Source organism: Triticum aestivum, chromosome 4A (assembly GCF_018294505.1).
Source record: "Triticum aestivum cultivar Chinese Spring chromosome 4A, IWGSC CS RefSeq v2.1, whole genome shotgun sequence".
Classification (NCBI taxonomy): Eukaryota; Viridiplantae; Streptophyta; class Magnoliopsida; order Poales; family Poaceae; genus Triticum; species Triticum aestivum.
In genome coordinates this window covers 588,325,861-588,397,949 of record NC_057803.1, presented here as the reverse complement: position 1 = coordinate 588,397,949, position 72,089 = coordinate 588,325,861, and the positions used below count along the sequence as shown (strand labels likewise).

The 72,089-nt window shown below is 44.6% G+C and overlaps 3 protein-coding genes and 1 pseudogene across 4 annotated transcripts; 2 read left to right on the top strand and 2 right to left on the bottom strand.

The window, feature by feature from the left end:
* Positions 1 to 33,800: 33,800 nt before the first annotated feature.
* Positions 33,801 to 38,929, top strand: LOC123087229 (HIPL1 protein-like; annotated as a pseudogene).
* A 1,074-nt stretch (positions 38,930 to 40,003) lies between these two features.
* On the top strand, positions 40,004 to 42,632 carry LOC123087228 (beta-glucuronosyltransferase GlcAT14B). Its single transcript, XM_044509181.1, has 4 exons — positions 40,004 to 40,750; positions 40,835 to 40,910; positions 40,996 to 41,111; positions 41,916 to 42,632. Exons 1-4 carry the CDS (start codon positions 40,144 to 40,146, stop codon positions 42,527 to 42,529), a joined length of 1,413 nt encoding a protein of 470 aa, XP_044365116.1. The 5' UTR covers positions 40,004 to 40,143; the 3' UTR covers positions 42,530 to 42,632.
* A 1,452-nt stretch (positions 42,633 to 44,084) lies between these two features.
* On the bottom strand, positions 44,085 to 49,239 carry LOC123087227 (uncharacterized). 2 transcript variants are annotated; one of them, XM_044509179.1, is made up of 5 exons: positions 48,822 to 49,239; positions 47,785 to 47,874; positions 46,149 to 47,651; positions 45,338 to 45,527; positions 44,085 to 44,996 (listed from the first exon to the last, which is right to left on the bottom strand). In XM_044509179.1, the coding sequence occupies exons 2-5, from the start codon at positions 47,797 to 47,799 to the stop codon at positions 44,368 to 44,370; spliced, it is 2,337 nt and encodes a 778-aa protein (XP_044365114.1). In that variant the 5' UTR covers positions 47,800 to 47,874; positions 48,822 to 49,239; the 3' UTR covers positions 44,085 to 44,367. The 2 variants fall into 2 exon arrangements, with proteins under 2 accessions (XP_044365114.1, XP_044365115.1); XM_044509180.1 differs by having other exon boundaries at positions 48,854 to 49,239.
* An 18,531-nt stretch (positions 49,240 to 67,770) lies between these two features.
* LOC123082403 (uncharacterized) lies at positions 67,771 to 70,044 on the bottom strand. The gene is made up of 2 exons (XM_044504740.1): positions 68,645 to 70,044; positions 67,771 to 68,237 (listed from the first exon to the last, which is right to left on the bottom strand). Exons 1-2 carry the CDS (start codon positions 68,926 to 68,928, stop codon positions 68,198 to 68,200), a joined length of 324 nt encoding a protein of 107 aa, XP_044360675.1. The 5' UTR covers positions 68,929 to 70,044; the 3' UTR covers positions 67,771 to 68,197.
* Between the last annotated feature and the right edge of the window lie 2,045 nt (positions 70,045 to 72,089).

Below are 72,089 nucleotides of genomic sequence, written 5' to 3'. Positions count from 1 at the left end.
TGAGTACAAAAATCATTTGAATCGAGTGGGAGTTGATCTTCCAGATGAGATAGTGATGTTTCTCCGAAGTCATTACCACCAAGCTGCTAGAGCTTCGTGATGAACTATAATATATCGGGGACATATATGATGATCCTTGAGATATTCACGATGTTTGACACCACGAAAGTAGAAATCAAGAAGGAGCATCAATTGTTGATGGTTAGTGAAACCACTAGTTTCAAGAAGGGCAAGGGCAAGAAGGCATACTTCATGAAACGACAATTCAGCTGCTGCTCTAGTGAAGAAACCCAAGGTTGAACCCAAACCCGAGACGAAGTGCTTCTGTAATAAGGGGAACAGCCACTGGAGCAGAATTACCCTAGATACTTGGTAGATTAGAAGGCTGGCAAGGTCGATAGAAGTACATTGGATATACATTATGTTGATGTGTACTTTACTAGTACACCTAGTAGCACCAGGGTATTAGATACCGGTTCGGTTGCTAAGTGTTAGTAACTCGAAACAAAAGGCTATGGAATAAACGAAGACTAGCTAAAGGTGAGCTGACGATATGTGTTGGAAGTGTTTCCAATGTTGATATGATCAAGCATCGCACGCTCCCTCTACCATCGAGATTGGTGTTAAACCTAAATAATTGTTATTTGGTGTTTGCGTTGAGCATAGACATGATTGGATTACGTCTATCGCAATACGGTTATTCATTTAAGGAGAATAATGGTTACTCTGTTTATTTGAATAATACCTTCAATGGTCTTGCACCTAAAATGAATGGTTTATTGAAATCTCGATCGTAGTGATACACATATTCATGCATAAAGATAAGTAATGATAGTACCACCTACTTGTGGCACTACCACGTAAGTCATATCGGTATAAAACGCATGAAGAAGCTCCATGTTGATGGATCTTTGGACTCACTCATTTTTGAAAGGATTGAGACATGCGAACCATCTCTATTGGTGTATATGCATTTGGACTCACTTGATTTTTGAATCACTTGAGACATGCAAATCATACCACATGGGCAAGATGACTGAAAGTCTCTGTTTCAGTAAAATGGAACTAGAAAGCAACTTGTTGGAAGTAATATATTTTGATGTGTGCAGTCCAATGAGTGCTGAGGCATGTAGTGGATATCATTATGTTCTTACTTCACAGATGATTTGAGTAGATGTTGAGTACATTTACTTGATGAATCACAAGTCTGAATTATTGAAAGGTTCAAATAATTTCAGGGTGAAGTTGAAAGATCGTCGTGACAAGAGGATAAAATATCTATGATATGATCATAGAGATGAATATCTGAATTACGAGTTTGGCACAGAATTAAGACATTGTGGAAATTGTTTCACAACTAATATAGCCTGGAACACCATAGTGTGATGGTGTGTCCGAACATCATAACTGCACCCTATTGGATATGATGCATACCATGATGTCTCTTATCGAATTACCACAATAGTTTATGGGTTAGGCATTAGAGACAACCACATTCACTTTAAATAGGGCACCACGTAATTCCGATGAGATGACATCGTATGAACTATGGTTTAGAGAAACCTAAGCTGTCATTTCTTAAAAGTTTGGGGCTGCGACGCTTATGTGAAAAAGTTTCAGGCTGATAAGCTCAAACCCAAAGCAGATAAATGCATCTTCATAGGACACCCAAAACAGTTGGGTATACCTCCTGTCTCAGATCCGAAAGCAATAAGGGATTGTTTCTAGAATCGGGTCCTTTCTCGAGGAAAAGTTTCTCTCGAAAGAATTGAGTGGGAGGATGGTGGAGACTTGATGAGGTTTTTGAACCGTCTCTTCAACTAGTGTGTGACAGGGCACAGGGACTTGTTCCTATGGCACCTACACCAATTGAAGTGGAAGCTTATGATAGTGATCATGAAACTTCAGATCAAGTCACTCCCAAACCTCGTAGGACGACAAGGATGCGTACTACTTCAGAGTGGTACGTAATCCTATCTTGGAAGTCATGTTGCTAAACAACAATGAACCTACGAGCTATGGAGAAGCGATGGTGGGCCTGGATTCCAAAATGGCTCGAGGCCATATAATCCGAGAGAGGATCCATGTATGAAAACAAAGTGTAGACTTTGGCAGAACAGCTCGATGGTCGTAAGGCTGCTGAGTACAGATGGATTTTAAAAGGAAGACGGACAATAATGGTAAATGTCACCATTAAGAAAGCTCGACTTGTCGTTAAGATGTTTTCCGACAAGTTCAAGGAGTTGACTACGATGAGACTTTCTCACTCGTAGCGATGCTAAGAGTCTGTTGGAATTATATTAGCAATTACTGCATTATTTATGAAATCTTGCAGATAGGATGTCAAAACATTGTTTCCTCGGAGATTTTCTTGAGGAAAGGTTGTATGTGATACAACCGAAAGGTTTTGTCAATCCTGAAAGATGCTAATAAGTATGCAAAGCTCCAGCTATCCTTCTAAGGACTGGAGTAAGCATCTCGGAGTTGGAATGTATGCTTTGATGAGATGATCAAAGATTTTGGGTTTATACAAAGTTTATGAGAAACTTGTATTTCCAAAGAAGTGAGTGGGAGCACTATATAATTTCTGATGAGTATATGTTGTTAACATATTGTTGATCGGAAATGATGTAGAATTTCTGGAAAGCATGCAGAGTTATTTGAAAAATGTTTTTCAATGGAAAACCTGAATTAGGCTACTTGAGTATTGAGCATTAAGATCTATGAGGATAGATCAAAACGCTTAATAGTACTTTCAAATGAGCACATACCTTGACATGATCTTGAAGGTGTTCAAGATGGATCAGTCAAAGAAGGAGTTCTTGCCTGAGTTGTAAGGTATGAAGTTAAGACTTAAAGCTCGACCGCGGCAGAATAGAGAGAAAGGACGAAGGTCGTCCCCTATGCTTAAGACATAGGCTCTACAATATGCTATGATGTGTACCGCACCTGAAATGTGCCTTGCCATGAGTCAGTCAAGGGGTACAAGAGTGATCCAGGAATGGATCACAGGACAGCGGTCAAAGTTATCCTTAGTAACTAGTGGACTAAGGAATTTTCTCGATTATGGAGGTGGTAAAAGAGTTCGTCGTAAAGGGTTACGCCGATGCAAACTTTGACACTAATCCAGATTAATCAGAGTAGTAAACTGGATTCGTATAGTAGAACAGTTATTTGGAATAGCTCCAAATTGAACGTGGTAGCTGCATCTAGGAGATGACATAGAGATTTGTAAAGCACACACGGATCTGAAAGGTCCAGACCCGTTGACTATAACCTCTCTCACAAGCATAACATGATCAAACTCAGAACTCTTTGGGTGTTAGTCACATGGGGATGTGACCTTGAGTGTTAATCACATATCGATGTGAACTGGATTATTGACTCTAGTGCAAGTGGGAGACTGTTGGAAATATGCCCTAGAGGCAATGATAAATTAGTTATTATTATATTTCCTTGTTCATGATAATCGTTTATTATCTATGCTAGAATTGTATTGATAGGAAACTCAGATACATGTGTGGATACATAGACAACACCATGTCCCTAGTAAGCCTCTAGTTGACTAGCTCGTTGATCAATAGATGGTTACGGTTTCCTGACCATGGACATTGGATGTCGTTGATAACGGGGTCACATCATTAGGAGAATGATGTGATGGACAAGACCCAATCCTAAGCCTAGCACAAGATCATGTAGTTCGTATGCTAAAGCTTTTCTAATGTCAAGTATCATTTCCTTAGACCATGAGATTGTGCAACTCCCGGATACCGTAGGAATACTTTGGATGTGCCAAATGTCACAATGTAACTGGGTGACTATAAAGGTACACTACGGGTATCTCCAAAAGTGTCTGTTGGGTTGGCACGAATCGAGACTGGGATTTGTCACTCCGTGTGACGGAGAGGTATCTCTGGGCCCACTCGGTAGGACATCATCATAATGTGCACAATGTGATCAAGGAGTTGATCACGGGATGATGTGTTACGGAATGAGTAAAGAGACTTGCCGGTAACGAGATTGAACAAGGTATCGAGATACCAACGATCGAATCTCGGGCAAGTATCATACCGATAGACAAAGGGAATTGTATACGGGATTGATTAAGTCCTTGACATCATGGTCCATCCGATGAGATCATCGTGGAACATATGGGAGCCAACATGGGTATCCAGGTCCCACTGTTGGTTATTGACCGGAGAACGTCTCGGTCATGTCTGCATGGTTCCCGAACCCGTAGGGTCTACACACTTAAGGTTCGATGACGCTAGGGTTATAAAGGAAGTTTGTATGTGGTTACCGAATGTTGTTCGGAGTCCTGGATGAGATCCCGGACGTCACGAGGAGTTCCGGAATGGTCCGGATGTAAAGATTTATATATGGGAAGTCCTGTTTTGGTCACCGGAAAAGTTTCGGGGTTTATCGGTAACGTACCGGGACCACCGGGAGGGTCCCGGGGGTCCACCAAGTGGGGCCACAAGCCCCGGAGGGCTGCATGGGCCAAGTGTGGGAGAGGACCAGCCCCAGGTGGGCTGGTGCGCCCCCCACCAAGGCCCAAGGCGCAGCAAAGGAGGAGAAGGGGAAACCCTAGGCTTAGATGGGCCCTAAGGCCCACCCTAGGGGGCGCCCCCCTCTCCCCTCTTGGTCGCCCCCCCTTTTCCCATCTAGGGCTGCCGCCCCCCTAGGGGTGGGAACCCTAGAGGGGGCGCACCCTCCTCCCCTCCTCCTATAAATAGTGAGGCCTAGGGGCTGCCTAATACGCGATCTGATCTCTCCCTGTTGGTGGAGCCCTACCTCTCTTCCTCCTCTCCCGCGGTGCTTGGCGAAGCCCTGCAGGATAGCCACGCTCCTCCATCACCACCACGCCGTTGTGCTGCTGCTGGATGGAGTCTTCCTCAACCTCTCCCTCTCTCCTTGCGAGATCAAGGCATGGGAGACGTCGTCGGGCTGTACGTGTGTTGAACGCGGAGGTGCCGTCCGTTCGGCACTAGGATCTCCGGTGATTTGGATCATGACGAGTACGACTCCTTCAACCCCATTCTCTTGAACGCTTCCGCTTAGCGATCTACAAGGGTATGTAGATGCACTCTCCTTCCCCTCGTTGCTGGTCTCTCCATAGATAGATCTTGGTGACACGTAGGAAATTTTTGAATTTCTGCTACGTTCCCCAACAAGTTGTGTTTCAAAATAGGTCCCTGTTTAAAGAATACTTCGTCTATTTCCCTTCTTTCATGCATAAACATATCATTTTCATGGTTTAGCAAATAGTGTTCTAAAGGATCATTAGGAGGCACGACAATAGAAGCAAGACCAATAATTTCATCTTTTCTAGGCAATTCTTTATCATGCGGTTGTCTATGAAATTTAGCAAAATTAAAATCATGAGACATATCTCCTAAACCAACAGTAACAATGTCCTTTTCGCAGTCTATCTTAGCATTAACAGTATTCAGGAAGGGTCTACCAAATATAATGGGACAAAAGTCATCTTGTGGGGAATCAAGAACAAGGAAATCAGTAGGATATTTAACTTTCCCACACAAGACTTCAACATCTCTAACAATCCCAATTGGTGAAATAGTATCTCTATTGGCAAGCTTAATTGTAACATCAATATCTTCTATCTCAGCAGGTGCAATATCATGCATAATTTCTTTGTATAAAGAATGAGGTATTGCACTCGCACTAGCACCCATATCACATAAGCCATTATAACAATGATCTCCTATTTTAACAGAAACAACAGGCATCCCTACAACAGGTCTATGTTTATTTTTAGTATCGGGTCTAGCAATTCTAGCTGCTTCATTACAAAAATAAATAACATGCCCATCAATATTCTCGACCAAGAGATCTTTAACCATAGAAATACTAGGTTCAACTTTAATTTGCTCAAAGGGTGTAGGTGTTCTAGCATTACTCTTATGAACCACAGTTGAAACTTTAGCATGATCCTTTATTCTAGCAGGGAAAGGTGGTTTCTCAATATAAGCGGTAGGTACAATAGGATCAACATTATAAGTGATAGTCTTTTCTTCAACTTTAATAGGTTCAACTACTTTTACTTCAATGGGAGGGTGATATTTAAACCACTTCTCCTTAGGGAGATCAACATGAGTAGCAAATGATTCACAGAAAGAAGCTACTATCTCAAAGTCAAGTCCATATTTAGTGCTAAATTCACGAAAAGCATCGGTATCCATAAAAGATTTAACATAATCAAAATTAGGTGTTATACCTGACTCTTTACCTTCGTCGAGTTCCCAATCTTCAGAGTTGCGTTTAGTTCTTTCCAACAGATCCCATTTGAATTCAATAGTCTTCATCATAAAAGAACTAGTACAAGAAGTATCGAGCATGGAACGATTATTGAGAGAAAGCCGAGCATAAATTTTTTGAATAATAATTTCTCTTGGGAGGTCATGATTGGGGCATGAATATAACATTGAATTAAGCCTCCCCCAAGCTTGAGCGATACTTTCTCCTTTGCGAGGCCAAAAATTATATATATATAATTACAATCACGATGAACCAGATGCATAGGATAAAACTTCTGATGAAATTTCAATTTCAATTGGTTGTAGTTCCATGATCCAATATCATCACATAGCCTAAACCATGTCAATTCCTTTCCCTTCAAAGATAAAGTTAAGACCTTCTTCTTAATAACATCCTCGGGCATACCTGCAAGCTTAAATAATCCACAAACTTCATCCACATAGATTAGGTGCAAATCGGGATGTAATGTTCCATCTGCTGTAAAAGGATTAGCTAGCAGTTTCTCTATCATACCCGAAGGAATTTCAAAGTAAACATTTTCAGTAGGTTCAGTAGGTTGAGGAGCAACTCTTTGATCTACCGGTCGAGGTGAAGATACCCCGAACAAGCCCCTCAAAGGATTACTTTCCATAGTAACAAGTGATAGTAAATTTTAGCACACTATATAAAATTTTCCTTACCAAATTCCACCTACTAAAGGCGCTTCACTCCCCGGCAACGGCGCCAGAAAGAAGTCTTGATGACCCACAAGTATAGGGGATCTATCGTAGTCCTTTCGATAAGTAAGAGTGTCGAACCCAACGAGGAGCAGAAGGAAATGATAAGCGGTTTTCAGTAAGGTATTCTCTGCAAGCACTGAAATTATCGGTAACAGATAGTTTTATGATAAGGTAATTCGTAACGGGTAGCAAGTAACAAAAGTAAACAAGGTGCAGCAAGGTGTCCCAATCCTTTTTGTAGCAAAGGACAAGCCTGGACAAACTCTTATATAAAGGAAAACGCTCCCGAGGACACATGGGAATTATCGTCAAGCTAGTTTTCATCATGCTCATATGATTCGCGTTCGTTACTTTGATAATTTGATATGTGGGTGGACCGGTGCTTGGGTACTGCCCTTCCTTGGAAAAGAATCCCACTTATGGTTAACCCATCTTGCAAGCATCCACAACTACAAAAGAAGTATTAAGGTAAACCTAACCATAGCATGAAACATATGGATCCAAATCAGCCCCTTACGAAGCAACGCATAAACTAGGGTTTAAGATTCTATCACTCTAGCAACCCATCATCTACTTATTACTTCCCAATGCCTTCCCCTAGGTGCAAATAATGGTGAAGTGTCATGTAGTCGACGTTCACATAACACCACTAGAGGAAAGACAACATACATCTCATCAAAATATCAAACGAATACCAAATTCACATGACTACTTATAGCAAGACTTCTCCCATGTCCTCAGAAACAAACGTAACTACTCACAAATCATATTCATGTTCATAATCAGAGGGGTATTAATATGCATAAAGGATCTGAACATATGATCTTCCACCAAATAAACCAACTAGCATCAACTACAAGGAGTAATCAACACTACTAGCAACCCACATGTACCAATCTGAGGCTTTGAGACAAAGATCGGATACAAGAAATGAACTAGGGTTTGAGATGAGATGGTGCTGGTGAAGATGTTGATGGAGATTGACCCCCTCCCGATGAGAGGATCGATGGTGATGATGATGGTGACGATTTCCCCCTCCCAGAGGGATGTTTCCCCGACAGACTAGCTTCGTCGAAGCCCTAGATTGGTACCACCAAGGTTCCGCCTCTAGACGGCGGCGCTTCGTCCCAAAAGCTTCCTTCTTATTTTTCCAGGGCAAAAGACTTCATACAGCAAAAGATGGGCACCAGAGGCCTGCAAGGGGGCCCACGAGGCAGGGGGCGCGCCCCCACCCTCGTGGACAGGATGTGGCTCCCCTCTAGTGCTTTCTTCGCCCAATATTTTTAATATATTCCAAAACTGACTTTTGTGGAGTTTCAGGACTTTTGTAGTTGTGCAGAATAGGTCTCTAATATTTGCTCCTTTTCCAGCCCAGTATTCCAGCTGCCGGCATTCTCTCTCTTCACGTAAACCTTGTAAAATAAGAGAGAATAAGCATAAGTATTGTGACATAATGTGTAATAACAACCCATAATGCAATAAATGTCGATATAAAAGCATGATGCAAAATGGACGTATCAACTCCCCCAAGCTTAGACCTCGCTTGTCCTCAAGCGGAAGTCGATATCGAAAAATATGTCCACATGTTTAGAGATAGAGGTGTCGATAAAAACAAAATACAGACATAAGGGCATCATGATCATTCTTAAAACAACAACATGTATATATACTGTCATATGATTTCTTATGCTAAAGTAACAATCTATTCACAATGTCAAGTATGAATCAGAAACTTCATTGAAAACTAACAAACTATAATCTCAGTCATTGAAGCAATTACAATTTATCGTAACATCGGAAAGAGTCAATATAAGAGCTTTTCAGCAAGTCCACATACTAAACTATCATTTAGTCTTTCACAATTGCTAACACTCACGCAATACTTATGGGTATGAAGTTTTAATCGGACACAGAGAAAGATAGGGGCTTATAGTTTTGCCTCCCAACCTTTTACCTCAAGGATAATGCCAACAATAATAGTTTATGATAACTTACATCCAATTATATATATATATATATATATATATATATATATATATATATATATATCAGGATCTTTCCAACACATAGTGCTTGCCAAAGGATAAAGTGTAAAAAGGAAGGGTGAAGATCACCATGACTCTTGCATAAGGTATAAGACAAAAATAAAACATAGGCCCTTCGTAGAGGGAAGCAGAGGTTGTCATATGCTTTTATGGTTGGATGCACAAAATCTTAATGCAAAAGAACGTCACTTTATATTGCCACTTGTGATAGGGATCTTTATTATGCAGTCCGTCGCTTTTATTTCTTCCATATCACAAGATCGTATAAAGCTTATTTTCTCCACACTAATAAATCATACATATTTAGAGAGCAATTTTATTGCATGCAACAATGACAACTTACTTGAAGGATCTTACTCAATCCATAGGTAGATATGGTAGACTCTCATGGCAAAACTGGGTTTAAGGATATTTGGAAACACAAGTAGTATCTCTACTTAGTGCAAAGAATTTAGCTAGCATGAGGGGGAAAGGCAAGCTCAACATGTTGGATGATCCATGACAATATACTTTATTTCGGATATAAGAAAACATAACCCATTACATTGTCTTCCTTGTCCAACATCAACTTTTTAGCATGTCATATTTTAATGAGTGCTCACAATCATAAAAGATGTCCAAGATAGTATATTTATATGTGAGAACCTCTCTGTCTTTATTACTTCCTATTAATTGCAACGATCACCAAAACTATGTTTATCAACTCTCAACAACTTTAGTTCATCATACTCTTTTATATGTGAAGTCATTATTCTCCATAGAATCAATATGATCTCTTTAATTCTTTTTATTCTTTCTTTTTACTTTTATTCCCTCAAGATCACAGCAAGATAGCAAAGCCCTCGACTCAAGACTAATCTTTATTATATATAGCTCATGGGCTCGATTGCATAGAAGGATCATAAAGCAAAACTCAAAACTAGATCATACTAAAACTTTATATACTACCTTGGACATCTTTTATAGGTATGAAGTTATTCAGGACTTTTGGAGACCTACGGTGCAAAATATTAATGCAAAATATTAGAGACCTATGGACAGGGTGTGGCCCCCCTCTGGTGCTTTCTTCGCCCAATATTTTTAATATATTCCAAAACTGACTTTCGTGGAGTTTCAGGACTTTTGGAGTTGTGCAGAATAGGTCTCTAATATTTGCTCCTTTTCCAGCCCAGAATTCTAGCTGTTGGCATTCTTCCTCTTCATGTAAACCTTGTAAAATAAGAGAGAATAGGCATAAGTATTGTGACATAATGTGTAATAACAACCCATAATGCAATAAATATCGATATAAAAACATGATGCAAAATGGACGTATCAACAGGTGTCTCCGATGGTGTTTGTTGAGTTGGCAAAGATCGAGATTAGGATTTGTCACTCTGATTGTCGGAAGGGTATCTCTGGGCCCTCTCGGTAATGCACATCACTATAAGACTTGCAAGCAATGTGACTAATGAGTTAGTTACAGGATGATGCATTACAGAATGAGTAAAGAGACTTGCCGGTAACGAGATTGAACTAGGTATGGTGATACCGAAGATCGAATCTCGGGCAAGTAACATACCGATGACAAAGGGAACAACATATGTTGTTGTGCGGTTTGACCGATAAAGATCTTCATAGAATATGTAGGAGCCAATATGAGCATCCAGGTTCCGCTATTGGTTATCGACCGAAGATGTGTCTCAGTCATGTCTACATAGTTCTCGAACCCGTAGGGTCCGCACGCTTAATGTTCAATGACGATTTGTATTATGAGGTATGTAATTTGACGACCGAAGTTTGTTTGGAGTCCCGGATGAGATCACGGACATGACGAGGAGTCTTGAAATGGTCGAGATATAAAGATCGATATATTAGAAGGCTATATTCAGACATCGGAAAGGTTCTGAGTGGTTCGGGTATTTTTCGGATTACCGGAGAGTTACGGGAATTCCCCGGGGGAAGTATTGGGCCTTCATGGGCCTATTAGTGGAAGAGAGGAGGCAGGCCAAGGTGGGACACCCCCCTAGCCCAAACCGAATAGGACTAGGGGGCCGACCCCCCTTTCCTTCTCTTCTTCCTCTCCTTCCTTTCTCTCCTACTTGGACTAGGAAAGGGGGAAACCTACTCCTATTAGGAGTAGGAATCCCCCCTTAGGGCGCGCCCCTTGTGGCCGCCCTCCTCCTCCTCCCCTCCTTTATATACGGTGGAGGGGGCACCCATAGACACACAAGTTGATTTCTTAGCCGTGTGCGGTGCTCCCCTCCACAGTTTTCCACCTCGGTCATATTGTCATAGTGCTTAGGCGAAGCCCTGCGTCGGTAACTTCATCATCACCATCACCACGCCGTCGTGCTGACGAAACTCTCCCTCAGCCTCATCTGGATCTAGAGTTCGAGGGACGTCACCGAGCTGAATGTGTGCAGATCACTGAGGTGCCGTGCATTCGGTACTTGATCGGTTGGATCGCGAAGACGTTCAACTACATCAACCGCATTACTTAACGCTTCCGCTTTTGGTCTACGAGGGTACGTGGACACACTCTCCCCGCTCGTTTTTGAAATACTACGTTCCCCAAAAGTGGCATCCGAGCCAGGTCTATGTGTAGATGTTATATGCACGAGTAGAACACAAAGGAGTTGTGGGCATGGGTATATACATATTGCTTGTCGTCACTAGTTGTTTATTGATTCGGCGGTATTGTTGGATGAAGCGGCCTGGGCCAACATTACATGACCGCGTTCATGAGACTGGTTCTACCGATGTGCTTTGCACACAGGTGGCTGGGGGTGTCTGTTTCTCCAACTTTAGTTGAATTGGATTCAATGAACATGGTTCTTTCTGAAGATCAAAAAGAAATCACTATACCATGTTGTGGTTTTGATGCGTAGGTAAGAACGGTTCTTGCTAAAGCCCGTAGCAACCACGTAAAACTTGCAACAACAAAGTAGAGGATGTCTAACTTGTTTTTGCAGGGCATGTTGTGATGTAATATGGTCAAGACCTGATGATATATATAAATTGTTGTATGAGATGATCATGTTTTGTTAAAGTTATCGGCAACTGGCAGGAGCCTTATGGTTGTCTCTTTATTGCATAAGATGCAAGCGCCATATAATTGCTTTACTTTATCGCTATGCGATAGCAATAGTTGCAAAAGCAATAGTTGGCGAGACAACCATGTGATGACACATTGATAAAGATCAACATGATGGAGATCATGGTGTCATGCCGGTGACGATGGAGATCATGGCGGTACTTTGGAGATGGAGATCAAAGGCACAAGATGATGATGGCCATATCATGTCATATATTTTGATTGCATGTGATGTTTATCTTTTATGCACCTTATTTTGCTTAGTACGACGGTAGCATTATGAGATGACCCCTTACTAAAATTTCAGGGTATAAGTGTTCTCCCTGAGTATGCACCGTTGCGATAGTTCTTCGTGCTAAGACACTACGTGATGATCGGGTGTGATAAGCTCTACGTTCACATACAACGGGTGCAAGCGAGTTTTGCACATGCTGAATACTCGGGTTAAACATGACGAGCCTAGTGAAGGAAATATGCCCTAGAGGCAATAATAAAGTTGTTATTTATATTTCCTTATATCATGATAAATGTTTATTATTCATGCTAGAATTGTATTAACAGGAAACTTAGTACATGTGTGAATACATAGACAAACAGAGTGTCACTAGTATGCCTCTACTTGACTAGCTCATTGAATCAATGATGGTTATGTTTCCTAACCATAGACATGAGTTGTCATTTTATTAACGGAATCACATCATTAGAGAATGATGTGATTGACTTGACCCATCCGTTAGCTTAGCACGATGATCCTTTAGTTTGTTGCTACTGCTTTCTCCATAACTTATACATGTTCCTATGACTATGAGATCATGCAACTCCCGAATACCGGAGGAACACTTTGTGTGCTATCAAACGTCACAATGTAACTGGGTGACTATAAAGATGCTCTACAGGTGTCTCTGATGGTGTTTGTTGAGTTGGTATAGATCGAGATTAGGATTTGTCACTCCGACTATCGGAGAGGTATCTCTGGGCCCTCTCGGTAATGCACATCACTATAAGCCTTGCAAGCAATGTGACTAATGAGTTAGTTGTGGGATGATGCATTATGGAACGAGTAAAGAGACTTGCCGGTAACGATATTGAACTAGGTATTGAGATACCGACGATCGAATCTCGGGCAAGTAACATATCGATGACAAAGGGAACAACGTATATCGTTATGCGGTTTGACCGATAAAGATCTTCGTAGAATATGTGGGAGCCAATATGAACATGCAGGTTCCGCTATTGGTTATTTACCAGAGATGCGTCTCGGTCATGTCTACATAGTTCTCGAACCCGTAGGGTCCACACGCTTAACGTTCGGTGACGATCGGTATTATGAGTTTATGTGTTTTGAAGTACCGAAGGTAGTTCAGATTCCCGGATTTGATCACGGACAAGATGAGGAGTCTCGAAATGGTCGAGACATAAAGATTGATATATTGGATGGCTAATTCGGACACCGGAAGTGTTCCGGATGATTTCGGAGAAAACCGGAGTGTCAGAGGGTTACCGACCCCCCCCCTCGGGGGGGGGGGGGGAAGTTGGGCCTTCATGGGCCATAGGGAAGAGGGGCCAGCCCACAAGGGGCAGCCGTGCTCCCTCCCTATAGGGAATCTGAATTGGACTAGGGAGGGGGGCGCCCCCTTACCTTCTCCTCTTCCTCTCCCTTCCTTCATTCCCCTTCTCCTCCTAGTAGGACTACGAAAGGAGGAATCCTACTCCTTTGGCGCGCCACTAGGGCCGGCCGGCCTCCACCTTGCTCCTTTATATATAGGGGCAGGGGGCACCCTAGGACACACAAGTTGATTGTTTCCAGCCGTGTGCGGTGTGAAGGAAATATGCCCTAGAGGCAATAATAAAGTTATTATTTATTTCCTTATGATCATGATAAATGTTTATTATTCATGCTAGAATTGTATTAACCGGAAACATAATACATGTGTGAATACATAGACAAACAAAGTGTCACTAGTATGCCTTTACTTGACTAGCTCGTTAATCAAAGATGGTTATGTTTCCTAACCATGAACAATGAGTTGTTATTTGATTAACGGGATCACATCATTAAGAGAATGATCTGATTGACATGACCCATTCCATTAGCTTAGCACCCGATCGTTTAGTATGTTGCTATTGCTTTCTTCATGACTTATACATGTTCCTGTAACTATGAGATTATGCAACTCCCGTTTACCGGAGGAACACTTTGGGTACTACCAAATGTCACAACGTAACTGGGTGATTATAAAGGAGTACTACAGGTGTCTCCAAAGGTACATGTTGGGTTGGCGTATTTCGAGATTAGGTTTTGTCACTCCGATTGTCGGAGAGGTATCTCTGGGCCCTCTCGGTAATGCACATCACATAAGCCTTGCAAGCATTGCAACTAATGAGTTAGTTGCGGGATGATGTATTACAGAACGAGTAAAGAGACTTGCCGGTAACGAGATTGAACTAGGTATTGGATACCGACGATCGAATCTCGGGCAAGTAACATACCGATGACAAAGGGAACAACGTATGTTGTTATGCGGTCTGACCGATAAAGATCTTCGTAGAATATGTAGGAGCCAATATGGGCATCCAGGTCCCGCTATTGGTTATTGACCGGAGACATGTCTTGGTCATGTCTACATTGTTCTCGAACCCGTAGGGTCCGCACGCTTAAGGTTACGATGACAGTTATATTATGAGTTTATGCATTTTGATGTACCGAAGGTTGTTCGGAGTCCCGGATGTGATCATGGACATGACGAGGAGTCTCGAAATGGTCGAGACATAAAGATTGATATATTGGAAGCCTATGTTTGGATATCGGAAGTGTTCCGGGTGAAATCGGGATTTTACCGGAGTACCGGGAAGGTTACCGGAACCCCCCGGGAGCTAAATGGGCCATGATGGGCCTTAGTGGAAAAGAGAAAAGGCAGCCCTACATGGGCTGCGTGCCTCCCCCTTCCCCTAGTCCTATTAGGACTAGGAGAGGTGACCGCCCCCCTCTCTCTCTTTTCCCCCTCCGTGAATCCTATTCCAACTAGGATTGGGGGGGGGGAATCCTACTCCCAGAGGGAGTAGGACTCTCCTGGCGCGCCACACCTTGGCCGGCCAGCCTCCCCCCCTCTAGTCCTTTATATACTGAGGCAGAGGCACCCTAGAACACAACAAGTTGATCCACGCGATCTATTCCTTAGCCGTGTGCGGTGCCCCCAGCCACCATAGTCCTCGATAATACTGTAGCGGAGTTTAGGCGAAGCCCTACTGCTGTAGTACATCAAGATCGTCACCACGCCGTCGTGCTGACGGTACTCTTCCCTGACACTTTGCTGGATCGGAGTCCGGGGATCATCATCGAGCTGAATGTGTGCTCGAACTCGGAGGTGCCATAGTTTCGGTGCTTGATCGGTTGGATCGTGAAGACGTACGACTACTTCCTCTATGTTGTGTCAACGCTTCCGCGGTCGGTCTGCGTGGGTACGTAGACAGCACTCTCCCCTCTCGTTGCTATGCATCACATGATCTTGCGTGTGCGTAGGAATTTTTTTGAAATTACTACGAAACCCAATAGTGGTATCAGAGCCTAGCTTATTTATGTTGATGTTATATGCACGAGTAGAACACAAGTGAGTTGTGGGCGATATAAGTCATACTGCCTACCAGCATGTCATACTTTGGTTCGGCGGCATTGTTGGACGAGACAACCCGGACCAACATTACGCGTACGCTTACGCGAGACCGGTTCCCCCGACGTGCTTTGCACATAGGTGGCTTGTGGGCGACTGTCTCTCCAACTTTAGTTGAACCAAGTGTGGCTACGCCCGGTCCTTGCGAAGGTTAAAACGGAGTCTATTTGACAAACTATCATTGTGGTTTTGATGCGTAGGTGAGATTGGTTCTTGCTTAAGCCCGTAGCAGCCACGTAAAACTTGCAACAACAAAGTAGAGGACGTCTAACTTGTTTTTGCAGGGCATGTTGTGATGTGATATGGTCAAGACATGATGCCGAATTTTATTGTATGAGATGATCATGTTTTGTAACCAAGTTATCGGCAACTGGCAGGAGCCTTATGGTTGTTGTTTTATTGTATGCAATGAAATCGCGATGTAATGCTTTACTTTATTACTAAGCGGTAGTGATAGCCGTGGAAGCACAAGCTTGGCGAGACGACAACGATGCTACGATGGAGATCAAGGTGTCACGCTTGTGACGATGGTGATCACGATGGTGCTTCGGAGATGGAGATCACAAGCACAAGATGATGATGGCCATATCATATCACTTATATTGATTGCATGTGATGTTTATCGTTTTATGCATCTTATCTTGCTTTGATTGATTGTAGCATTATAAGATGATCTCTCACTAAATTATCAAGAAGTGTTCTCCCTGAGTATGCACCGTTGTGAAAGTTCTTCATGCTAAGACACCACATGATGATCGGGTGTGATAGGTTCTACGTTCAAATACAACGGGTGCAAAACAGTTGCACACGCGGAATACTCAGGTTATACTTGACGAGCCAAGCATATACAGATATGGCCTCGGAACACGGAGACCGAAAGGTCGAGCGTGAATCATATGGTAGATATGATCAACATAACGATGTTCACCATTGAAAACTACTCCATCTCATGTGATGATCGGTTATGGTTTAGTTGATTTGGATCAGGTAATCACTTAGAGGATTAGAGAGATGTCTATCTAAGTGGGAGTTCTTTAATTAATTTGATTAACTGAACTTAAATTTATCATGAAACTTAGTACCTGATTAGCATCTTGGTAGTTTATGTTTGATTGTAGATAGATGGCTCGTGCTGTTGTTCCGTTGAATTTTAATGCGTTCCTTGAGAAAGCAAAGTTGAAAGATGATGGTAGCAATTACACGGACTGGGTCCGTAACTTGAGGATTATCCTCATTACTGCACAGAAGAATTACATCCTGGAAGCACCGCTGGGTGCCAGGCCTGCTGCAGGAGCAACGCCGGATGTTATGAACGTCTGGCAGAGCAAAGCTGATGACTACTCGATAGTTCAGTGTGCCATGCTTTACGGCTTAGAATCGGGACTTCAACGATGTTTTGACCGTCATGGAGCATATGAGATGTTCCAGGAGTTGAAGTTAATATTTCAAGCAAATGCCTGGATTGAGAGATATGAAGTCTCCAATAAGTTCTATAGCTGCAAGATGGAGGAGAACAGTTCTGTCAGTGAGCATATACTCAAAATGTCTGGGTATAATAATAACTTGATTCAATTGGGAGTTAATCTTCTAGATGATTGCGTCATTGATAGAATTCTTCAATCACTGCCACCAAGCTACAAGAGCTTCGTGATGAACTATAATATGCAAGGGACGAACAAGACTATTCCCGAGCTCTTCGCAATGCTGAAAGCTGCGGAGGTAGAAATCAAGAAGGAGCATCAAGTGTTGATGGTCAACAAGACCACTAGTTTCAAGAAAAAGGGCAAAGGGAAGAAGAAGGGGAACTTCAAAAAGAATGGCAAGCAAGTTGCTACTCAAGTGAAGAAGCCCAAGTCTGGTCCTAAGCCTGAGACTAAGTGCTTCTACTGCAAAGGGACTGGTCACTGGAAGCGGAAGTACCCCAAGTGATTGGCGGATAAGAAGGATGGCAAAATGAACATAAGTATATTTGATATACATGTTATTGATGTGTACTTTACTAGTGTTTATAGCAAACCCTCAGTATTTGATACTAGTTCAGTTGCTAAGATTAGTAACTCGAAACGGGAGTTGCAGAATAAACAGAGACTAGTTAAGGGTGAAGTGACGATGTGTGTTGGAAGTGGTTCCAAGATTGATATGATCATCATCGCACACTCCCTATAATTTCGAGATTAGTGTTTGCGTTGAGCATGAATATGATTTGATCATGTTTATTGTAATACGGTTATTCATTTAAGTAAGAGAATAAATTGTTGTTCTGTTTATATGAATAAAACCTTATATGGTTACACACCCAATGAAAATAGTTCGTTGGATCTCGATCGTAGTGATACACATAATCATAATATTGAAACCAAAAGATGCAAAGTTAATAATGATAGTGCAACTTATTTGTAGCACTGCCGTTTAGGTCATATTGGTGTAAAGCGCATGAAGAAACTCCATGCTGATGGGCTTTTGGAATCACTTGATTATGAATCAGTTGATGCTTGCGAACCATGCCTCATGGGCAAGATGACTAAGACTCTGTTCTTCGGAACAATGGAGCGAGCAACAGATTTATTGGAAATCATACATACTGATGTATGTGGTCCGATGAATATTGAGGCTCGCGACAAGTATCATTATTTTCTGATCTTCACAGATGATTTGAGCAGATATGAGTATATCTACTTGATGAAACATAAGTCTGAAACATTTGAAAAGTTCAAAGAATTTCAGAGTGAAGTGAAAAATCATCGTAACAAGAAAATAAAGTTTCTACGATCTGATCGTAGAGAAGAGTATTTGAGTTACGAGTTTGGCCTTCAGTTAAAAACAATGTGAAATAGTTTCACTACTCATGCCACCTGGAACACCACAATGTAATGGTGTGTCTGAACGTCATAACCGTACTTTATTGGATATAGTGCAATCTATCATGTATCTTACCGATCTACCACTATCGTTTTGGGGTTATGCATTAGAGACAGCTGCATTCACGTTAAATAGGGCACCATCAAAATCCGTTGAGACGACGCCTTATGAACTATGGTTTGGCAAGAAACCAAAGTTGTCGTTTCTTAAAGTTTGGGGTTGTGATGCTTATGTGAAAAAGTTTCAACCTGATAAGCTCAAACCCAAATCAGAGAAATGTGTCTTCATAGGATATCCAAAGGAAACTATTGGATACACCTTCTATCACAGATCCGAAGGCAAGACTTTTGTTGCTAAATTCGGAAACTTTCTAGAGAAGGAGTTTCTCTCGAAAGAAGTGAGTGGGAGGAAAGTAGAAAACTTGATAAGGTAATTGTACCTTCTCCCTTATTGGAAAGTAGTTCATCATAGAAATTATGTTCTTGTGACTACTACACCAATTAGTGAGGAAGCTAATGATGATGATCATGTAACTTCAGATCAAGTTACTACTGAATCTCGTAGGTAAACCAGAGTGAAATCCGCACCAGAGTGGTACGGTAATCCTGTTCTGGAAGTCATGTTACTAGACCATGACGAACTTGCAAACTATGAGGAAGCGATGATGAGCCCAGATTCCGCGAAATGGGTTGAGACCATAAAATCTGAGATGGGATCCATGTATGAGAACAAAGTATGGACTTTGGTTGACTTGCCCGATGATCGGCAAGCCATAGAAAACAAATGGATCTTCAAGAGGAAGACAGACGCTGATAGTAGTGTTACTATCTAACAAAGCTAGAATTGTCGCAAAAAGGTTTTCGACAAGTTCAAGGTGTTGACTACGATGAGAGTTTCTCACTCGTATCTATGCTTGAGTCTGTCCGAATCATGTTAGTAATTGCCGCATTTTATGAAATCTAGCAAATAGATAAACAAAACTGCATTCCTTAATGGATTTATTAAAGAAGAGTTGTATATGATGCAACCAGAAGGTTTTGTCAATCTGAAAGGTGCTAACAAATTGTGCAAGCTCCAGCGATCCATCTGTGGACTGGTGCAGGCATCTCAGAGTTGGAATATACGCTTTGATAAGTTGATCAAAGCATATAGTTTTATACAGACTTGCGGTGAAGCCTGTATTTACAAGAAATTGAGTGGGAGCACTATAGCCTTTCTGATAAGTATATGTGAAAGACATATTGTTGATCGGAAATGATGTAGAATTTTCTGGAAAGCATAAATGAGTGTTTGAAAAGAGTTTTTCAAAGAAAGACCTCGGTGAAGCTGCTTACATATTGGGCATCAAGATGAATAGAGATAGATCAAGACGCTTGATAAGATTTTTCAATGAGTACATACCTTGACAAGATTTTGAAGTAGTTCAAAATGGAACAGTCAAAGAAGAAGTTCTTGCCTATATTGCAAGGTGTAAAGTTGATTAAGACTCAAAACACGACCACGACAGAAAATAGAAAGAGAATGAAAGTCATTCCCTATGCCTCAGCCATGGTTCTATAAAGTATGTCATGTTGTATACCAGATCTATTGTGTACCCTGCACTGATTTGGCAAGGGAGTACAATAGTGATCTAGGAGTAGATCACTGGACAATGGTCAGAATTATCCTTAGTGAAATAAGGATATGTTTCTCGATTATGGACGTGACAAAAAAGGTTCGCCGTAAAGGGTTACGTCGATGCAAGTTTTGACACTGGTCTGGATGACTCTAAGTCTCGATCTAGATACATATTGAAAGTGGGAGCAATTAGCTAGAGTAGCTCCGTGCAGAGCATTGTAGACATAGAAAATTGCAAAATACATAACGGATCTGAATGTGAAAGACCGTTGACTAAGATTCTCTCATAAGCAAAACATGATCACACCTTAGTACTCTTTGGGTGTTAATCGCATGGCGATGTGAACTAGATTACCGAATCTAGTAAACCCTTTGGGTGTTGGTCACATGGCGATGTGAACTATGGGTGTTAATCACATGATGATGTGAACTATCGATGTTAATCACATAGTGATGTGATCTAGATTATTGACTCTTGTGCAAGTGGGAGACTGAAGGAAATATGCCCTAGAGGCAATAATAAAGTTATTATTTATTTCCTTATGATCATGATAAGTGTTTATTATTCATGCTAGAATTGTATTAACCGGAAACATAATACATGTGTGAATACATAGACAAACAAAGTGTCACTAGTATGCCTTTACTTGACTAGCTCGTTAATCAAAGATGGTTATGTTTCCTAACCATGAACAATGAGTTGTTATTTGATTAACGGGATCACATCATTAAGAGAATGATCTGATTGACATGACCCATTCCATTAGCTTAGCACCCGATTGTTTAGTATGTTGCTATTGCTTTCTTCATGACTTATACATGTTCCTGTAACTATGAGATTATGCAACTCCTGTTTACCGGAGGAACACTTTGGGTACTACCAAACGTCACAACGTAACTGGGTGATTATAAAGGAGTACTACAGGTGTCTCCAAAGGTACATGTTGGGTTGGCGTATTTCGAGATTAGGTTTTGTCACTCCGATTGTCGGAGAGGTATCTCTGGGCCCTCTCGGTAATGCACATCACATAAGCCTTGCAAGCATTGCAACTAATGAGTTAGTTGCGGGATGATGTATTACAGAACGAGTAAAGAGACTTGCCGGTAACGAGATTGAACTAGGTATTGGATACCGACGATCGAATCTCGGGCAAGTAACATACCGATGACAAAGGGAACAACATATGTTGTTATGCGGTCTGACCGATAAAGATCTTCGTAGAATATGTAGGAGCCAATATGGGCATCCAGGTCCTGCTATTGGTTATTGACCGGAGACATGTCTCGGTCATGTCTACATTGTTCTCGAACCCGTAGGGTCCGCACGCTTAAGGTTACGATGACAGTTATATTATGAGTTTATGCATTTTGATGTACCGAAGGTTGTTCGGAGTCCCGGATGTGATCACGGACATGACGAGGAGTCTTGAAATGGCCGAGACGTAAAGATTGATATATTGTAAGCCTATGTTTGGATATCGGAAGTGTTCCGGGTGAAATCGGGATTTTACCGGAGTACCGGGAAGGTTAGCGGAACCCCCCGGGAGCTAAATGGGCCATGATGGGCCTTAGTGGAAAAGAGAAAAGGCAGCCCTACATGGGCTGCGCGCCTCCCCCTTTCCCTAGTCCTATTAGGACTAGGAGAGGTGGCCGGCCCCCTCTCTCTCTTTTCCCCCTCCGTGAATCCTATTCCAACTAGGATTGGGGGGGGGAATCCTACTCCCAGAGGGAGTAGGACTCTCCTGGCGCGCCACACCTTGGCCGGCCAGCCTCCCCCCTCTAGTCCTTTATATACTGAGGCAGAGGCACCCTAGAACACAACAAGTTGATCCACGCGATCTATTCCTTAGCCGTGTGCGGCGCCCCCAGCCACCATAGTCCTCGATAATACTGTAGCGGAGTTTAGGCGAAGCCCTGCTGCTGTAGTACATCAAGATCGTCACCACGCCGTCGTGCTGACGGTACTCTTCCCCGACACTTTGCTGGATCGGAGTCCGGGGATCGTCATCGAGCTGAACGTGTGCTCGAACTCGGAGGTGCCGTAGTTTCGGTGCTTGATCGGTTGGATCGTGAAGACGTACGGCTACTTCCTCTATGTTGTGTCAACGCTTCCGCAGTCGGTCTGCGTGGGTACGTACACAGCACTCTCCCCTCTCGTTGCTATGCATCACATGATCTTGCGTGTGCGTAGGACATTTTTTGAAATTACTACGAAACCCAACACGGTGCCCCCCTCCATCATAATCCACCACGGTCATATCGTAGCGATGCTTAGGCGAAGCCCTATTCCGGTAGCATCATCATCACCGTCATCACACCGTCGTGCTGACGAAGCTCTCCCTCAACACTCTGCTGGATCGTGAGTTCATGGGACGTCACCGAGCCGAACGTGTGCAGATCGCGGAGGTGCCGTACTTTCGGTACTAGGATCGGTCGATCGTGAAGACGTACGACTACATCAACTGCGTTGTCATAACGCTTCCGCTTACGGTCTACGAGGGTATGTAGACAACACTCTCCCCTCTCATTGCTATGCATCACCATGATCTTGCGTGTGTGTAGGAATTTTTTTTAAATTACTGCGTTCCCCAACACCTAGCATATGCAGATATGGCCTCGAAACACTAAGACCGAAAGGTCGAGCATGAATCATATAGTAGATATGATCAACATAGTGATGTTCACCATTGAAAGCTACTCCATCTCACGTGATGCTCGGACATGGTTTAGTTGATATGGATCACATGATCATTTAGATGACTAGAGGGATGTCTATCTAAGTGGGAGTTCTTAAGTAATATGATCAATTGAACTTTAATTTATCATGAACTTAGTCCCGATAGTTTTTGCATATCTATGTTGTAGATCAATAGCTCGCGTATAGCTCCCCTATTTTATTTTTTGATATGTTCCTAGAGAAAAATAAGTTGAAAGATGATAGTAGCAACGATGCGGACTGGGTCCGTGATCTGAGGATTATCCTCATTGCTGCACAGAAGAATTATGTCCTTGATGCACCGCTAGGTGACTGACCTATTGCAGGAGCAGATGCAGACATTATGAACTTTGACAAGCTCGGTATGATGACTACTTGATAGTTTAGTGTGCCATGCTTTACGGCTTAGAACCGGGACTTCAAAAACATTTTGAACACCAAGGAGCATATAAGATGTTCCAAGAGCTGAAATTGGTATTTCAGACTCATGCCTGAGTCGAGAGGTATGAGACCTCTGACAAGTACTTTGCCTACAAGATGGAGGAGAATAGCTCAACCAGTGAGCATGTGCTCAGAATGTCTGAGTACTACAATCGCTTGAATCAAGTGGGAGTTAATCTTCCAGATAAGATAGTGATTAGTAGAGTTCTCTAGTCACTATCACCAAGTTACTGGAACTTCATGATGAACTATAATATGCAAGGGATGGATAAGACTATTCCCAAGCTCTTCGCGATGCTAAAAGCTGCGGAGGTAGAAATCAAGAAGGAGCATCAAGTGTTGATGGTTAACAAGACCACTAGTTTCAAGAAGAAAGGCAAAGGGAAGAAGGGGAACTTCAAGAAGAACGGCAAGCAAGTTGCTGCTCAAGTGAAGAAGCCCAAGTCTGGACCTAAGCCTGAAACTGAGTGCTTCTAACTACAAAGGAAATGATCACCGAAAGTGGAACTGCCCTAGATATTTGGCAGGTAAGAAGGATGGCAAAGTGAACAAAAGTATATATGGTATACATGTTATTGATGTGTACTTTACTAGTGTTCATAGTAGCCCCTGGGTATTTGATACTGGTTCAGTTGCTATGATTAGTAACTCGAAATAGGAGTTACAAAATGAACAGAGACTAGTTGAGGGTGAGGTGACGATATGTGTTGGAAGTGATTCCAAGGTTGATAAGATCACCATCACAAACTCTCTTTACCGTCGGGATTAGTGTTGAGCCTAAAATAAAGGTTATTTGGCGTTTACGTTGAGCTTAATATGATTGGATCATGTTTATTGCAATACGATTATTCATTTAAGTCAAAGAATAATTGTTATTCTGTTTACATGAATAAAACCTTCTATGGTCATACACCCAATGTAAATGGTTTATTGAATCTCGATCGTAGTGATACACATATTCATAATATTGATGCCAAAAGATGCAAAAGCTGATAATGATAGTGCAACATATTTGTGGCACTGCCGTTTAGGTCATATTGTGTAAAGCGCATGAAGAAACTCCATGCTGATGGACTTTTGGAATCACTTGATGCTTGCGAACCATGCCTCATGGGCAAGATGACTAAGACTCCGTTCTCCGAAACAATGGAGCGAGTCACTAACTTATTGGATATTATACATACCGATTTATGCGGTCCGATGAGTGTTGAGGCTCGCATCGGGTATCATTATTTTCTGACCTTCACAGATGATTTGAGCAGATATGGGTATATCTACTTAATGAAACACAAATCTGAAACATTTGAAAACTTCAAAGAATTTCAGAGTGAGGTTGAGAATCATCGTAACAAGAAAATAAAGTTTCTACGATCTGATCGTGGAGGCGAATATTTAAGTTACGAGTTTGGCCTTCATTTGAAACAATGTGGAATAGTTTCGCAACTCACGCAACCTGGAACACCACAACGTAATGGTGTGTCCGAACGTCATAACCGTACTTTATTAGATATGGTGCGATCTATGATGTTTCTTACCGATTTACCACTATCGTTTTGAGGTTATTCATCAGAGACAACTGCATTCACGTTAAATAGGGCACCGTCTAAAAAACTCCGTTGAGACGACACTGTATGAACTGTGGTTTAGCAAGAAACCTAAGCTGTCATTTCTTAAAGTTTGGGGTTGCGATGCTTATGTGGAAAAGTATCAGCCTGATAAGCTCAAACCCAAATCGAAGAAGTGCGTCTTCATAGGATACCCAAAAGAAACTGTTGGGTACACCTTATATAACAGATCCGAATGCAAGATCTTTGTTGCTAAGAGTGGATCCTTTCTAGAGAAGGAGTTTCTCTCGAAAGAAGTGAGTGGGAGGAAAGTAGAACTTGATGAGGTAACTGTACTTGCTCCCTTATTGGAAAGTAGTTCATCACAGAAATCAATTCCAGTGATTCCTACACCAGTAAGTGAGGAAGCTAATGATGATGATCATGAAACTTCTGATCAAGTTACTACTGAACCTCATAGGTCAACCAGAGTAAGATCCGCACCAGAGTGGTATAGTAATCCTATTCCGGTGGTCATGTTACTTGACCATGACGAACCTACGAACTATGAGGAAGCGATGATGATCCCAGATTCCGCAAAATGGCTTGAGGCCATGAATTCTGAGATGGGGTCCATGTATGAGAACAAAGTGTGGACTTTGGTTGACTTGCCCGATGATCAGAAAGCCATAGAGAATAAATGGATCTTCAAGAAGAAGATTGACGCTGACGGTAATATTACTGTCTACAAAGCTCGACTTTTTCAAGGGGTTGACTATGATGAAACCTTCTCACCCGTAGTGATGCTTATGTCCATTCGTATCATGTCAGCAATTGCCGCATTTTATGATTATGAAATTTGGCAAATGGATGTCAAAACTGCATTCCTTAATGGATATCTTAAAGAAGAGTTGTATATGATGCAACCAGAAGGTTTTGTCGATCCAAAAGGTGCTAACAAAGTGTGCAAGCTCCAGCGATACATTTATGGACTGGTGCAAGCCTCTCGGGGTTGGAATATATGCTTTGATAGTATGATCAAAGCATATGGTTTTATATAGACTTTTGGAGAAGCCCGTATTTACAAGAAATTGAGTGGGAGCACTATAGCCTTTCTGATAAGTATATGTGAAAGACATATTGTTGATCGGAAATGATGTAGAATTTTCTGGAAAGCATAAATGAGTGTTTGAAAAGAGTTTTTCAAAGAAAGACCTCGGTGAAGCTGCTTACATATTGGGCATCAAGATGAATAGAGATAGATCAAGACGCTTGATAAGATTTTTCAATGAGTACATACCTTGACAAGATTTTGAAGTAGTTCAAAATGGAACAGTCAAAGAAGAAGTTCTTGCCTATATTGCAAGGTGTAAAGTTGATTAAGACTCAAAACACGACCACGACAGAAAATAGAAAGAGAATGAAAGTCATTCCCTATGCCTCAGCCATGGTTCTATAAAGTATGCTATGTTGTGTACCAAACCTACTATGTACCTTGCCATGAGTTTGGCAAGGGGTACGATATTGATGCAGGAGCGGATCACTGGACAACGGTCAAAATTATCCTTAGAAACTAAGGAGATATTTCTCGGTTATGGAGGTGATAAAGAGTTGATCGTAAAGAGTTACATCGATGCAAGATTTTACACCGATCCGAATGACTCTGAGTCTCAATGTGGATGCATATTGAAAGTGGGAGCAATTAGCTAGAGTAGCTCCATGCAAAGCATTGTAGACATAGAAAATTTGCAAAATACATACGGCTCTAAATGTGGCAGACCCGTTGACTAAACTTCTCTCACAAGCAAAACATGATCACACCTTCGTACTCTTTGGGTGATTAATCACATAGCGATGTGAACTAGATTATTGACTCTAGTAAACCCTTTGGGTGTTAGTCACATAGAGATGTGAACTATTGGTGTTAAATCACATGACGATGTGAACTCGTTTATTGACTATAGTGTAAGTGGGAGACTGAAGAAAATATGCCCTAGATGCAATAATAAATATGTTATTTATATTTCCTTATATCATGATAAATGTTTATTATTCATGCTAGAATTGTATTAACCGGAAACTTAGTACATCTGTGAATACATAGACAAATAGAGTGTCCCTAGTATGCCTCTACTAGACTATCTCGTTAATCAAAGATGGTTAAGTTTCCTAGCCATAGACATGTGTTGTCATTTGATGAACGGGATCACATCATTAGAGAATGATGTGATGGACAAGACCCATCCGTTAGCTTAGCACCATGATTGTTTAGTTTATTGCTATTGCTTTCTTCATGACTTATACATGTTCCTATGACTATGAGATTATGCAACTCCCGAATACTGGAGGAACACTTAGTGTGCTATCAAATGTCACAACGTAACTGGGTGATTATAAAGATGCTCTACAGGTGTCTCCGATGGTGTTTTTTGAGTTGGCATAGATTGAGATTATGATTTGTCACTCCGATTGTCGGAGAGGTATCTTTGGGCCCTTTCTGTAATGCACATCACTATAAGCCTTGCAAGCAATGTGACTAATGAGTTAGTTGCGGGATGATGCATTATGGAATGAGTAAAGAGACTTGCCGGTAACGAGATTGAACTAGGTATGGTGATACCGACGATCGAATCTCGGGCAAGTAACATACCGATGACAAAGGGAACAACGTATGTTATTGTGCGATTTGACCGATAAAGATCATTGTAGAATATGTAGGAGCCAATATGAGCATCCAGGTTCCGCTATTGGTTATTGACCGGAGATGTGTCTTGGTCATGTCTACATAGTTCTCGAACCCGTAGGGTCCGCATGCTTAACGTTCGATGACGATTTGTATTATGAATTATGTGATTTGATGACCGAAGTTTGTTCGGAGTCCCGGATGAGATCACGGACATGACGAGGAGTCTCAAAATGGTCGAGGCATAAATATCGATATATTGGAAGGCTATATTCAGATATCGGAAAGGTTTTGAGTGGTTCGGGTATTTTTCGAAGTACCGGAGAGTTACGGGAATTCGTCGGGGGAAGTATTGGGCCTTCATGGGCCTATTAGTGGAAGAGAGGAGGCAGGCCAAGGTGGGCCACGCCCCCCCCCCCAACCCAAACCGAATTGGACTAGGGGGGCCGGCCCCCTTTCCTTCTCTTCTTCCTCTCCTTCCTTTCTCTCCTACTTGGACTAGGAAAGGGGGAAACCTACTCCTACTAGGAGTAGGAATCCCCCCTTAGGGCGCGCCCCTTGTGGCCGGCCCTCCTCCTCCTCCCATCCTTTATATACGGGGGAGGAGGGCACCCCATAGACACACAAGTTGTTTTCTTAGCCGTGTGCGGTGCCCCCTCCATAGTTTTCCACCTCAGTCGTATTGTCATAGTGCTTAGGCGAAGCCCTGCATCGGTAACTTCATCATCACCGTCACCACGTCGTCGTGCTGACAAAACTCTTCCTCGGCCTCAGCTGGATCTAGAGTTCGAGGAACGTCACCGAGCTAAACATGTACATATCGCGGAGGTGCCGTGCGTTCGGTACTTGATCAGTTGGATCGCGAAGGCGTTTGACTACATGAACCGCGTTACTTAACGCTTCCATTTTCGGTCTACGAGGATACGTGGACACACTCTCCTCGCTCGTTGCTATGCATCTCCTAGATAGATCTTGCGTGATCGTAGGTAAACTTTTGAAATACTGTGTTTCCCAACACTATCCCTCTTCCAACAATGTACGGGACAACTGCTTAGCCAGAGCAAATGCCCCCTCTTGGTAAGCGAAGTGTGCCCCCCACATGTCAGAGAAGATATTAAAAACATCTTAGGAGTGGAGTCAGACACGTTTGAGAGCAAGTATCTGGGTCCCCCTACTCCGAAAGGCAGAATGAAGAATGAAAAGTTCCAGCCCATAATGTATCGGTTTGGGAAGAAATGCAACAATTGGAACGAGATGTTTATGTCTCAAGCGGCCAAGGAGGTCAATGTCAAATCAATAGTTCAATCACTGCCAACCTTTGTCATGGGAGTTTTCAAACTCAATGCAGGGTTTTGTGACAAGTATGAAAAATTGATTAGGGATTTTTGGTGGGGAGACAAGGTTGACCGCCGAAAAGTTCACTGGATGTCATGAGAGAATATGACCAAGCACAAGAGGGACGGTGGCATAGGCTTCCGGGAAATGCAGTGTTTTAACCAAGCTCTCCTAGCCCGGCAGAGTTGGAGACTTCTTCAGTACCCGGACAGCTTGTGTGCAAGAGTGCTAAAATCAAAATACTTCCCTAATGGTAATCTACTGGGCACGGTGTTCGCTTCTGACGCCTCGCCATCCTGGAAAGGAATTGAATTTGGCCTTGAACTACTAAAGGAAGGTTTGATTTGGCGGGTGGGCAACGGTAAGAACATTCAAATCCAGAGAGATAAGTAGATCCCCAGGAAAGAGGGATGCAAAACAGCAGGGTTCATAAGACGCTCAAGGCTTAGATGGGTCAATCAATTGATGAATCCGGATGCAAAAACTTGGAATATGGACCTAATAAACCAAATTTTCCACCACTTTGATGTTGAGGAAATTGAAAGAATAAGAATCCCATCTAAGGATGTGGAAGATGTGGTGGCATGGCACTATGACAAAACAGGCAGATTCACGGTCAAAAGTGCATACAACCTTGCTTATAGGATCAAGAAAAACACCTCTGTTGGAGCGTCTACATCCTCAAATGAGGTAGGGGATAGATGCATCTGGGACGTCATTTGGAAATCTAAGAGCCTGTTTGGATGGCTGCCAAAGGCTGCCTTTCCAAAATTTTGGTCGTTGACCACAAAATGGGCAGCCGTTTGGATTGCAGCCGAATCTCCCGATGGCTGCCAATTTTTTGGCCAGCCGTTGTGATTCTGTACTAGTACATGGGCGAGTTCTCGGCGGCGATTTCCTTCGCCAAAAATTTGGCAGGCCATCGTTTTGGCAGGGCTGGTTTGGGTTCAATCCAAACAGCCCCTAAGGTCCCTCAGAAGGTCAAGATTTTTGGGTGGCGAGTAGCAACCCAGTCCCTAGCTACAAAGCACAACGCCTTCCGGCGCATGATAGCTACATATAACACTTTGGATATCTGCGGCAATGGTGTAGAGAATGAATTTCATGCCATCTTTGCTTGTACGAGGAGTAGAGCCCTGAGAACTGAGCTAAGGACATTCTGGGATTTACCAAAGGAGGAAATGTTCAGAGATACATGCAATCTGTGGTTTCAAATGTTGTTAAGCACGCAGAACGAGATAACCAAGGGCAGAATCCTACTGATGGGATGGCAAGCGTGGAACCTTCGAAATGATGTCATCCATGTCGCTGGGAAAGAAACTGTAACCGGAGCTATGCGGTCCCTTGTCAGGTATGAAGCAGAAATCAAAGAAGCCCAGACTCTGACTGACGGGGGCGCTGGGAGGTATCTACAGCCGACCAGAACCGGACAAGGATCTGAAAATGTTCAGGGCACGGCCTGGTCACCCCCTCCTGCTGGCTGGGCGAAACTGAACTCTGAGGCCTCCTTTGTTCATAGGAATATTGTAGGAATTGCAAAGGATAGGAACTTTGTAGGAAAAATTCCTTTGGAACCCTTTGGTTTGTAGGAATGAATTCCTATTTCTATGTAGGATAGGAATCAATCCTTCACATTTCAAAAAAAAAAATATTAGCCTAGACTCAATGAAAAAATTCCTATCCCATACATCAAATGACATCTCTTTATCTATAGGATTTGAGATGCATGTCATTTCACTTTCTATGATTTTTCTATTCCTATACTATTCATATTCTATGAACCAAAGGAGGCCTGATGCTGCCTTCCTGGTGAACATAGGAGAGAGCTGGGCTGGAGGGATTGCACAGAATCCGCAGGGTCTGGCCTATATCTCTGTTAGCCAAAATTTGAAAAATTGTAAATCCATGGAAGAGGCAGAGGCAGAAGCTGTCCTAAGTGGCCTCCAGGAACTAGCAAAAAGATACAGAGGGAAGGTCATAGTAGAAACGGACAACATGACAGTCGGCAGGGAATGACAAGTCTCTCGGAGTGCTACTCTATCCTGATGGATATCAAACAAACGCTCAGGCTATTTGCAGACCATCAGGTGAGTGTGATTGGGACGAGCCGGAACAAATTGGCTCACGAGCTTGCCTATTTGGCAAGGATAGAGGGCAACAGAACAATGATCTCGGACGTCCCGGAGAAGCTTAGAGAAATGCTACTAGCTGAATGTAACCCCTGTTACCCTTTGGGTCTCAAAAAAAAATGAAGTCCAACAAACACATAAGAATGAGATTAAAAGCTGTCAGAAATTAAAAAACTACGGAGTGTTAGTGTTGGATTATATCCAATGGTGAAAAAAGTTAGATGTCTTTGTGATACTTCAAATTTGGATTAGTTGGTGACGAAAAGATTATTACATTGTGAATAACAAGAACATATTACATGTATATGCAACAACCTCCCAATGACATATCATGTGTATGTTCTCGTATTTATAATTTTTATATATATACAGCTGGTCTATTACCTTTCAGTGACGAAGCGGCTGGAAAATGGGCGCCGACGACTATGGCAACGAGGGTGGGAGGGTGTAGGACGTGGAGAGGAGGGGAGAGGACCACATACGTTTCACCGACGAGCGGACGAGGGGACGACAACGGGAGCGCCCGTGTGCGACCGCTTCGTGTCCACGCGAACGTAAACCCTACCTAAATTTGGATCGAATATGGATCATGGGCAGACTAAAAGCGAGCGCCCCTCCGTTTGAGTCGCCGTGTTGCATCGTTATTTCTATCTGTTTCGATCTAAACAGAACAGACTGAGACGGACAAAATGGTGTCATGAGTTGAAGTTGGCCTTAGGATGTGGTTGAGCAGCGATGTGGACGATCCCATCCAGAGTGGATCGACTGCGCGAACCGAACGCAATGAACCCTCCGATCTTGTAAAGTCAAACGCATGGACTTTGCGACCAGCCTCGCTCCACTTGCCAACCAACCCCGATCGTTGAATTGTGTCCTCTCCTCCTCGACGGACGGCGACCCAGAGCAGAGCAGAGCAGAGGGACGCCGCCGTTCTAAAGTCTGAGCGGCGCCGAGCTTTTACTTTGCCCGTGCTTTTGCCAATTTGCGCACGTCCACGACAATCAAATCAACTGGAGCGCCCGGGCGAGGACGACGCGCTCGCCAGTTGACTCGCCACCACACAGCTCTTTTCACGAGCGCCGTGCATGCATGACCGGTGATGGTGCAAAAGGGGAGGTAGCCCGGCGGCCGGCGCGGCGAGTCGGCGACCCCCCACCCGCATCTCATTTTTTCAGCGCTCTGCAAAGTGCCCTTGGCCATCAGGCATCAGCTTTCTTTAATCATCCAGCCTAGCTATAGATGCTGAACAAGTCAAAGTGGTGCGCAGCAGCGTTGTCAAGCTCGCCCGCCGTTCCGCCAACTAACAACAACCAGAGCCTGTGGTATATGCCATTTGATCAGATCGCCATGCTCTCTCTCGACCGGAGGCAGGAAACTCGGATGGATTTTACTCCACATGGATGTACTCCCTCCGTTCCAAAATAGATAACCCAATTTTGTACTAAAATTAGTATAAAGTTGTGTCATCTATTTCAGAACGAAAGGAGTATTGAGCTAAGTTGGGTTATCTATTTTGAAACAGAGAGAGTACTGAGCTACATCTCACTCCGACAACCGATTGATGACAGCAGGTGTGTGATTTTAGGGCATCTTCAACGGCAACATGCAAACAACCTTTCGCATCCGGGGACCAGTCCGCGGATATGAATGTAGGAGACAGTCATCCAACACTAGCTGCATACATTTTCATAACAACTCAAACCAACCGGATAAAATTCGTACAAACACAATCGAATTTCATGCAAACTCGGTTGAATTTCATACAAACATGATGGATTTGATGCAAAACGAACACAAACGGTTACATTTTGAACATCAACATGATCCTCGCATTTTCCGCATCCCGTGCAAGTTGCAGCCTTTCCTTCTCAAGCTCAATGTCACCAAATGTCTTGGCCTTCTCGAGCTCCCATTTGATCGCCGCTTGTTGCTTCTCCAACTCGATCTTCTCCCTCTCTATTTCTAGCTTCTTCTCCGCCCTCTTCCGGTCCCACTCCATCCTTTTCTTTTGCGCATCCAACATGAGCTTGTACATCTCCTCCTTCTTGTTCTCCCCCATCAAAAAAATGCCCGTCCATGTGGACGACATTTTGGTAGCCGCGGCATCATGGGCGAAACGTGCCTTCTCCCACTTGTTTCCCATGAATTGGCGGTTGTCCATTGGCACAGTGGCTTTTCCATTCGTCACGGCAACATCGTTCTCTTCATCGTCCAACCCAATTGATTGGTTCGAGCTTGAGCCATCATTTCTATTCTTACCGGACTTGAGGTCGGTCACAAGTTGGTTACACTTCGGCTTGCAAGTCACCGCCGACGGATCAGGCCCGGAGGTGAGGAATGGGAGCAAGGATGTAGGCGAGCGAGGGTCCGGGCGCGGGAATGGTTGGAGGGCGGGAGAAGGAGAAAGGGTTTGATGAATTTGGTGCAATTTGGAGTGGGGTTGGGCTGTCGGATCCGACGTGGCAGCACACTTGTGGATATGCATCGACATGCCGGCCTCAAAAAATCATGACCGGTAGTGACCGAGCAGCCCGTCCGAATGTATGAGGTGAGTTTAAGAGGTCTGGATATAAGATGCTTTTGCTACTCCTGCCAATCAACGAGGTCTAAACACAAGGTGGCACGGCGAGGTTCCTGCTCCCGGTATAAAAACGAAGCGGCCGACAGATGTCCCGCCGGCGCCATTATTCAAAGCCAACTCGGTCAACTCTCACACGCCGCCCGCGCGCCTTCCTTCTTCCTCCTCCCACTCCCCAAGTCCCCATCGGCATCACCCCACCCCCCAATAAATCTGGCCGCTCCTCGCCTCGCCGCTACGCAATCATGCCCGTGCCCGCGCGCGACAGCCGAGGCAAAGAACCGGACCAGCGATGGGGAGGCCACGCTCTCTCCCGCTCCTGCTTCTCCTCCTCTGCCGCCTCTCGTGGCAGCAGCCGTGGCTCCTCCACGCCCTCCCGCTCTGCACCGACTCCAGTGAGCAGAGCAGCTTGCCTTCGTGTTCATTTGGCTTTTGTCAGCGTCGCGTGGATGCTGATGCTATCGGATCTGCTTGATGTTTGCAGGGGCGCCGGCGCCGCTGAACGGGACGCTGGGGTTCTGCTCCTACAGCGGGAGCAGCTGCTGCGACGCCGCCGCCGACGCCGCGCTCAAGAAGCGGTTCCAGGCCATGAGCGTCTCCGACGCCGCCTGCGCTGCCGTCGTCAAGTCGGTCCTCTGCGCGGTACGGATTGCCATCTTTTCTTCCTCCCAGCTCCAACTAGTGTGGGGACTGAATTGTATGTGCTGTTGTTGCAAACCAACGTGTTTTTTATCGGGTTGGTTGCACACTACATGTTCGATGTTTTGCCTGAGCTGGGGACTGCAAACGAAAGGCCTTCGATCAGCTGAAACCTGGTTACCTGGGCAGCGTTTGTTTAATATTGATGTTACACTGAGATTCATATTAAGTGTTAAAACATGTCTGAACATGCTGTGGACTTTTTAAGAGTTACCACTGTTTATTGTTCAATTGGGGGACAACTTCAAATTCAAACGAATTTGAAGAAAATCACACACAAGTTCGTAGGAAATTTCTAGAAACAGACCAGGTTTCTAGAACATGTAGCAGATCCAAATTTGCCCCTTCTTGGTTGATTTGCTGGCATCTAGCGGAGACCAAGAAATTTGGTTATCACCAGGCTGAGATTTTTCTTCTTCTTCTTCTTCATGTTTACTGTTAGTCTGTTATCCTTTAATAATAAGTAGTATTAACAAGCTTTTTAATTTTTATTTTCAGAAATGCAGTCCATTTTCAGCTGAGTTGTTCAACTCAAGCTCAAAGATTCGGATGGTTCCACTTCTGTGCAACTACACCTCTTCCGGAAGTTCTGCTCAGTCAAAAGATTCCACACAAGATTACTGCAAACTAGTCTGGGAAACCTGCAAAAATGTGACGATATCGAACTCTCCTTTTCAACCTTCCTTGCAAGGAAGTGGAAGCCTGCCTAGTTCCGCGTCAAAGCTCACCGATGTCTGGCAGTCAGAAAATGACTTTTGTACATCATTTGGTGGCTCATCCGATGACAAGTCGGTATGCTTCAGCGGAAATGCAGTTTCATTCAACACCACCGAGCCGTCACCCTCCCCTAAAGGGGTGTGCCTCGAGAGAATCGGCAACGGGTCGTACCTGAACATGGCCCCTCACCCTGATGGATCCAACAGAGTTTTCTTGTCCAACCAAGCAGGAAAGATATGGTTGGCAGATGTCCCGGAACAGGGGTCTGGAGGCACTCTGCAGTTCGACGAGGCGAACCCGTTCCTTGATCTGACCGACGAAGTGCATTTGGACTCCGAGTTTGGGCTCATGGGTATAGCATTTCATCCAAAGTTTGCTGCCAATGGGCGCCTTTTTGTTTCCTATAATTGTGATAGAACTCAGTCACCTAACTGTGCTGGTAGATGTTCATGTAATTCTGATGTTGGCTGTGACCCTTCAAAGCTAGGCACTGACAATGGTGCTCAGCCATGTTAGTACCAAGTTGTGGTTTCAGAGTATTCTGCAAAAGTCTCCTCATCAAATGTTTCTGCGGTACGCATTTGGATACCCACTTCTACACAGATCTTGAAATTGATGTTCTTTGCTTAATCCTAATTTCATTGTTCGTAGTTTCTCATTCCCCAGCTCACAATGAAGCATGTCTGAAATGAAAGAAGAATGTCATAGAGCTAACATTTGAATAGCATCCTAATTACTGTTTTCTTTTGTAGGCAACATCTGCTAATCCATCAGAGTTTAGCAGGATATTTACAATGGGGTTGCCGTATACAGCTCATCATGCAGGACAAATACTTTTTGGACCTACAGATGGGTATCTGTACTTTATGATGGGGGATGGTGGAAACAAAGGCGACCCTTTCAATTTCTCTCAGAACAAGAAATCACTCTTGGGAAAAATAATGAGGCTTGACATTGACAGTGTACAAAGTAAGTTAGCACTTGAAACAGGTTATTTTGTTTGCTGTCATATTTGCATCCTGTTGACTCCATCTCATATTTTTTTTGTTTACTTAGTATAATCTGTTTTTTGTTCAGTACCATAGCATTTGATTAAGGCTTATTAATATATTTATCAATTGTACAGTTTATCATTTCAGGAAATCATTTGAAATACTTAAATTGTTGATGTTATAAATATTCAGTTTGTCATTTCTGGAGATCATTTGAAATACTTAAAATGTAACTATGCTACCCCCTCCGATCCGTTGTACTAAATCGGCGATAATTAATATGGATCGGAGGGAGTACTAAAGATACCCCCTACTCTTCTGTTGTTTCCATAACAACAACAATATGCTTCTTGCAGGGACATTCAGGAATGTAAGGATTACACTGTTTCCACACTAATTTTGTGAGCAGATGTTGGGTATGTTCAGGAATATAAGGAAGCTAATCGATTGTTTTCAGCTGTTAGTTGAAGTTACCTTATCAGATGAACACTGGCGTTGTAGAAATTTTATAGATGAAGAACCCAGTAGCATGGGTAGTTAACGTGGCACACCAAAGATTTAACTTGGGTTATCTTTTTTCTCCTAAACCCTTCTAATATTTTGCTTTCAGGCCAGAAGCAAATTGGTAACCAGACCTTGTGGGGCAACTATGCAATTCCAAAGGACAATCCATTTGCTCAAGACAGTGAGTTACAACCAGAGATTTGGGCCTTGGGGTTTAGAAACCCATGGAGATGCAGTTTTGATTCTGAGAGGCCTTCCTACTTCTACTGTGCAGATGTTGGGCAGGTACATTAACTTGCTTGTTGCTCAATTTTGATTAATGTAGTTAAAGTGAAGCTACTAGACGATATGGTAACAGATTTGTATTATTTCAAATTTATGTTGCATTCATTTCTCCAGTGCTTTGACTGAATATTGTCATATGAGTATCAGACACATAATCGATAAACTCCAGTTTTCCTCTTTCAAGGCTTGGCTCTTATAATCTCCATTACCGCACAAGAGTTCGACAGTTTCATGTGCTTCCAATATTTATAATTTTAGCATACCCTGCTCAGCAGACACATGTTTCGGCCTTTATCATGGGACATTCTTCTGCATTAGTGAATGGACATAAAAAAATGTTTAAATCTCTTACAGTTATCATGTTTTGCGAAGCTTCACTTTGTAGTTTGTTTTGTGTAAAGAATGCTCAGTTCACTTTTTACTATCAATACTAAATAATTTCCTAGGCTGACATAAATACTATCCATTTCTTATTGCTGGCTCAGTACAAACCTCTGAACAAACCATAATGTCCTAGGTTGGCCTTGGCCAGAAATTGCATTTGGTCTGCCAGTCTGTCTGTCTAACTCCAATGGTTTTTTTACCGCACACGCACAGGATGCATACGAAGAGGTAGATTTGATCTCCAAGGGTGGAAACTACGGATGGCGTGCATACGAAGGCCCATATGTCTATCATCCAGAGTGGACAGCCGGGGGGAATACATCACTTAGTTCCATAAATGCCATCTTCCCTGCCATGGGCTACAACCATTCTGCTGTGAACAAGAACGTTGGGTCTGCATCAATTACAGGTGGATATGTCTACCGTGGGTCTACTGATCCCTGCTTATATGGAAGGTACACTTCTCCTAACTTGAATAATAAATGAGCAAACAAGTAAAAGTACTACTTCTGGACATGGAGTTTCTGCTTGCAAGCTCAAATGTTTTCTCATGAACAAGAAAATCGATTTTTTTAGTAAAATACTAGCTCTGTTCCAAAATATATGACGTTTTGGTAGGCTAGTTGGAGGTAGTAAATAATAAAAACTGATATTTTTACAACAAACATTGACGAATTGTTTACATACGTACGTACAATTTTTTTGTGAAGAAGAAACATTTCCAAATGCTCTGGGCTAAAAAGAATCGATACTCCAAAAAGATTATTTGTGAAAGCATTCCTACAACCTCTTTAATCTAGTACACATGATTTGGTCTCAGGTACATGTACGCTGATCTGTACGCATCGGCGATGTGGACCGGCTCGGAGACCCCACCGAGCAGCGCGAACTACACCTCCACCCTGACGCCGTTCAGCTGCTCCAAGAACTCCCCGATACCCTGCGAGTCCGCTGGCGGAGGAGGTCCTCTCCCGTCGCTGGGCTACATATTCTCCTTCGGCGAGGACAACCGCAAGGACGTCTTCGTCCTGGCCAGCAAAGGCGTCTACCGGGTCGTCCGGCCCAGCCTGTGCGGCTTCACCTGCGCCTCCGAGAAGCCGGCGACCGATAACGGAACAACGCCAACTACGCCTTCCGGCCCTTCGTCGTCGTCCCTAGCCTCGGTGACGCGGGCAGGGACGTCGATGGCCGTGGCCCTGGCCTCCGTTGTATATGCGCTGTACTTTTGAGCTCCCTCCATGCGTGTGTGTAACTGCAGCGTGTTTTTCTACGCAGACGTTCACATCACGCACACACACTCACGGACTCACCCCCTATGGATATGAACACATGCACGTAAACCTTATCTCTACGAGCAGTTCCGAGAGATTGAGCCGGCAGATGAGTATTCAGTATTGGCTGTACTACTAAAGTGATGAAGCCTCACCACATTGCTTAGCTGAAACTCGGTTTCTTTTGTACTAGAGTAATAAAGTTTGGCATCTCTACCGTCTGATACAGTTGGGGATTGTTGTGGCTCGACAGTGCTGCCAATGAATGTGTTGGGGCCGGCCGGGTCGGCTTTGTCCTGGTACCAACTTGTGTTGTGAAGCTGCTGCAGCGCTTGTGTTCGGCTAGCCCGTCGCCATCCCGGCTTGAATGAATTTTTGTTACTCCCTCTGTTCACTTATATAAGACGTTTTAGTAAATTCAGACAGTGTACTAAACAGTTCAAACTCAGCTGTCTGAAACGCCTTATAAGAACGAACGGAGGGAGTACTACTAATTGGGCCTGCCTGCCTGCCTGCCAACGGTTCAGAGAAGACGGGAGGGAGGAAGCTCGTCGTCGCTGCTGTAGGTTCTTGTCTTGCTACCTGTACGGGAATGGATTATTGGGAATGGAATGGATTGTCTAACAACCGAATGCCACGCTCGCTTCATTCTGCGGTTGCTCGCTCGTGATCCTGGAGCGATCGTGCGGACGTGTCCACAGCCAAACCGAAACCCAGAAGAAAAATACTAAGTACTACTTAGCCTGCTAATATAATCTGTCATTTCTAGGCGGCAGAAGAGAACCGACAGAGAATAGAATCCAATCCAATTCTGTTGGGGAGAGGAGGTCTCTTCCTGGCCTGCTCGACCGCTCCGATCTTGATCTCGTCAACGCATGCACCAACCAAGTGAGCAGAATGGGATCAAATGATACTCTAATATCCGTGCCATTGGATGCCATTATTTTTGGGTGGGTACCGCTGAGTGCACAGGTACGTACGTGCTCGTCCTCGGCTATATCGACCATGCATCGGACGGCCGGCCGGCCCGTGCATGAGGCCCTTTCCAGTGCTCTACCGTGGACGGGTGCTAAGCATGTCATATAAGTAAAAAAATGATATGGCGCAATATTTAAGGAGGGGAGAGAATACTTTGGTGATCCCAGAAAGAACCAATGCCAAGCATGAGAACCTAGGCCAAACACTTAAATGAAACAATTTGGCCAATGCATGAAAGACTTTAGGTGTTAACTCATTAAATAAAATGTGCTTAGCAACAACAAGTTAAGCACCTATACATTCAGGAGTTGAGTTGCTAAGGTATTTAATACACTTAGCACCTCATCTACAAGCACCTTTGCATTGGAAGAGGTCTGATGGCGGCCATGACTGGCTATTCGCCGCGGCTTTGAGATTAGTGCTGCCACACGTTTAACCCACCAGCACCAGGGGTTGAAGCTAACTGCATGCATGCTTCTTCTCTTCTCTTGTCCCGCCATGAAATGATTGCTTCGTGCTCTCCCACCCTCACGCTCCATGACGGCATGATTGATCCATCCATCCACGTCCCACACCGTATATAAACACGAGTCCCTCGGCTCGACCGCTCGATCACACCCATACATGTTGATGTCGTCCTCCATGGACCACGCCGGCCCCTCCGTCCTGCGCTGGCTGCTCTCCGTCGCCGCCGGGGGCCTCTTCGCGCTCTTCCTCCTCGTCGCCTCCCCGGTCCCCTTCCCCTCCGCCTCGCTCTTCCTCGCCCCGACCTCCCCCGCCTCCTCCGCGTCCCGGCGCTCTCAGCTCCCGCTCTTCGTCGACCCGGCGCTCTCGGCGCAGGCCCGCGCGCCGCCGGCCGCGCCCGCCTCGCCGCCGCGGTTCGCGTACCTGATCTCCGGCTCGAAGGGGGACGCCGGGATGCTGCGCCGGTGCCTCCTCGCGCTGTACCACCCGAGGAACCACTACATCCTGCACCTGGACGCGGAGGCGCCCGACTCGGACCGCGCGGCGCTGGCGGCGTTCGTGGCGGCGCACCCGGTGCTCGCCGCGGCGCGCAACGTGCGGGTGGTGGAGAAGGCGAACCTGGTCACCTACCGCGGCCCCACCATGGTGACCACCACGCTGCACGCCGCCGCGGCCTTCCTCTGGGGCGAGGGCCGCGGCAAAGGCGCCGACTGGGACTGGTTCATCAACCTCTCCGCCTCCGACTACCCGCTCGTCACGCAGGACGGTGCGTCGCCGTAATCGCCTCTTCTTGGTGAACGAAACGAGTTCGCTAGCTGATTTGGATTCTGCCATGGCATGCCGCGTGTAGATATGATGGAGGTGTTCTCGGAGCTGCCGCGCGACCTCAACTTCCTGGATCACACCAGCGACATCGGATGGAAAGCGTACGTGCTCCAGCTTGATTGGATGCATGGTCGGCGCATGTTTTTACAAGTTTCTAAAGTTCATCGTGGTTTTCATGCATGGCAGGTTTGCTCGGGCGATGCCGGTGATCATCGACCCGGCGCTCTACATGAAGAAGAAGGGCGACCTCTTCTGGATCCCTCAGAAGCGGGAGCTGCCCACCGCCTTCAAGCTCTTCACCGGTACGCCTCAACTAATCTGTGGGTGCACGCCACGTACGTTTCTCCCTGGAAACCATGGCCATGTCCCCGGCTTCCATTGGCACGTAGCAAGCGAAATTTGGATCTTTTCTTGAGCTGATATTCTTTGGGATATTTAGCTGTGCTGTATAGTGATTGTCGCCGTTGTGCATGTGTGGCACGGCACCTATCCATGGCCTGTCCCCTTGAGCATGCCCGTGCGTGCTGCCAATCATTTTAGTAGGGGCTAATAGCCAGCTCGCACTGTCGGTCACGACATTTCCCAGGGAGGAATTGTCTCATTACAATATCGTCCCGTTCGTGGCTCGCACATTGGCTACGTGACCCAAAAATCATGGCCGGTGCGCTGCACATCTTAAAATAAAATGATGATATGACACTCCCACCGTCCCTTATTACATGGTGTCCTCGTTTCGCGCGATTCAATTTTAATCATAATATTTCACCTATAGCATATAGTATGTTTTGTTAGTGAAACTGATGGTCAAAGGTAAATGTAATTATAGACTAGTATGTACTATTTTATACTCCCTACGTCCAAAATTACTTATCGCTCAAACAGACAAGTTATTCTGGACAAAGAGAGTATATACCACGATACAACATCTAGATGGCCGGCCACAACCAAACACAAAAACAACAAGAACAGCCTGACAACAGCAAGTACTCTCTATCTCCCTTAATCTTTTATAATTCTCAAGTTAATCCTTGGGGGCCAATCGAGAGAACAAAAAAAATTTACAAATATTTTTTTTAATTAAGGATGATCTGCTTGCTTCGTGCCAGGTTCCGCGTGGATGGTGCTATCGAGGCCGTTCGTGGAGTACCTGATCTGGGGGTGGGACAACCTCCCGCGCACGGTGCTCATGTACTACGCCAACTTCATCTCGTCGCCGGAGGGCTACTTCCACACCGTGGCCTGCAACGCCGACGAGTTCCGCAACACCACCGTCAACCACGACCTCCACTACATCGCCTGGGACAACCCCCCGATGCAGCACCCGCACCTACTCACCCTCGGCGACTGGGACGGCATGCTCGCCAGCGCCGCCCCCTTCGCGCGCAAGTTCCGCCGGGACGACCCCGTCCTCGACAGGATCGACGCCGACCTCCTGTCGCGGGCGCCCGGCATGCTCGCCCCGGGCGGCTGGTGCGTCGGGGAGGTGCCGGCTGCCGGTGGCAACCGGACCGGCAGCGACGACCCGTGCAAGGCCGTCGGGGACGCGGCGCACGTGCGGCCTGGCCCCGGGGCGGCGAGGCTGAAGCGGCTCGTCACGTCGCTCCTGTCGGAGGAGAACTTCCGGCCGAAACAGTGCAAAGTAGCAGTAGTAGAGGAACATGTTTCCGCAAAAAAAGTAGAAGAACATATTCCCTCAAAAAATGTAGAAGAACATCACTGAAACGAGGATCCCAATCCATTCTTTCCGGATGTCATTTCAGTGTAACGCTTCACGCAATGTATGTATAGTGCACACCAGAGCCTAGTGCCTGGTGCCCGGTGCAGACTGCGGGTCAATCTCTCGAACTGGGTGACATTTTCTCTCCTCGGCATCGGTAATGATTGATCAATGGACTACAGATGAGTGGATTCTTTGTTGGCGCGATGTGAGATTCAAGGCAAAGAAATTTTACAAGTTCTACTTCAGAAATTTAAACCACCCAAAGTACATCACTATGGTTTGGAAGAAAATGCATGATGATCCGGTAATGATTGATCAATGGACTACAGATGAGTGGATTCTTTGTTGGCGCGATGAGAGATTCAAGGCAAGGAAATTTTACAAGTTCTACTTCAGAAATTTAAATCACCCAAAGTACATCACTATGGTTTGGAAGACAAAATGCATGATGAAGCACAAGGGTTTTGCTTGGATAATGTTTATGGATAGAGTCAATACCAGAGATTTATATGCAGAAGGCATTTTGACACCAGTCTTGCTAACTGAGACTATGCTATATCCGTGAGATCTTACATTGAGATCTGTGCAAAATTTTATTTTCAGTTTTTTTTTCCTTTTTCTCTCGTGTATGTTATGTCATTTGACTGAGACTTGTAAAATCTTAGTCGACTAAGACCTAGCCACACCTTTTTGACATTGGTGAGGACCACTCTTGCATGCTCTGCCCCTTTGGTTCCTTAGAGACAAACAAGCATCTGTTCTACACATGTCAATTCAGTATTGAATGCTGGAATAAAATTCATATCCACTGGGACACCAATGCAACTATGCAAGAGATGACGGAATTGGACCAAAAGGAATGGCATCAGCCCCCTCTTGAAAGAGACTAGTGGTTGGGGCCCGCCATTGTGGGCCGCTTGAGAGAAAGATGCGCGCACCTCACCATCATGCCAAAAATTAAAAAATATTCTCGCATCACGTGCACACAACAATCTTAAAAGGAAAAAGAAAAAACCTAGAAAAACTTCTCTCAAAAAAGACTCCCTACCATTTAAAAAAAACTCTAAAAAAATACTTTCTCACTGTGACCAACCAGCATGCGCCACATGGCGTAGCTGGTTGGCCACCATTCTAGCGCCTTTTAATGGGTTTAATTGTTATTTTGGCAGCATGGAACATTTGGAAACAAAGAAATATATGCTACTTTGAGAAGATCAGACCATCTCTGCCAGATTGGAGGAGAATGCCTACTGCTGACCTAGACATCCTCAAGCTTAGAGTAAAACCAGAGCTTGCTCAATTTATTGGCGATTCCATCTCTTCTTTCTAACTACCTTGTATAGTTTCCTGTTAGCCTCCTCTACCTCTTTGAGGACATGTAAATACTCTGCTAAGTTAATACTCCCTCCGTCCGGAAATACTTGTCGTTCAAATGGATCTATCTACCACTAAAATAGTGCTAGATACATTCATTTTTCAATGCTAGATACATTCATTTGAGCGACAAGTTACTCGAGATGGAGGGAGTATAGAACAGTGGCGGTAAAAAAACATATCTCGAGGCGGAGTGATCAAATTTCTACTATCAATCCCAGCACAGCACATCTTGGTTACTGTTTCAAAGAAGAAAATTGTCCAATATCTAGTGACATACATAATTATATCATAGACTAGAAAAATTGTTGCGTCTGTATCAACAAGCCTTACTACATCTGTGCACTTGAAAGGCAACAAATGGTAACGCTTACAGCATATACGCTTGAAGAATGTTCATGGAAAAACTAACTCAGACTTGTCACTGTACTTTGTTGCGATAGACTGAATTTTGTCAGTTTGGCCTACATACATGCAGCGACCGACCCTGAGAGTGACAGGAATTCCAATATGACTTCTTCCAAGAGGTCAGCATGTAACATGATGGCTATCTGGTTGCCCACCATATATATGTCATCACCAAGTTCCATCCAGTTTGGATCCAGAACCTTGTCATCAGGATGGCCTATCGCCAGCTCCTCCTGCTGCCTGACAATCATTTGCCAGACCTTCTCAACAGGCCCTTCAGGGCCCCAGATAGGCCTGCACTGTCTGGTAGAACTCACCCATGGGTGTATATTGGTGCAAGGTGCAAGGACATCGGAGAGAACAGAATTTGCAAGATCAAACATAAGTCTCCTCTCTGGCTTTGGCCATGAAGTAATTGTGGCGTACTTGCTCTCAAGCCTCTCAAAGACTTGGGGACCAACAGGGAAACTAGATGAGTGCCATGACTTGCACAAGAGCTGCCAGTCAGTTGAAACTATCATACCAGAGCTTATAAGAATATCAAGGAGATATGAGAAGTCCCTGTCCTCCTCAACCTGAAATGCTTCCAAAGATTTGTAAGAAGAATCATTGCCATCATCACATGACATGGAGGAGACTTCAGGTTCATCTCGGAATCGACGATGGTCCATTTGTGTCTCCACACCTGAGGTTAATAAAGAAGTTCCAGTTAATGAATGCATGATGCAAAAATTCTGTAAACAAATCTTTTGTGCAATTCTCGTAAATAGCTGCACTCCTCACATTTTTGGCATACTAAAAGAAGTGATTTAAAACTCAACTTAACTATACACCTAAATTCTTTGTTTGAACAGCATGTTGCAATGTGTGAGTTAGCAATAATGTTTATCAGATGCTATGTCGTAAGTATTTAGCTTAATTTAATGATTGTTTGTATTAACTTCGCAGTTTAGGAGAGCTGGCAATGTACAACAAAAAGACACAAGCACTAGTCTATGCAGCCTTCTAGCTATATTGTTATCTTACTGGGCATTTCTTGCAAGTCATTCTTGAAGAATCCAGAACAGCAACTGTCTTCATCAGTTGGGGGCTGTAGAATGGACACTGGGCTCGGCTGCTCAAACTCTTCCAATCCTTTACGAGACTTTGCCAGATCATCATGATTAGAAATAGATATGGATTCACAGTCATAAAACTGCAAAGGCGTTGCTGAAACCTAAAAAAGATAGGGAAACGACTTGAAGAGCTGTGCACCATAAACTTAGGCTTCATGGTATCAGCATGAAAAGATTTAACAATCTAAACTTGTCAACAGATGAAAGTTGCATTAGAGTCTACATAGTTAGTGGGGAAAATGATGAAGTTTAAATATGACATAACAACAAGTACTCTACTATAGTGGAACAATGCACATCTGATATCATGAAAAAATAGAACTTAGAAAACATATTAATGTTAAAGAAAAAATATCATGAATTGTCTATAATTCAGGATCAATAACTGAAACAGTCTCATTACAGTGATTCTGAATGAGTGAATTGAGTTCACAGAGTTCTTTTATCTTGTCAGAAAACACTTGATTTTTTTTAATGACGGAAGAAACACATCCTCATGATAATAAGAAAATTATGAAACAGGAGTATGATTCAAAGCAGCAGTTGAACACTTATTATTGCAGAGGAATTGGATTGTTCATGCTTCTATGTTAAATTGTTAATAGTAGAGAACTTTTTCGCTATTTCATTCTTGATTCGTTGAAACAACAGAAAGTATGCAACATGCAAGAATATTATGTTTTGTTTTACTTTGCTAAATTCATGGCGCACAAAGTTCAGACCTTCTGTTTCCTAGATAATTGCAATTGAAACGCAGAAGGCACAGTTTCAGCAGGCTCGTGGATTAACCCCTCGTCTGTCGCGAACAATACTCTCTCATTTATGCAGTCAGAAGTTGAAACATTATCAGATGGATGCCATGAATGACACCTGAAATCATCAAGAGAAGGAGAAGCAGGTCTCCGCTGTTCCAAGGCAAGACTTTTTACCACAGAAGCATTCCTTGAGTTATTTTGCCTCCCGCTGGCAATTTGCTTGAGCCTTCGTTTGGCCAGAAAAGAATCAAAGGTAACCTTGCCGTTGTTGTAACTAACTGAAGGATCTGGGAAAATTTCACTGTTAGGAGACCCTTCACAGGAAGAACTCCTGTCCAATGAGGTGTGAAGAGACAGTGGAGATCCATGCTTTGGTAAAACTATAAAGCATCCTTCCTTGTTGTGGCCTTTGCCCTGGTCAACTTTGTTGTGTTGAATCTGAGCATGCGGGTTCAAATTTTTCTTTACCCTCTCTGAATCAGATAAAGCAAACATCTGTGCAAGAGTTCTCGATCCGACATCGCCTTCATCATACTTCCGAAAGGATTTCCCAGGTAAGCTACTTGATGATGACTTGTTGTTTTGCCTGGAGTTAATGTCACCGCCAGAATACATCTGAAATGATCCGGTGCTATTCATATCTATGATGTTGAATTGATCAAATGATGGCTCTTCTCCCTTTGACAGAGAATTGATGGCATCACTAGTCAAGTATCTTTCTCCTTTTTTTCTAGCCACATTAACAGTATTTAAAAGATGTTGTGAAACTTTCTCATTGCTCACTACAACAGACTCAGCCAACTTCTTCCTATTTCTCCTGGAATTGCAATTGTCATGAGAGAGCAACGACATGGAAAAAGAGTTCTCCGGATCATGCCTGTTTCCCAAGCCAGGCTCCAGAACGACAATGTTGTTGAAATCTCCGTAATTCCCTCTCGGCAGATCTTTTATATCTTTAAGTGAGGAATTAGCTAAACCCACTGGGTACTTCCTGAAAGTGCCTGTGATATCTTTCTCATGCTGATTATTTGGGGAATAATTCACATCGCGGGGGCACTTCTCAAACAAAGGATTGTCTATTTCAAGTGGGTTCAAGCGATCCAAGCCATTGCTGTACTCCACGTCATTATCAAATGTTCCATTACAATAGGGAGACTTTGACGGCATAAGCTTTTTTAATTTCATTGCGCTCCTCTTCAAGCTTGGCAGACCTTTAGGGCAATGATACGACATCTCTTTTGTGAAAGTCTCCGGTAGCTCCTCCGACACTTCAAAGACATCCTTGAATTGTTGATGTCTTTTATGGGCTATGTAAGTAGGTGGCAATACGTCAATTCCCATCAGTTTTGCGACCACACTGGGGGATGACCGTCTTTCCTCCAATTCTTTCAGTACATCCTTCCCAACAAGTAGTTTGGCTGGACAGCTGCTAGTCCTTTGTGGCCTGCACTCCTTATATCGATGGCCAAGCTATAGACAATTTCCAAGATAAAAAGAAAAGAAAAAACTCAGTGCTTCAGAATTTTGGTTGTTGATCACAAGTTATAACTATGAAACCATTCAGCTTCAAGAGGATTTTAATGAACAGAAGGAAGTAACTCACCGAAATCTGTTCCATCTTGAAGAGTGACTATATGGAGAATCAACTAAGAGGAGAGGTTCTGATATTCGTCTCAAGTCAAGTGCTTTGTGCCTGCAGATATACATGGAACAAAGATTTAAAGGATGCACATAAGATGGAGAGATAAAATTAACACATAGTGGCACTCGAAGTCTTTGATTTTTCTGCATCAAACAAATTCTAAATGTGACTAGCAAGCCAGTAAACTTGCCGTCACTGTGAAATCGATATTATCAGCTTACTTAATTAGGAAATCTACTCCTCATCTATCTCCGAGCTTTCCATTGCTCCCCAATGCCATGTCAGAACTCGGACTAGCTACTACAGAAACACAACGGCATAACTCTGCGCTTGGAGCATGGTGAGAAAGCACAGTAAGGCGGCGGAAACATAGGCTATGTACTGCATGCAAAGTAGATATGTACATATGAGGAGCTATTTTTTGCGTAAAGGAATCCATTAAAACCAGTACACGAACTGTGACATGCTAACAACTCATCTCCAAAAGACATATACAAACTGTAACATTATGATGCTATATTTATCTATTTTTGCGGAGAAAACTTCCGATCTATTCATCATCTGTCAAGGTAGTACAAAAAACACTAGAAGTAAAAAAATACATCCAGGTAAAGCAAAAGCCAAAAAGGGACAAAAGTGCTGAACTCGATACTGGATACACCTTTCCAGGTGCGGCATCAGAAAGCCTCTTTACGAGAAAGTGGCATTCTCTGAGGGAATAAATTAATGCGCCAGAGAAAATCACGACTCGAACAAGATTAAACTAGGCGTGCGTGTAGTTGCAGATTGGCCTTCTGAATGTGGCTTGTGAGCTTATCAACTGCAATTGTTCTTTGTCGGGTGTGCGCCTGTGTCTAGATCGATCTTAAAATGGAGTACTACATCGTTGGAGAATACAGTGTTAATTTTCACAGATAGCGACTGTCAGCTGCTGTCAATGGGAAGTTCAGAAAGAAACAAGCTGTTAATAATAAATAATCAAGGCCAAAAGTCCTCACTCAGCTCAGTTTCAGCCAGATCTGAAACCCACCGGGGGTGCAGCACCAAAGCAGATTCGCTCCTAACCGGACGCGCGTCTTCCTCGCGGCACCACGGTAGCCAGAGCAATGGCTCGGCCAGCCACCCAAGAAACGCCCCCGAAAAAACCAAAGCCGCCGCCGCCGCCGCCGCCTCCGCCGCGAAAAGGAAGGAGCCCAAGCGATGTTCGCCGCCGGAGACGGGGGAGTGGTGCGGCGTGGACGAGCAAGGGGGGATCTCTCCGGTGGCAAATGCGCGCGAGCTTCCGAGGGGAATCACGTCGGCATTCGCGGCCTCTCTCTTCCCTTCGCCTCTTCTTTTTCCTATCTCGGTTGGATTTGGGAGAGGAGGAGGAGCAGCGCAACGGCGCGGGGCCTGAAGGCCGAGTGGTGAATGGTACCGGACGGATCAGGAATTTAATTAGTTCATCTAACGCCGTCAAAAAATAACTGTCTCAACTTTAATACAATTTTGTATTAAGTTTAATATAAAGTTGAGACGCTTATTTTAAAGCGAAGGCAGTATCAAACAAGAGTTGGTACGACGTCATTTCACACGCTGTCATTACCGCGAAAAATAATTTAAAACCGAGTTTCGTATCAATTTGGAAATCAAACGGTTAATGCAATTAATTAGTCTGATCACATATATGCAATTAATTAGCCTGTTGATGGTTTTTTTAGGATGCTTGTGATGGTAGGGAAGCTCAAACTCGGCGGATCGGTTCGGACCGGTGTTCAGACACAGGTTTGAAAGCCGGTCATCCAGTCGTATCTCGCAAATGTCCAACTATATTTAACACATAACGGAGGGCTCACAAACTATTTTTTGACGGACCGGGCCTTACGTTTTTTAGTTGATGTGTTAGCAAACGATGTATCCTTATTTACGCTTTTTTTTTGCGGAATGTCCTTATTTACGCATGAAGCAAAACCATCATGACGACAGTTCCTAAAAAACATGGAGCTAAAAATAGAGAAAGTTGTAATTGCGCTGCCATGTAGCTATACCTTTTATCTAGACCATCCATTTTTCCATCAACATTCGCGCATATGAACTTTTTCTTTGTTTCTCCCAAATAAGAAAACATTTAAACCTAAAACTTTGCAGGTCAACATCGAGACTAGCATGTGCAGATTTTTTCTTGAATGAAAATATATAAAATGGTAAAACTCATTCAGATTTTTATTTTGAAAATTTTCTTTTGCATAAGAAAAATCTTTATTCTTGTAGTGGTGTTACCTCCATCAGAGTTTGCTTGTCACCCTGGTATTTTGAGTGATATGCACTAACATTTTGCTAGTCAAATATGTGATCAAAATTTGATCCAAAACACAATGAAGACTAATAAACCCGGATGGAGATAGTACTTGTATGGCGTTGACCTAAAAAAATCAAGATCAAATATTCTCTAATTTGAAAGAAACAAAAAAGAGAAATTACTATGTAAATACAACATAGATCTTGACGCAAAATTGAATGGTCTAGATAGAATGTGTAGCTACATAGGGGTGTAGAAAATCCATACAAAAAGAGGAATTTGTTTCCATTAATATATCCATGACTGAACCACGATCATCCATTAATTAGGAACTTTAATCTATTTATATAAATCAACATATGCTAACGGGTTGACCCAACAATTTTGAGACCCATTACAATAGCATGATCTAGACATGACCCGACGACCATCGAGCATGGAGCCAGGCACCATGGTGCCCCAATACATGTGTTCTTCTATGTCATTAATTTATGCCTGAAAGAAAAATAAATACATAATTAAGCACAAAAGAAGAATGGCATCATCATAGATAGATAACTATGTACTCCCTCCGGTCCTTTTTACTCCGCACATTAGCTTTGTCTGAAGTCAAAGTTTGCTAAGTTTGACCAAATTTATATTAGAAAATATTGACATCTATAACATTTAATAAATATAGTATGAAAATATATTCCGAGATGGATCTAATAATAAATGTGTTGTTATGTGAATGTTAATAATTTTTTGTATAAACTTGGTCAAAGTTGGATGAGATTGACTTCAGACAAACCTAACATGCAGAGTAAAAAGGACCGGAGGGAGTACAGATATTCTCCAACGCTGGTCGATTTTGTCCATCTTTTTACACTATTCTTTCACAAGCTTAAATAGGATTAATTTGGTTGTGTAGAATACAGAAGCAGATGACGTAAATCCAAATTGAAAATCATTGCACGGTGTAGTAGTACATCTACATACTATTGTAAATCGAAATTGGGATGTCACCTGGGATCCTTACTTTTCACCTATATAGGTCCCCTCTTTTTTTGCGCACACTATATGGGTCTCCTCAGAATTAATAAGCTCAAAATAATGACATGATACAAAGAATTGAGAGAATAATTGCCGGCTCTTCTTTCATATGATGAAAGACTACAACTAATCAAGTCTGTCTTTTCTTCCCTTTTCTACTTATTTCATTCAGTTTGTCTAATTCACATCTAGATATTTTTTAAGGATGTCACATCTAAGCTCTCATAAGTATATAATGCAGCAACAAGAAACAAAAAAAATAGGAAAAAAAATAGACCACAAACAGAGTGGACATCAACTTAGATGTGACATAGTTATGTCACATCTAGATGTGTCCTAGACGGACCCTATTTCATTTGCTGCTTTGCTCTACCTGTGGTTGCAGTGGATCAGGTCAACAAATACCTAAGGCTTTGTTAATGGATGACATTTGGCTCCAAAAATATTGGCCCGACGCTTATTGCTTGGAACATAGTTTGCAAACACAAAGGCATGTGGTCTAGGAGTTTTAGAAATTGCTTCCCAAGATAAAGCTCTGCTTATGAAGAGCCTACACAAATTCTATAACAGAGAAGACATGCCTTTGGTTCGTCTGATGTGGGAAACATATATATTATTCAACTCCACCATCGCCATGGAAGAATGATGGTTTGTTTTGGTGGAAGCTCACTTGAAATTAATTCTACTTTACAAGGAGGAGGCAATTTGAATCGTTGGAATGGGTCAATCTGTCTTGTTCTGGGATCATAAATGGATAGGAAAACCTTTAGCACAACAATTCCCAAAACTTTACTCTTTTGTGAAAAATAAAATGTCTCTCTGGCCAATGTGTTGGTCACTCAAAAATTTTGGCTGAAGAATCCACAGACCTCTGTCAAATCAGGCATTTCTGCAATTCAATGTGTTTGATGATGATTGCCCAAGTTAACCCATCCTCACCTATAGACACCTGGTCCAAAAAATGGAAGCCTTGAAACTTCTCTCCCAACAATATGCATAAGAATATGATGGGCCAATCAGAAGCAAGCTTCCTTTTCAAATGGTTATGGAAATGTGATAGCAGAATTAGACATGAAATATTCTTTTGGGTTGCCATACATGACATAGTTAATACCAGGGGGCTGCTCAAAGTTAGACCCTTCCCCATGGAAGCTTATGATTGTCTGATATGGAATGAATCTTCTGAAGAATCTACCTTGCATCTCCTCTGGGACCTTTGTTTCAATTTTTCTAGGAGTCTATTGCCCCCCAAAAAATAAAGAGGCATTTCTTTCTTTGATGAAGTGGTGGTACTTTTGCAACAAGCTCTTCCTAAGAAAGTTGTGGGACATTCTAATTGTGCAATGTTGGAACATTTGGATGCAAAGGGGTGAAAAGACTTTCTAGAATGAAGTCCCAGGACTAATCTCTTGGAGACATAGATTGGAACAAGATCTTCTCCCGCTTAAGCGTAGAACGAAAGCAAATAATATAGACTACCTTGATTAGTGAATTGCATCCCTGATTTAATTTCAGCTGTTTTTCTTCTATTATATTATTGGTCATGTTAGAAAACACTAGAGTGGGATGTTGGGCTTGTTTCCATTTTATGTAAATAACTTTATTATATTGATTACTAGAAAATTGTTCTATGGTTACGGGGTAAAAGCCGGTTATATAGTATCAAGTGGAAGAAGTAAGACTGATGGCGTGTGTACCCCATCTCGAAACTCTCGTTTCACCTTCCACTCGGGTCGTCTAGCACCTGTAGATGGGTAATCTTCTCCTTTGTTCCTACCAGCACATAGAAGAAAAACAATGATAGTTAGGCAAGTATAAATAATAACACTCTGAAATCAAAAGAAACCTACATATGACGTACATACCAGTGCGCGGGGGAGCAGCATGTTAAGATATGACATATAAGGCTACGGGGCCCTTGTGCACGGTCATTTATGCTGCACCGATCGAATGCCCGTGACCAGGTGCGATTACTGATATGGTACTGTGCAAAACAGTGCTCTATCGGATGGTAGTAGACAATAGGAGTATTTGACAAAAAACTACCACATTAGGGGTTACCGTCCCACAGAACTACCACATTAAAAAAAGTGACTGATAATTACCAAAAAATCTAATTTTGTGACTAAAAACTACCACATTTGAAAAATGACCGGTTTAGACGATTTAAACACGTTTATGACATGCGGGACCCACCCATCAGGGGTGACGTGGCGGCACGGTCAATCTTGTTTATTTAGACCGTTAAGTTGAGCGTTATGACAAGTGGGGCCCACACGGTATTCTTCTTCCTCCTCTCCGTATCTTCCTTTGGCATTTTACCAAACATCTCCTGTGCATGGGAGGGAAGCGGGTCAACTCCGGTGACGCGCCCGCTGTGAAGACGCCCCCGTCGCTCCAGACCGAGGAAGATGGTCCAGAGGACGCCACATCCTCGCGCGCCCAGGACGACAGCGAGGTGCGCGCCTCACCTGCTTGAGGTGCTTTGCCAAGGTGCTCGCATGTGCTGCAGGAGCTGCTCGTCGTGGTGCTCGCGCACTGTGGCAGAGCCTCGTGGAGGGCGGGAGCCTCAATGTCTCGTTCCAGTGGAAGGGGAGGATGGTGTTGCGGAGCTCTGGCTCACCCGCGGTCGTCGCAGGAGGCGAGAGGAGGCCGGAGCTGTGGTGCTGCTGCTTGCGGCCGCTGCTACTGCTCCTATGCTGGAGGATGTTGCGGTGGTCTTTTTGGAGGTGGCAGCGAAGGACACGGCTTCGACGGCCGAAACACGGTAGTGGCCACGGCCTTGGCGAGCACCCCGGACACCTCGACCTCTGCTGCGCTGTTGGACGCGGAGGGCATGGGGAACTTGACCGTGGCATGCACAGAGGCGGAGAGGTGGGCCAGGTCCTTCTCGGCGCGACGCAGGGACCGAACCGCGAATGCGAGCCTGTTGCCGCCTCGGCGCCGGAGTGCGGCCTGCGGCTCGGCGGCAAGGGGATGAACAGGAGCTCGGCTTGCGCGTCGAGGCGAGCGAGGCCCGTGGTGCTATTGCTTGCAGCTGCTGCTACTGCTCCTTGCCGCTGACCACGAGCTCCAGCTCGAAGGGAGGCCGGCGAGGGCGGCGGCAGCAGGGCCTAGAGCTCGCAGCACCTCGGCTTCGCGTGCGGCTGCGCGGGCTTCTCCTCCGGCACCCTCTGGCATGGAAGGCCACCGGAGTGCAGGGCGGCAAAGGCCACCGGAGCATGAGGGGGCGACTGGGCCCCCACTGAAAGCAGCATAGGATGATGCACAGGAGGTGTTTGGCAAAATGCCAAAGGAAGATACAGAGAGGAGGAAGAAGAACGGCTGTGGGCCTCACCTGTCATAATGGTCAACTTAACGGTCAAACTAAACAGAGTTGACCGTGCCGCCACATCACCCTTGACGGGTGGGTCCTGCATGTCATAAACATGTTTAAATCGTCTAAACCGGTCATTTATCAAAAGTGGTAGTTTTTAGTCACAAAATTAGAAAATTTTGGTATTTATTAGTCACTTTTTTGAATGTGGTAGTTCTGTGGGACGGCAACCCGTAATGTGGTAGTTTTTTGTCAAATACTCTAGACAATAGTATTGGCCTGGACGGTAGGAAATGCCTTGGAAGATACACAAATATTTCTTTGTCTATAGACAGTAATATGGGATAGGAAATCGTCGTCACGGCTAACCACTAAGATTTCCGAGCCATGCTCTACCAGATCGCTCGAGTAGAGGCGTTGTTTGTCTTCCGGGCATGTGAAGATCAGTTTTGGTGTGGCTCGAGCTCGATGGTGGTGTGCCGCGTCCATCTCGAAGATCATTGGTGCACCGGTCACGTTGATTGCCGCGATATCAACTGCGTATAGCTTGCCGTGTAATGAGACCGGATACGACCACCCTGGGCATTCCAAACCTAGCATCGTCCATTGCGTCTCCAGGGAGGTATCCACGGCCACACCCTCAAACTTATTGAAGGTAAGCAAGACGGTGACGACTCCCGCAGCGAAGGAAGCCGAAGTGGAGATGAATCTCATCCGCCGGAGCGACTGGTCTGTCCCCTCGGGCATTTGTGCGGCGAGAGTGGTGAGAGGTGGAAGGTCGACGATGTCACGGGTGAATGGGTGGAGGAGACGGATGGCCGCGTCCTTGTCCCTCTGCTGGAGGAGGAGGCCATGGACCGAATCGAGAATGCAGTGGCTCCTGAACAGCGGGAGGCAGACGCGGACGAAGACGCCTGAGTCTAGGTTGAAGAAGCGGATGTAGCCACCCAGCTCCGGGTGTCCGGGGTAGAGGCCACGGTGCTCCGGGAACATCATCCAGCGGCGCGGGTGGAAGCGGGGATCGACCACCCCATGGCCGCGCGGGGAGAGCGTCTCCGATCGCCAGTGCGCGCAGACGGCGCGGAAGCGGACGTAGTCCAATAGATCTCCGGCTAGCACGCCCGACGCGACGAGGCGTACCAAATCTCCATGCAGCGAGTCCCAGGTCGGCCTGGAATATGCGCCGGAGCCGGCGTCGCGCGCTGCGAGGCACCGGGTTGCCGGAGGCGGGGAAGGAGATACGCATCTTCGTTTCTCAGCTGGGAAGGTGGTGCCATGCATCACGTAGTTGTTGACTGTCGCCGGGAGATGTGGTTTCGGAAACGAAGCCGGGTCGTGAGTTTGAGAGGCGATGCAAACTTGATTTGTTTCGGAGTATAATGAATCGAGTACTTAATTACCGCTGCCTTGTGCCACGAGGAAACTAATAATGGTTATGTTGTCGGATTGTACGAATCTGATGCGTGCAAGATAAGGATTCGAACCGAGTTTTTTTTTTTGAGGGAAGGCCATCATGGCTAGCTTTATTGACTTGAAAAGGAATTACATCGTCCACAAGATTTGAGACCAGACAGCCCGGGGGCTCATCCGTCCAAAAGCTAGAGAGTTTATTACAATAACTATGTTTAGCTAGCACATGCGCCGCTTTATTTGCATTACAAGGACAATGCTTAAATTTGACCTTCCCAATCAAAGTCGAAACATCGACACACTCCGCGAAGATAGCAGCAGCTTCATCCCACCATCTAGCTTGGCCACCGCAGCAGTCAATCACTGTTAAAGAATCGGATTCCGCCTCTACTCGCGGGAAACCTAAGGAGTTTGCAAACTTCAGGCCATCCCGCATTGCCAGTGCTTCCGTCATGACCACACTTGATGCCACGGGGATATAAATACATTGGGCCGCAAGAAACGGTCCATTCACATCTCTGATTACCGCAGCAGTTGCTCCCACTCCTTCTTCGGCATAAAACGTTGCATCAACATTTAGTTTGACAAATCCAGGCTCCGGCTTCTCCCATCTGTCTTGCACTGAAACAGTTTTCTTCGCATTTGCCTGGTCGAAATTATTAGAGATAGCAAGGATCGATATAGGCCATTTGAATGCTGGTAGAGGATTACCATTGTGAGTGTACTGGCGACGGATCCACCACAGGTACCATCCTCCCACCGCTATGATTTGCTTCACATCCAAATTCGGTTTGATGGGCACTTGTCTTGGTGGACCGACCAGGATGTGTTCTAGTATGATTGATCCCGAACGATCAACCATTTTCGCTTCATTGATGATATCCAAGATTCCAAGTCGAGACCACATCTCCGTAGCATGGGAACAATCAAACAATAGGTGCCTCACATCTTCAGCCGCATTGTGACATATGGGACAAGCACCCTCTATGCCAACATGCCTGTTAGTGAGGATGGACTTTAGGGGTAGGATTCCATGTAGTGCCTGCCAGCAAAAAATTTGAACTTTACGTGGGATTTGAAGTTTCCATAGAATACTTCAAACCGGTGGTGTGTTTGACCTCCCTGGCTGCGCTAGTGCATTTGCATGTGTCCTGAAAGTCCGAATCCAATGAGTATGGTAAGCTGATCATACCGAGAAGATGCCTCTTCGGTCCGGATGCCAAGCTATGAAATCTTGAAAAGCATTGTGATTCAGCGGGATTTCTAGTATCCTTCGGACATCGACAAGATTAAAAATAACTCTAATTAGATCCTCATCCCAGTTCCCACTTATGGGGTCGATGAGGTCGCTAACTGTAGACAGGATAGTATGACCCCGCGGCGTGATCACCCTTCTATTTGCACTGCTTGGAACCCAATGATCGTTCCAGATATTCACTTTCTCCCCTGACCCAATACGCCATATATACCCCAATTTGAACGTCTCCAAGCCCTTCATAATACTCTGCCAGGTAAATGAGGCACCATTCTTTAAAGTAGCTTGAAGTAAACTACCATTAGGGAAATATTTCGCCTTCAATACCTTTGCACATAAAGAATCCGGGTTGTTTAGTAACCTCCAGCATTGCTTTGAAAGCATTGCTAGGTTAAATGAGTATAGGTCTCGGAATCCCATTTCCCCTTCACTCTTCGGATAGCAAAGTTTCCACCAAGAATATCAATGCATTCTCTTATGTTCCTCATCATCCCCCCACCAAAACTGAGAAATTAAATCAGTTATCTCTTTACATATTCCTTTGGGTAAGCAGAAGACTGACATAGCAAACACCGGAATTGCTTGTGCCACCGATTTCAATAGGATCTCCTTTCCTCCAGTGGATAGCTGTTTCTCCATCCAACCTTTGAGCCTCTCTTTGATTCTCTCAATAAAGTGTTGAAAGCAGTCACTTCTATCCGCTCCCACCATTGAGGGTAAGCCCAGGTATTTATCAGAAAGTGCCTCTGTATCAATGTGAAGCTCCTGACATATTTCAGCCCTAGTGACAACAGAAGTATTAGGGCTAAAGAAAACACTCGATTTAGCAAAACTCACCATTTGCCCCGAGCTTTGACAGTAAGTCTTCAGAACATGCTGTAAGGAAGCTGCATTAAGCGTGTCTGCCTTCATGAGAATTAGAGAATCATCAGCGAATAAGAGGTGTGATACTCATGGTATATTTCTGCACACTCTAATCCCTTCTATGCCACCAGCTTCTTCTTCATACTGCAATAGACTGGAAAGACCCTCTGCACAAATGAGGAATAGGTAAGGGGATAGGGGATCCCCCTGCCTAATTCCCCTTGTAGGGTTAAAACCATCTGTTTCTTGTGAGTTAAATCTCACTTTATAATTAACTGATCTCACACATTCCATAATCAATTCTACCCACTGTTCATGAAATCCTAATTTGATCATCATATCATGCAAAAATGACCACTCCACTCTGTCATAGGCTTTATGCATATCGAGTTTTACTGCACACAATCCGGATTGTCCTGTCCTTTTATTCTTAATCTTATGCACACACTCATATGCTATCAAGATATTGTCCGTGATCATTCTTCCAGGAACAAAGGCGCTTTGAGTAGGAGAAATGATATCAGGAACTATACTTTTTAGACGTAGAGCTAACATTTTCGAGATTATTTTGTAGAGGACATTGCAAAGACTAATGGGTCTGAATTGCGTTACCAGCTCCGGAGCATCAGTTTTGGGGATCATCACAATTGTTGTGTCATTCCAATTTGTTGGAATTTGCCTCGAATTAATGGCCATAAAAACCTCTTGAGTAATCTCATCACCAATTATATGCCAATATTTTTTTGAAGAAGATTGCGTGCAAACCATCAGGCCCGGGTGCTTTAATATCTCCAATACTAGAGATCGCTTTCTTCACATCCTCCGTTGTATATGGGGCCATGAGAAAATTATTCATCTGGTCTGACACCTTCCGATAAACTCGCTCCATGATCACCAGATTAGTTTGCTGAACTTCAGAGGAGAAATGGTGAGAAAAGTAGTTTAAGATATGGGCATTTAAATCATCAGTACCTTCCAGCCAATTCCCAGCCTCATTCCTTAGTCTCTTGATAAAATTCCTTTTCCGCCTCGCCGAAGCGAAAGCCTGAAAAAAGCAGTGTTGCGGTCACCAGCTTTTAGCCAAGTTGCTCTGGACTGTTGCCTCACTTGGATCTCTTCCAGTTCTAGCAAATACTCGATGAGTTCAGTTAATTCTCTTCTCTTTTCTTCATTCTTATCATCCATAGGTCCCGCCATAACTTTCTCAAGATCTCGCCGTGCTTTACGCAGACGCTTTTTTGGCTTCTTGAGAACTCTCTGATCCCAGTCGTGGAACTGGTTATGCATTTTATTCAGCTTGTCATAAATAGTAGTCACAGTTGGGTCAGTTGTAACATCATTCCACGTCGCCGTCGCCGTCTCCTCAAAACTCCTCTCCCTCAACCATCGTGCCTCAAATCGTTTTACATGTACATTATTCTATCCGGCGGTTGAATGTGTATAGAACTCTGTATCCACAAGAAGGGGTCTGTGGTCAGAGTGGTTAAACTCCAAGTTCTGCAAAGCTGCATTAGTAAACAAGTTTGCCCATGCATCATTCACTAGGCCTCTGTCTAGTCTTTCCCTTATTCTTCCACGTCTCCATGTGAACGGGTCCCCAATGAAGCCCATATCATGTAATCCACAATCATCAATTGCTTCTTGAAAAGCCTGCATATATTGTGCCGGACGTGGATTGCCTCCCTCCTTCTCATGAAGAAACTGGATTTCATTGAGGTCGCCAATCAAGCGCCACGGCAAATTCTGAATCTGGTGGAGTTGCTGCATACGTGACGAGGTCAGATGCTTATTCTCCCATCTAAATTCACCATACATCCCCGTCAAACACCAAACTGGATTGTTATTATTATCCTCCATTATTACATCAGTGAACATAGTATCTAGAGCAAGCCTACGTACATGGATATGATTATTCCAAAAAAGAACTAAACCACCGCTTCTTCCATTACTCGTGCACACAAGTTTTTGGTCCATTTTCATCCTCCTCCTTAAACATTCTGCCGGATAGCTGTCAAGGTGGGTCTCCGACAAGAACACCACGTCAGGGGAACATCTTCGCTGGACATCCAGCAGGGCACACACTGCCGGGGCGTTTCCGAGACCCCGACAGTTCCACGCTAATATTTTCATTGTGTCTGGTCATCCCCCTCTCGGGAGTATGCCGATATCTCATTGGTTTGCTGCCCTGCCGAACTGTCTATTGCTTCTCCATCAACTCCTTTATACTTCTTCTTGTTTGCATTCTTCTGAGGCGTGCTTGCAGCCTCCACAGTAATCCCTGGCATTGTTTCTCCTTCAAACTGATCAACTATCGCTGCCACAGTTGATGTCTTGGCTGTGCTTGGGACCAACGCCAAAGTGTCAGACCCGCCCGATAGTACCTGTTGCGTATCATCTGCTATCCGCTTCCCCAAAACTTGACCATGGCGCGCGTCTTGTTCCTCTGTTTCCTGTCCCGACCCTTGCCCCGATTCCATATGAGAGGGAATTGGATTGTACAGCGCGTTATGACGCCAACTCTACATGGTATCCCTCCCCGCTGAAGCAAAGGGAGGGGCTCCTCGGCCACGTCCAGGTCCAAAAGTAGGTTCATCTCTCCCTCTTTCACCTCTCCCGCGTCCATAATTCCTCCCTGCACCGCGTCCTCTACCTCGGCCTCTTCCTCCGTCAACCAAAAGGAAATCACCCCACTCCAGCTTGGATACATCATGTTCCCCAGTACCACACTCCTCGTACCAATGTCCCATTAGACCACAGTTGCCACAGAAATCGGGCAGTTTCTCATATTGAACTTGGTAGAAATCTGTTTGCTCATTCTTAGTAATTGAAACAAATCTGATGAGCTTCTTCAAGACCGTAAGCTCAACTCTAACTCTCACAAACTCCCCTACAAAGCCAGCAGGCAGAGTTGTTTGAACCTCTAGCACCCTGCCCATCCTGCGACACATACCTTTGATTGCTGCGGGGAACAAGTAGTTATCCGGCAGTTTCAGAATCCTTGCCCATACCACAAGCTTATCTAGCACTACCGATTCCGGCTTTGTGAACCCATCATATTCCTCTATCAGGACGCCCTGGTTCCTAAACAGCCACGGCCCCTTATGAATTGCCATGTTCTAGTCCCCCAAACAGCCAAATTGCACCGTGAACAGGTTGTCATCAACCCTGCGCCAGCGGACCTCCCTGGCTGGATTCCATGCCGATCTCATATCAGCATATAGAGTAGACGGGCTGAACCCCTTATTGGTGTGCACCTTCGCGATCGCAAGCCACTTGGCCTCTATCTTTTCCTCCTTGAATTCATCTTCCCAGACAAATTGTTCCTCCTCATCTTCCTGAAGCTCCAAACGACCCAGAAGTTCTTCGACAGGCTCCTTGCCCCGGCGGGTTCTGCCTGGTTCCTCCTGCGTCGCCATGACGATCCTGATCACAAAAACCCTAACCCTAGACGGGCGAGGCTCCAGAGGTCAAAACCCACCTCAACCTTCCCCGCGCAGCCTCCCAAGGATCAGATCCGAGGTAGGGGCGGAGAACGGGCGGGGATGATCGGCTGGATCGGCGGCAAAAGGCAGACTCTCGACGGCTGCGCCGCCAGAGGACAGCGAAACCCTAACGAGGTAGGGGACTCAAAATACGCGCCTAGATTCGAATCGAGTTTTTCTTTGGAAGCTGGTTGAGACGAGTTGTAATGCATCCGTGCGAGTTTTGTTTGACAACCTCACTGAACTTTATTATGTCGTCACCACACCACATGTATACAGGGACTAAAAGAAGGTTTTCGGGTTGGCCTAACCCACACATGGCGATCAACCCCTAAAGTAAGACCATGCTTAGTAAGATTGTGAGTCTCAACATTCGAGGTTCGAAACTCGTGACTAATAAGGATGAAAACTAGACATATGATCTTCGATCTCATTAATCACAGCGCCCGTAAGGAGACACACTTCCGCTTTGGATGGCATCAACTGATGTCTTGCAGTCCGAGGCCACCAAGATCCGTTGAGAGTAGGTGTCATCTGCAAGAGCTAACGCCTCCCGAGTTGCAAGTGCCTCGAGGTAGGTGGATCAACTATGCGAGGGAAGAAAAATGTTGAAGCTCCCATGAACATCCCGTCTTGGTCTCGAAGCCACATCCTTGACATTAATCTTTACATAGCTCGGCAGCAGCGGGATCCAATGGTTCGGTCTAGCCAAAGTAGTTCATTGCACTGTCCCGGTAGTTCTCTGCAAAAACTAAATATCATTCAAATAAGAGTTCACAAAACCGTGTATAGATCAGGGGCTCTGAAAAATATCCTTTTTGTCGGGAGCTCCAGATAGCCCAGGTCGACGTGCGAGCTAAAAACAGTACCACAAGTCCACTACTGGTCGAAGCAGGGGCGGACCCAGAAACGGGCTGAACCCCGGGCTGGGCCATGTATATGGGCTTTGGGCTGTTAAATTCTATAAAAATATCTAGCATTTAAAGAGCATTTAGGAAAAAAAACATTTGACAGATTAAGTGACAAATTGGCGGGGTTCGCTAGGGATACGTCTTGTCCGTACCGGTTCCTAACAGAAATCGTCTACGGGCCGCCGACGACGGGCCAGCCAGTTAATTGTTCGTTGCGTGATGCCTTCGCTCATTTCACGTCCGGTTACTCTTTCGGTCGGCCAAGTCTGGTTTTCTACCTTTTTATTGTTTGTTTCTTATCTTTTTTCTTTGTTTTTTTGTTGGTTTTCTTTGTTTTTTCTTTTGTCTTGGTTATGTTTTCAGTTTTATTTGTTTTTGATGGTTTTGTCGGTTTTCCTTTTTTATACCTTAACTTTCATTTTCTGTTTCTTGCTTTCTTGCTTTTTTGTTTCTTTGATTTTCTTTTTGTTTTTACCGGTTTTCTTAGATCTTTTGTTTTTTAAACATTTCTTTTTTCCTTTTCTTTTTTCAACACATGTCTGCTTTTTCATATAAGTTGTCTATTTTTTGTTTACAAGTAAAACATTTCTATACACATTTAATATTTAAAAATACATGTTTAACATTTAAAAAATGTTTTTTGAATATATTTTTCAAATACTCACTTCATCCCATATTAGTTATCGCTGAAATGAATGTATCAAGATGTATTTTAGTGCTAGATACATCCGTTTGGACTACTAATAATATCGAATGGAGGGAGTACATATTAAACTCTTTTTTTTTCAAATACATGTTGAAACATTTTTCTTGTGGCCGTATGCATCGTTCTGATGGAGAGGCCGGGGAGTCCCCCCTTTTCTAAAAAAAATGTTGAAACATTTTTCTAATGAGAAAAGAATAATAATGTGAAGAAAAAGGTAAATGGAAAAATTAAAAATACGCACGAAGGCAGCATGATGCGACATTTTTATTTGCTGGGCCGGCCCTGTTTGGGCTCCCTGTAGGCGAGCCCTGCGTTGGTGTCGCTGCGGGCGGCACATGGCGGGAGCAACTAGTTAACGAGCGCTCCTTCGGGAGCCTCGCAACGATTAGCGCCATTTGGCGCGCTCTCAACCATTCGCCACGTGTCGCGCTCTGGACGCTTCCTCCGGATTTTGTTTTTTTATTTTTCCATACGCGTTTTCGGCTTTTTAAACGGTTTTTATTCGGGTTTTTTTCGACGTTTTGGTTTTCCTCCGGTCTTCCTTAGCTTTTCGATTAAATAATTGAAAAAAAAATTATGTGAAAAAAACGTATTTTCTTTTTTTTCCTTTCGCGAAAGTCACGGTTTTTTTCCGCGAGAGGCACGGTTGTGCTTTAGCGAGAGTCACGACCGTGCCTTCCGGAATGGAAAAAAACGCGTTTTTTTTTCGCGAGAGTCACGGTTTTGCTTCCGCGAGAGGTACGGTTGTGCTTCCGCGAGAGTCACGGCCGTGCCTCTCGGAAAAGGGAAAAAACAAAACGCGTTTTCTGTTTTTTTTTCTTTCACGAGAGTCACGGTTTTGCTTCCACGGGAGGCACGGTTGTGCTTTTGTGAGAGTCACGGCCGTGTCTCTCAGAAAGGAAAAAAATACGTGTTTTCTGTTTTTTCTTTCGCGAGAGTCACGGTTTTGTTTTCACGAGAGTCACGGCCGTGCCTTTCAGAAACGAAAAAAAAACATGTTTTCTGCTTTTTTGTCCTTCCACTAGAGTTACGGTTTTGCTTCCCCGAAAGGCACGGGTGTGATTTTCGCTAGAGGCACGGGCGTGCCTCTTTCGGAAAGGAAAAAAACTGTGCTCCCGGTTTCGGTCTTTTCGTCCGGTTTTTTTCATCTGGTTTTTTTCATGAAAAAAAGTTCGTCAAAATCTATCAACATGGGATCTAGTTTTGAAGATCTCGACGCGAGAAATTCAATAGTGAAAACGGTTCGAGATTTGGACGCACGGTTTAAAAAATAAAACGTTTTGAATAAATGGATCTACGAAAAAAGGGAAACTTCCAGGTTGCGACAAGTGGCATGCTGCATATGCGCCACCTGACACGACCTGGGAAAGTGAAGTGTTTTTTACAACGAGTACTCTTTAATTAGTGATTTCGGCACATGGCCGCGCCCGACGAGTTTTCGCACGCGACGTTATTGATTGGATGGGCCGGTCAATTTTCAGCTGGCGTACACACTGTTTTTGTGATCCTTCGAGTAGGTTCCTTCTGGTTTTTACCGGTTTTAGGAACCTTTCAGGCTTTGTTTTTCTGCTTTTTTTTTTCTGTTTCATTCGGGTTTTGTCCTTTTATTGTTCTTCTTTTCTTTCTGAAATAGTTTCCTTTTTTTCAAATATTCAGAAATTCCAAGACAATTCAGGAAGTTCAATTGTTCACTTTTTCAAAAAAATATTCTAGACTTTTTAAAAAATGTTCGTGTTTCATATTTTGTTTGGAATTTCAGAAAATGCTCCTTTTTCCAAAATTTGTTCACAAATTCAATAAATGTTCGTGTTTCATATTTTGGTTTTACAAATATGCTCATGATTTTCAAGAAAGTTAACATTTACAAAATTTGTTCAGAAGTTCAAAAATAAAATGGGTTTAAATTTTTTCCAAAAATAAAAAAAAATCACTTTTCAAAAAGTGTTCGACATATTGGAATATTTGCACATTTTAAAAAGTTCTATGTTTCAAAAAGAACTTGATACAGTAAATCACTACAAGAACACGGACCTACAGTGATTTGCTAAAGTGCGTGGGAGATACAGTAACCGGGGATCATCAACGTTAGATACCTCCTCAACTGACGCTACAACGTGTATGGGCGGGCCATCAAGACACCTCATGTGTGCTGCATCCACCTATCGGCGCAAAAGTGTGAAATAGGAGTGTTCCCCAACGGCGTATTCAACCAATCCATTCTTAACACCATGTCATAGGCAACCAGTAGATTCCACTCCTTGCTCTCAGCATTATTTCAAGTAGTTTTGGGCCTAAGCACCGGGCTAAAGGCCAGGCTAGGTCAACCCTAGGGTGAAACACTGTGGTCCCTTCTCTTTTTTTTTTGAAAAGTCCAAAGGCAATATATTTACTAGCACAAACCCTTACAAAAACACCCTTACAAAAATTGAAAATTGCATACAAATCCTTGAAGGTACCCAAGTCCTCTTCCTCCTACATCAACGGGGGGCACACCATGAGCAAAACTGACTGTCGTCTCTGGGTTTCTCAACAAATCAAACTTATTTAAACCCAGGAGTTTGTAGAAGCAGTTCCCGGGAAGTCATCAATGTAGACCAGAAGAAGCCGACGATGGCGATCTGTGTAGGAAATTGGCGCCTCATAGAAGAAAACGACGGAGAGAGAAGACCCCAGTTGCAGCCAGACGGAATCGGGGAACACAAACCTTCCACGCACTCTAACGAGGTCAAGGCTGGCCAATCTTCGTCGGTCGGAACTAGAGCAGGAGGACCAAGATGTAAAACCATGTTGTCTGCTTCGCAAGACAACGTGACCTAGACAAACCTACGAAATATGAGGACACACCATCTTCCACACGTCCAAGAGATACGAGTAAGCATCACTGGAACAAGGGCGTGGCGGGGAGACCTTGTTCCATGCCAACGGGACACCATCATCACGCCACCTCCAAACGGAAACTTATCTAGTGCTCCAAGAGGAGGAAACTATGGCTCCCACCGGTAGATTCGGGTCTCGTCACACACTCCCACCAATAGAGCCGGTGGCGGTGGAGGAGGTCAGCGCACCAGCGGAGGAGGATGAGGACCACCCTAGATCTTATATGGCAGGGCCTGCGTGTGTCTCTTGTCATGCTGGCCATACGCTTGCGTATTGCTGTTCACGGAAGAAATTCAACCACACCATTAGTTCCATGTATTGCCACGGAACAATAAGCAAAGTATGTGTGCATTGGTTATTCCATTTTGTCAATCAAGCGCCCCAAATGTTTAGTATTTCACAAGCACGAACATATTTCTTTTGCTCACTAACTCTCAGCCACCATACCCCCCAAAAAAAAACTCTATACTGTTAGGAAAGGTATCATTTGTGCAGGCTCCTAAAATCTCTCATCCCCTTTCTACCATCGCCACGTTCTGCCACACTATCCTGCCCGTCGGCGTTGATGCAGAACAGGTCATAGGAAAAAACCACTCAGGACGTCGCACAACAATTAGCTAGTAATAGTAACGGCTTAGATCAAAGCGATGAACTGACGAAAGCAACCATGCATGCATGTCCCGTACTCGAGTCCCAACCTAGCGCAGTTATCAGTGTTAGGTGTCAGTGTGTACCGCCTGGCCCTGATCCTGCTATCCATGTACTCATTCCCATGCGTTAGGATTGTAGCAAGCCATGTCGTCCTTGCCTCCTTGGGCTCCGGCCGCTGGCTGCAGGAGAGCGAGCCTTGTCCCATGCAGCCAAGAGCATCTCCAATATAAAATGTAAATTTGAAGATGTACTCTCTTCGTTTTTTTAATCTGCATATAAGATTTGATTAAAATCAAACTTTGTAAAGTTTGACCAACTTTGTGGAAAAAAAATCAACATCCATAATACTAAAGCTATATGGTATGGAAATTAATTTCATGATGCATCTAACAATATTGATTTCATATTCTGAATCTTGACATTTTTTTCATATTCTGAATCTTGATATTTTTTTTTGCATCTACATCGTCTACTGGAGAAGTGTTCTGGACCTCGAAGATGCAAAAGTTTGTTATTTTTGCATCCATATTATCAGATGCTCCTATGTCAGCACAGTACTAGCCTATGTCACTTGTCAGCACAGTACTAGTAGCAAATCAAATCAGCAGGTCGCCATGCATCGTCAGCCATCGCTGCCTCTCGCAGCTCTTCGTAGCGAGGTTCAAGGCCAGGATCAGCAGCCATGCAGACGTACGGAACCTCAAAATGCGCGTCTCGACAGCAGCGGCAGCTCAAGAGAAAAGATAAAGCGAGCAAAGAGACGATGCGGCTCCTCCTCCTTGTGTCTGCCTGCAAAAGAAGTGGCGCGGCCAACCATGAAATCGCCTAGCAGTGACGACGTTGCCCGGTTATCAAGGTGCATGTGGGTGAGATGGGTCTAGCGGCACTCTGCTACCTCTTGCCATTCCATGCACCCTGCTCCCGTTTCTGCGTGAAAAGAACCTCACCTACACCTACACGAACGTTTGCACTGCACCCCAGCATCTCGAATTCCGGAGTATTGTGATTGATCGTTGATGGTTGTTACTAGGAGTACACACATGTAAGTGTGTGCAGAGAGTGGTGTCAGTCACTTGTTAGTACTCCTTTGAGTCCTTTGAAAGCATGCAAACATACGGCCCAATTATTAAACATCATCGGGAAGACTGAAAGCTAATAGTAGGAGTAGAATCGAAATGTGCATGCCAGGAATCTTTGAGCTTTACTCTCTGTGTGAGTGAAGTGAGTAGTGATAGCAGGCTCAGCTTGGAGTTGGAGTGCTCCTTTTAACACCATTAACCCCTCCTCCAAAGAAGAAAAAGAAAAAGAACAAAACATCATCAAGAGAGGAGAACAAAGCACTTTGGCCAAAGCAACCACGGTGCCATGGAGTGTGCACCATGCATCTTCCTCTACCCCTCTGTATCTACTACTAATACATGAATGAATACTTATAACTATATAACTGCCCTCCACCATCATGAGCACCACCACATGCATGCATGGCTCTTAGCCATGGAACCTTCCATTCCACCTCAATGTTTGTGTGCTCTGCTCGCTCGTTGAGCCTCTCAGCATTGATCGACGGTTTTCGTGATTGCTCCTGTCCTGCCTTACACTCTCCTTGCCGGTGCGTCTCCCCATCTGGCTCTCCTGAAAAAGCAAACACATCATGGTTTTGGTTAGCCACATGCACAAGAGGCAAAACAAGCCGGTGAATCGAGGTAAGTCTGCATGGCCATGATGCTTGATGCAGGGGACCAGCCAGAGGATCCTTCCATATTTTTTTTATCTAAATAACTGAGTAGGTGCATGCTATATGGCTCTGCATTATTAGCATTAGCAGTTATATTTTTGTCTACTTTGTAGTATGGAGAGTTTTTACAGTACAAAGTGTGGTTATACGTTAGAAGTTCTATACTTTCTTCGTATCAAAATATAAGACGTTTTTGCAGTTCAAATCTGGTACAGAGGTAGCACTAGTCTACTAGAGAAGTAAACTAAGCACGAGCGCAGTTTTAGGAAGAAAGAACGACCAGAGATGACACGAGTAACAATACCGATTGTGAATCGGATCGGGCCCGTTCGGCACCTTCCTCTTGCTGTTCTTGTATGGATCCTCCAATGCAGCTCCCTCCGAAGGTGGCGTCGTTGCAGCGGCAGCGACGGGAGGAGCCGCAGCTAGGGTGGCAGCCTGTGCCGCGGCAGCAGCCGGACCAGGAGCACCCGTGCCACCAACTGCCCCAGTCCTGATGCCGTTCGCCATCGTCGCCGACAAGAGCACGGCGCAGACGAGCAAGGCCAGGCCACTGATCCGGCATCGACCAGCAGCAATGCCGCCCATGGCTCGCTCTGGCTGGACTTCTTCTTGCTTCTGCGGGCTGCAAGCTAGATCAGGTGACTGATCAGTGATCAGTGATCAGTTCACCACAGCCTGAATTCTCTCGTGCCTAGCTAGCTAGCTTGCTTCGCACAAGTACCACGACGTCTCCTCCGCCTGGTGCTGAAGAGGAGGTGATGGAGTTGGAGCTCCTCTGTTCGGAGCAGTGAGCAGAGGAGAGTGACAAGTGGCCGGCGATTGGAAGAAGAGAGAGTGAGTGAGTGTGTGATACTATGGTCCTAGCTGCCGATAATAGTATGGTCTTCTACTCTATCTGGTGTACATATATATATGGGAAATCTGTTCTTGTGTCTCTATCTGGCGTAGTTTTAGCTTTGATCGATCCCCTGACGTTGATGTGCAGCAGATAGAGATGTGGCGTGGCTCTGGTTTCCCTTTGTTGCTTGGCTCGAAAAAAGCAGCAGAGAAATCAGCAACACACAGACACAGCAGGTCTAGTCGTGATCAGCCTACGTATAAATAGCAGAATTCAGCTGCGCGCCCGAGGAGGACAGGGAGGTTCCAAACTGGGTAGAGTAGATTATCTATCTAGCCATGCATGCAGGGCCCTACTGCTCCACTTAGCATGCACTATCAGATTGATTGATACTACTATGGTTGCTTTAGCAAGGATGATTCTTGGAGCGAGTATGGTATGGTTCCAATGATTCCACCGCATATGGGTTTGGTCGATCGACGGCGACATGTGATGTGAGGGAAGCCAAGCTCGTATCAGCGAGCAGGGGAGCCGGCCGGAGGTGGTGGTCATCAGGTAGGTCATTCCCTTTGCTTCTTCCCCGGCCGGCGGCTTTGGGTTTGGGTTTCCGTTCCTGGTTAATTTGGGATGGAAAGCGACCATGTGATACTCCCGGGGCCCTACGGTTTCTGCCGCTTTGAGTAGTGAGTTGGGTTTCCCGATCGAAGAGGACCCATCGCTGTCGCCGGCTGCCTCCTGGTTGGGCTGGGTTGGGACTCTCGGCCAATGGCCATGGCGCATCGCTGTCCCGGCCCTGGAATCATAGCATAGCTGCCTCCTGGCCTGCTCTCTCGGTTCCGGCGACCGAGCTTTTCCGGCTTTTGAGACAGGCCGGCCAGATCTCAGGTTGGAGCCATGCCTGCCGTCGTCGCCCGCCATGGATATCGATCGCTATCTCCTGGAATATCCTGCCGCGGCGCAGAGACAGGATGGAGGAATGTTTTTTGTTTGTAGGGGATCTTTTGACCGGACGGCCCCTTCCCTTGGACCGTGGAGTTCGCCGCGTGCTGCAATGAGTGGTGCCACCGGGATGCCACGCCGTCGCCGGGCCAGCCGAGGGGTGCGTGCTACCGCGCTGTGGATTTGTGATTGGAGTAGCTTGTATGCGACTGAGCGGGCGAGGCAGTCGCGGCGATTCGCCCAGACGTTGCGCGTAGGTGGCAGCAGGTTGTGTGTGCGTGCTTTTTCGTCCTTTTTGCAATCGGTGACCAGCGGAGCGAGAGGACCCAGAAGGAAAATCATGGTACTCCTACATTGCATGCCATTCTCCCCTGTCATGGTTTGCTTGCCAATTGGCACATGAAGGTTTCGGCTCAGTGCCTCTCATGTTCAAAAGGATCGGAGGATACAAATCATACATTGTTTTGGAGCATCTACAAATGGACGCCTCAAAGGGGAAATACACTTTGGTTCCTGATTGTAGATACACCCTATTATGAGGATTTTTAAAAAATAATTAAATAAAAAGTCAAAATAGTTCAGAAATAATTTTAGAATAAACTTGACTTACTTTTGCACTACTATATAAATTTTCACGAACAAAAACTAACGTTGACTTCAGAGCAAAAAAGACAAAATTTATTTGCTATTATAGGTCACTATTCACACTACTTTGGCCAAAAATTGTCTTTTTTGAAAAGAAGTCAAAGTCTGATTTTCTTTTTGTAGAATTTTTCTGACAAGTACAATGAAAGGTCAAGTTTATTTCAAAAATATTTTCAGAATTTTTGACTTTTCGTTGAATTACTAAATTGTTTTCCATATAGGGTGTAGATACCCGGTGACCGGTTAGAAAAACCCAACCCAGACGGACGCCTCAAACCAGCTTGAAACGTCCGGAATGAACGGCACCTCTCATATCTAGTCCAAATATGAGACGGATATGTGGAGGCTTGGGCGCGATGGGATGCGTCCGCCACGTCAGACCTGGCCCACGCTGTCCCAACTGACACCACATATATTCGTCCCCATCCCCTCCCCGGACCAAATCCTAGCCACCCCACTCCACTCCACTCTGCTACCCAAGCTCCCATCCAGCGATCTCCGGCATGGAGGGCAACGGATCCGACGACGACCAGTACAGATCCGTCGACTAGGATGTCGTCATGTGCGGGTTGGAGGAGGCAATGGCCATCAGCATTGCACTCCGCCGCTCCCGGGAGGACAAGCCCTACCGACGGCGGGCACTGTTCAGCGTGAGCCGATTGCGTCGGCGCATCAGGCACTCGGATCCTTCGGGGCTGGATCATCGCCCCCCCCCCCCCCCCCCGAGAGCCTTCCAATCTTTCTTTCCCCATCATCAATCCGTCGGAGCATGAGTCACACAAGGACCAGCGTGCCTGCCATGGGAAGAAGAGGATGGAGGCGGCTGATGCGGCTGCGCGGGTGGCCGCAGAGGAGGAAGCCATCCGCACCCGCATTGTAAAGATGTGGCAGCGAAGGAACACACACGCCCTTGCCCACGAGTATAATTGAGCGGTTCGTACCATGGTTGGACTGCCTCCCAAGGAGGAGAGGGAGGACAACGACGGGTCGGATGATACGTGATACGTCTCCAACGTATCTACTTTTCCAAACACTTTTGCCCTTGTTTTGGACTCCAACTTGCATAATTTGAATGGAACTAACCCGGACTGATGCTGTTTTCAGCAGAACTACTATGGTGTTATTTATGTGCAAGAGCAAACGTTCTCGGAATGACCTGAAACTTCACGGAGACACTTTTCAGAAAATAAGAAAAATACCTGCCAAAGATGAAGGCCAATGGGCCCACCACCTTGCCACGAGGGTGGGGGGCGCGCCCCCCTACCTTGTGGGCCCCCTGTTGCCTCTCCGACTCCAACTCCACCTCCATATATTGAGTTTCGAT

Excerpts from the sequence above, each read along its gene's own strand:
- LOC123087228 (XM_044509181.1), top strand. The coding sequence starts at position 40,144 with ATGTTGATGTCGTCCTCCATGGACCACGCCGGCCCCTCCGTCCTGCGC. Across the intron at positions 40,911-40,995 it reads AGCGACATCGGATGGAAAGC|GTTTGCTCGGGCGATGCCGG; the intron begins GTACGTGCTCCA and ends CATGCATGGCAG. Across the intron at positions 41,112-41,915 it reads CGCCTTCAAGCTCTTCACCG|GTTCCGCGTGGATGGTGCTA; the intron begins GTACGCCTCAAC and ends GCTTCGTGCCAG.
- LOC123087227 (XM_044509179.1), bottom strand. Across the intron at positions 45,528-46,148 it reads AATTATCTAGGAAACAGAAG|GTTTCAGCAACGCCTTTGCA; the intron begins GTCTGAACTTTG and ends TATCTTTTTTAG. Across the intron at positions 44,997-45,337 it reads TGACTTGCAAGAAATGCCCA|GTGTGGAGACACAAATGGAC; the intron begins GTAAGATAACAA and ends TATTAACCTCAG.
- LOC123082403 (XM_044504740.1), bottom strand. The coding sequence starts at position 68,928 with ATGGGCGGCATTGCTGCTGGTCGATGCCGGATCAGTGGCCTGGCCTTG. Across the intron at positions 68,238-68,644 it reads CCCGATCCGATTCACAATCG|GAGAGCCAGATGGGGAGACG; the intron begins GTATTGTTACTC and ends TTGCTTTTTCAG.